Source organism: Conger conger, chromosome 2, assembly GCF_963514075.1.
Source record: "Conger conger chromosome 2, fConCon1.1, whole genome shotgun sequence".
Lineage (NCBI taxonomy): Eukaryota > Metazoa > Chordata > Actinopteri > Anguilliformes > Congridae > Conger > Conger conger.
The window spans coordinates 45,038,389-45,099,336 of NC_083761.1; the positions used below are offsets into that span (position 1 = coordinate 45,038,389).

Genomic DNA, 60,948 nt, shown 5'->3' on the forward strand with positions numbered 1-60,948 from the left:
TCCTTTTTCTGGGTAATACAGCAAAAAATCATTGTTTCTTGATGGTGTGGCCAGGGAGAAGAGGGAATGTGCTCTTCCATTCTCAGGGAAGAATCTCAGGCAGAGTGTCACAGCTGAATAAGGTCCATCCACATCAGGCGTGAGCGTTGCATATCGAGTAATAGACTCCGATGGAAAGGTAAAAGCTTTCCCTGTAAGATCTGTTGGGGTTTCAAAGAGTAGAAAAGGCTATTTTAATAGATTTCAATGGCCACTGCTGAAAATAATATGAATCCTGAAGTCACTAGTCACAATTGTTTGGCATGAATGTTGCATGTATGCGTAGAACAATCATAACAATCCTTCAAAATTACCTTCTGACTTTGTAGAGCTGCCAAAGAGCAGGATGAGTAAAACCACCAGCTTCTGCATCATCATAGATCCTGCACAAATTCTATTTGAAAAGAAAATATATTTTGTGTCTTTTCTTGTCTCACATTTAGATCATACCAGTGCAGTTAACTTCTTCCAAAGACTATATCCTTACTAGAGCTTGGCTACATTAACCTGTACACTACAGGTAGTACCAGTAGTCTCCACAAGATTCAGTCACAGGCTGAATTCAAACAACATATTGAGTGTAATTACTATCCTCAAATATGTACGCCATCGAGCAACATTATCAAGAAATAAACTTTAAAGCAATTTAAAATAATCAAACCATGCAATTAACACTGACTATTTTGCTGTGAGTTGAAAAAGGAAAAATACTTACCGATCCAAAAACTATTTTTACTTTGTTCATATGTTTTAAATTACATGGGCTGGAGTATTTATAGGCTGATTGTTTCACTGTGCACACATGTAATTATTAACTTTTTGGCTTTATAACCGCAAATGGAGGATTATGGGAATATGATTGCCACAGCCTTTTTTGTGTCAAGAGAAACATCTATTTTATTTCTCTCTCCATGACTTTAACAAACTGTTGTCTTTATCACAGACAGTTTGGCAGAATGGTAAGATATAATTTACTGATCCCCTTCAACATCCTATGACTTAATCAATACAGTGCCTTATTTATAAAAAAGATGTGTAGGTTCTACATTCAAATATGGTGGCTGTGAAGGGCAAGACAAATTAATTAATCAGAAAACAGCCATCCATCCATCCATCCATCCATCCATTATCTGAACTCGCTTATCCTGAACAGAGTCGCAGGGGGGCTGGAGCCTATCCCTGCATACATTGGGCGAAAGGCAGGAATACACCCTGGACAGGTCGCAAGTCCATCGCAGGGCACACACACCATTCACTCACACACTCATACCCACGGGCAATTTAGACTCTCCAATCAGCCTAACCTGCATGTCTTTGGACTGTGGGAGGAAACCGGAGTACCCGGAGGAAACCCACACGAACACGGGGAGAACATGCAGACTCCACACAGAGAGGCCCCGGCCGACGGGGATTTGAAGCCAGGACCTCCTTGCTGTGAGGCGGCAGTGCTACCCACAGCACCATCCGGTGACGCCCATCAGAAAACAAAAACAATTAATAACACACAGAGAACACAACAACAACATAGAAACACAACTCAGAAAGTATGCATAGAATGATCATAACAATCCTTCAAAATTATCTTCAGACATTGTAGAGCTGCCAGAGAGCAGGATGAGCAAAACCACCAGCTTCTGCATCATCATAGATCCTGCACAAATTCTATTTGAAAAGGAAACACATTTTCTCACTTATATTGTATACACTTATAATTTGGGGGATGTGCAAAAAGGATCAGTTCAGATGTTCCTCATCTAGCATAGTTCCTACCAACCAAATAACTAAGCACCAATCAAAATTTATACACCAACCAACAGGGTGCTATTTCACAGGGATTATCAAGTGTGTGCGTTCCTTCACCAGTGTTTTCTTAAGTGAGTAACCGTTGTGGTCAGCTCAGAGTTCCATGACCACAAGCCTTACTTGCCAACCATCTCCAGAACAATACACTGCCAATGCATTAATCATCTATACCACCACTGCACTGAACAATGATACTGCCAAACAATAGTACGCACCATGTACAGGCTGCCAGTACCACAGGGGCCTCCCTGGTAATTAAGGTTGTGATAACCCCACTAGCGCTGTTAATGCATGCTCAGTGCCACCGGTGCCAATATAATTTCACAGAACACAATTACAACACAGACAATTTAGAAACACAACATTTCCGTGACCGCAACAGAGACTAGTTGTACTTGTACTGTAATCTTAGGTCCTCCATCTCTTAGTTTGGAATTTATAACTGCTCAGTCTCTCAATCATAAACCCCTCCTGCTGAACTAATTTTCAACCAATGAGCTTGAATTATTGTAAAGCTATACAATGAGTATTGGTCATCAACTGTATATTTTGAAACCTGAATTTAAGGACTATAAACACGGGCAGAGGCTGAGTCAACATGTCAGTGAGCCTTATGATAGAAGGGGATTTACAGTGGTCTTAAAGAAAAAAATTTTTAACACAAAAATCTTACCTTTTGTACTTTTCATGAGGCATACAGTACAATGAAAAAGCCTGAGCTCCAGCCGTGGTGGTGGTCTTGCCATCATACACCAAGCTTAGTTGAAGACTAAGACTTCCTTTACAAATGGCACATTTATTATCAATACATTTGTTACAGATGTTACAGTGGGAAATAATTGTTGTTTAATGTGAACCATGGACACTGGAAAACGATAACTCACATATGAACTGCCATATAGGCTAGGCTATGTTTCACTAATCAGAAATGTGACTGAATTAGCGTGTGAGATATGCAACTAACATATGTACGGCCCTATGGAATCGGCGATCGCGGAATCACGGAGGATTTCACGGAATTGGGACAATAACACTGAATTCTGAGTTATCGCGGAATGGCGCAGAATTCTTCACTGCGTCTTGAAGACAGGCATTAACATTACATAGTCCACGTTAGCACGTTTTGTGACGCTACAACGCACGTTTAACTAGGATAGCGCGCCGGTTCCAATACAACCACCTGAAATAAGAAATCAATGAGATCATAGCTAGCTGAGGAGAACAAAACACTGCCATTACGAAAAGCTACAAGAAAGATTACTATGAATCCGGTGGAATTATATTTAGCAAACACTGCCATTATTCGGTAGACTGGACCAGAAAAGATACGTGTAAGACAAAATAACCCAAACTTCAGTGCAGACAACACTCGCCAGTAGCCTGAAATCCGTCCATTTATGGTGAAGCATTGTCGGCAGGGGGGAGCGTTGTCCGAAAATGAATTCTCATTATGGCAGATTCATTTACCCAGGGTGTTCTAGCAACACATGGAGCGGTTGCTGACGAATGTCCGTTGTTGTTGACGAAACGACAGACAACAGAGACTGTAGTGTTTTGAACATCGTCATCGGTAAGTTTGCTATTCAAACTACTGTAACGTGCGTTTCACAATTACTGTGATGCACTCAAGATTTAAATACTGTTGGTCAAAATAAATGTTGACATTGCGTACGTATTTAAAAAATACATCAGACTAGGCTACAGTATAATGTAGTGTATAGTAGGCTATCACAGGATCAATAAATAGAGGAAATAATAAGTAAGTGCCTTACCATTATATATCACAATGTCAGTCAGAGATGGGTAGAGGCATGAACTTTTAAAGGACATCCCTTTCAGTTTTTCTGATTTATTTTAAACAAATTATATATATATTTTTTATTATTTAACTATTTAATTATTTTGTTATTGCACTGGACTGAACTGAACTGAATTGACCAAAAAAAAAAAAAACTGTTTGCAGATGTACGGTAATTAAAGTTTATTAAAAACATATATATATATATTTTTTTGTAAATCCATAGGAAAAAAACATCAAATGCGAAAACAACAAATCCCAGAAATCCGAAAACAGGAAAATTCTAATCCAAAAACAGGAAAAGATAAAACGGATTTCATAGGGCGCTACATAGCCAAGAACATAACTTGTTTCATTACAAGGTGTTGAGATCAGACAAATGTGGATTCTGGGATTACAGTAAATAGGTATGTTTGTATAGATTTTCACAGGCTACTATGCAATTTGTGCTTGAAACTTACAAGCGATTTTGTAGCTTTAAATGAGCTGACCACGTGTATGATCTCTAATTGGCTATGGGAGTATGTGTGGCCTTGGAAAAAAAGAACGACTATGAAAGGGCTATTTTTTCAACATAGGACGTCAACTTTTAGGACAGCAAAGCCGAAAAGCTTGTCTCGATTTCCTGCTCTCCCTCTTGTTCACTCCTTTGTGCTGCTCGTTAACACCACTCCTTTGCTCCACATTTTCATGGGTTCTCTGTGTCTATATTCCATTAATTGCTTTCCCTTTACGTCTCCTACCCCCACACCTGATATGTGTTTCCTCATGTGTAACCCAGCTGTCAGTTTGGCTGACAGCTGGGTCAGGAGGTGCAGCTTGGCTGGAAGCTGGGTCAGGAGTGGCTTCAACTGGAGATTCTGTGGGATGAGGCTCTGTTTCATGGTCAGCTTGAATAGAAGGACCTTCAAGCAGACATATAAGATAATATATAATAACCTGAAAACGGTTGACTCCCCCTCGGGTCATTCGGTGGCAGAGTCTCTAAGCTTGCTTGAATACCTTGAAGCAACATGTCACCGTCCCTACGTACACTTGGGGGCATGCAGTGGACAATTATTGACACACAGTCCCCTCCAAAAGTATGGGAACAGCAAGGCCAATTCCTTTGTTTTAGCATTACACTGAATACTGCATCAAGCCTGCGACCCATTGACATCACCAAACTTTTTTTATGCTTTTCCAGGCTTTTACTCCAGCCTCTTTCAGTTGATATTTGTTTTGGGGGGTTATTCCCTTCAATCTCCTCCTCAGAATGCACAATTGGGTTAAGGTCTGGTTGACTTGGCCAGTCTAAAGTCCTCTGTTGTGTTGGCAGTGTGTTTCTGCATGATGAAGTTCCTCCCAATCAGTTTGGACGCATTTCTCTGTAATTTGGCAGACAGAATGTTTTTGTAGACTTCTGAATTCATACTGCTGCTACCATCATGATTTACATCATCAATAAAGATTAGTGAGCCCACTCCAGAAGCAGCCAAGCAAGCCCAAGCCATGACACTTGCTCGACTGTGCTTCACAGATGAGCTTGTATGTCTTGGATCATGAGCAGATCCCTTCTTTTTTCACACTTTGGCCTTTCCATCACATTAGTAGAGGTTAATCTTGGTCTCATCAGTCCATAAAACTTTGTTCCAATACTTTTGTGGCTCATCTTCTTTGTGTATTGTAATATCGCCTTCTGATTCTGAGTGGTTTTCATCTTGTGGTATAGCCTATATTGCTGCTCTCTTAGTCTTCATTGAATGGTTGATTGAGATAGCTTCACCCTTGCCCTGTGGAAATTGTTTGTGATGTCACTGACTGATGTTTTGGGGTTTTTCTTCACAGCTCTCACAATGTATCTGTCATCAACTGCCGTTGTTTTCCTTGGTCAACCTGTTCAATGTCTGTTTCTCAGTGCACCAGCGGTTTCTTTCTTTTGCAGGACATTCCCAGTCTCTTTTCCCCAAAGACAGCTCTCTGGTCTTCATGTTGGTTTATCTTCCCAAACCCAAGGCAAAAACCCAAGAGTAGACATCCAGAACTATTTATACAGGACACATCAGGGCAACAAGAAACACCTGTTAGTCACATGTTCCAATACTTTTGCTCACCTAAGAATTGTGTGGTCTGATACAAAAGGTTGTTTAACAAATCTAGATAAAGATATCAGAAAATAAAAGATGAAATTTGGATCTGTCATCTCATGTACATCTTTTGACCTCAAACTCAATTGTCTTCAGTATAAATTAGAATTGATCTTGCTGTTCCAATACTTTTGGAGGGGACTGTACGTTTTATTTTCCAATATATGTAAAGTAGTTTGCTTTATTAATAGGGATGGGTATTTTCAGTATTTTCATTTTCAATCGATTAACCAATTAAAAACTACTTTTAGAACTCCTGTAATAGGCTGTACAAGCATGATACAATAAGCTGGACCACAGCCCAAAAATGACTTTATGAAATGACCGTTCCACAAAAGACAACATATCTATAGCAGTGTATCACCGGTAATGTTTCACAAACATTTCAAAGACCTGATACTGACAAGGGGTGATTGAATGAAAATGCTAACTCTAAACATCAATTCCAAGATATTCTGCAATAGGCTACTTGCTGAACAACAGCTATTGTAATTATAGGACACTACCTGATGGTATGGAATAACATTGGCTACCTGTAGACAGAGTTTCCCGCTAATAAGCAATGCTGCAGGTTTGTGGTTTTAAGAAATCTGGTTGCTAGTTTGCAAGGAAATGTAAAAAGCAACCAGTATTTCCACATGTATGGCTAGTCAACTATTGCTCAAGGGCACTAGCGTGCATTTTAATTTTACAATTGATTTAGGTATTCAACTTTGAATTGAATGAAGTATTCAATTCGTATCAAGGCAAAGTAAGGTCTAATGCATTACAGTGTTACTAACATGTAGTTGAACCAGCTACGTTCCGCAATCGCGAAGTTGTTTGTGCTTGTTTTGAAGGCAAGGTGCCTTTTTTTTTTTTTTTTTTTAAAGCTGGCAACACCACTTGTCGAACTGAACTTGAAAGTTGAATTTCTCATTGTCATTTCTCAAGGATTATATATGTTTTACGCTTTTTTATTATTTCCCTTACAGTGCTAAGTGGGATGTTTAACCGTTTATGTATTTCTGTACCTATTAGCCAACTTGTAATGGTCAATTACCACCTGTGTCTTCTGAATTGACAGTTCTTTGGCTTTTCTCATGCTGATGGTTGAGAAAGGGATTTTGCATGACAGTAAATGTATTGAAATAAAAGTATATTGTTTTCCTGTATGTTTGAACATAAAACATAGATCACTATCGATGTTGTTTATACAGCCTTTTTTCTACATTTTTCTTTAGGGTGCCAATAATTCTGGAGCCAATGTATACTTTACCTAGTCATCACCTTCAGGTTGATGACCTTGGTGTGTCGGACCACAAAGTTTGTGTCAGCTGACCTTGGGCTTTTTTCAAATGTTTACTCATTAACAGACGGATTTGAAACCCAATGGGGTTGTAGACGTCGCCTATGCCACGTCTGTAACCCCAAATTCCCGTTTTCCCCTAAAGCAAATCACTCCATTCAGTTTAGTAAGCTATATCATTCATTTGAATTAATGATTTAATCATACGTTATATTTTTAAATTTTCATTTGAGCAACAATTCATTCACTGCTGCGAATCGCTTGGTAGCCTGTGTTATATTTATATAAAACCTGGGAAGATCATATGAAATACATATATGTATGTATGCATATATGTATATATATAATTTAAGAATAATTTAAGAATAATTCATTCACTGCTGCGAATCACTTGGTAGCCTGTGTTATGATCTTCCCAGGTTTCATATAAATATATGAAATACATATATGTAATGTAGGCATATATGTATATATATAATTTAAGAATACTTGAATAATTGTCAGTAGTTAGTATTAGTTTTAGAATATAGTGTTTCAAGTATTGAGCTGCAGTTATAGCCCCTTTAGTCTTTTTGCATTCATTTCTTTTTTCATGGGGCATTTTCAATCACTATGGTAAAAGGATATACTGTTAGAACCGCAAGTTATAACGCTTTCAGTCTGTATAACCAATTTACAGATGCCATCGCTTCAGTGACAACAGTTCCTTATTTTGTAACAAGTGTGGGGAGACCTCACCTTCTCTGCATTTTGGAAATCTAAACACTACAAGAAATGTGGTAATGTCAGTGTCCTTTTCACAAGTGTCCAGTGGACCAAATGTATAATAGTTTCTCATTCCATAAATGTGCTCACTCTGAGAAGTGTTGATGGAATGTCCATTGTTTACTTATTGTTGTCCGTTTCACCTTTGTATACTTCTACAAAAGTACTTAGGAATTATACTCACCGAGCACTTTATTAGGAACATTTTTACTTTATTACACCTACTTATTCGTGACAATTGTTTGGTGACGTACAACAAAGTGCAAAGTGCAAAGTTGCAATTTCACTTTGAGCTTATTGACAATAATTGTCGTTAAATAAGATTACTAAATTGAAAATACATTGAAGCATGACAGTAAATGTATTGAAATAAAAGTGTATTGTTTTCCTGTATGTTTGAAAATAAAACATAGATCACTATCCATGTTGTTTATTATATACAGCCTTTTATATACATTTTTCTTAAGGGTGCCAATAATTCTGGAGCCATTGTATACTTTACCTAGTCATCACCTTCAGGTTGATGACCTTGGAGTCTCGGACCACAAAGTTTGTGCCAGCTGACCTTTGGCTCTATTTAGTTTCTTTTTTCCAATATTTACACATTAACACAGGGACTTGAAACCAAATGGGGTTGTAGACGTCGCCTATGCAACGTCTGTAACCCCAAATGCCCATTTTCCCCTAAAGCAAATCACTCCATTCAGTTTGGTAAGCTATATCATTCATTTGAATTAATGATTTAATCATATGTTATATTTTTTAAATTTCATTTGAGCAACAATTCATTCACTGCTGTGAATCGCTTGGTAGCCTGTGTTATATTTATATAAAACCTGGGAAGATCATATGAAATACATATATGTATGTATGCATATATGTATATATATAATTTAAGAATACTTGAAAAATTGTGTCAGTATTTCTTAGTTTTAGAATATAGTTTTTCAAGTATTGAGCTGCAGTTATAACCCCTTAAGTCTTTTTGCATTCATTTATTTTTTCATGGGGCATTTTTCAATCACTATGGTAAAAGGATATACTGTTAGAACCGCAAGTTATAACGTTTTCAATCTGTATAACCAATTTACAGATGCCATCGCTTCAGTGACAACAGTTCCTTATTTTGTAACAAGTGTGGGGAGACCTCACCTTCTCTGCATTTTGGAAATCTAAACACTACAAGAAATGTGGTTATGTCAGTGTCCTTTTCACAAGTGTCCAGTGGACCAAATGCATAATAGTTTCTCATTCCATAAATGTGCTAACTCTGAGAAGCATCGATGGAATGTCAACTGTTGTTTACTTACAATTTATCTGGAGGAATTATCATTGTTGTCCGTTTCACCATTGTATACTTCTACAAAAGTATTTAGGAATTATACTCACCAAGCACTTTATTAGGAACATTTTTACTCTATTACACCTACTTATTCATGCCAATTGTGTGGCAGTAGTACAATGCATACAATCATGTAGAAACAATGCATACATCAGAAACTACTGATCTCCTGGGATTTTCACGCACATTACACAACATTCCATTAATTGCATTTGGCAGACGCTCTCATCCAGAGCGACGGACAACAAAGTGCAAAGTGCATACCCATAACCAGGGATAAGTATGCTGAAAGACCCTAGAGGGAAGTACAATTTAAACTGTTACCAGTACAACAAAGATAAGGACTAAGGCCTATTCGATCATCAGAATTTTATTTTTATTTGTATCTATTGTATTTTTTTTTATTAATACTGCACCATGCTAATATATGTGTAAACACCTTACCTAGCCAAACAAAACTACCAAAGGCAACTGTTAAGGTTTACAGGGAGGTAGGGAGGGGCAGGGAGAGCTGCAGCTTGAAGAGGTGCGTCTTCACTCAGCGCTTGAAGGTGGTAAGAGATTCTGCTGTTGTGACCTCCACGGGGAGTTTGTTCCACCACTATGGAGCCAGAACAAACAGTAGTCGAGTGGGAGGTGGAAGTGCAGAGAGGGGGAGGCGCTAGGTGTCCTGTGGTGGCCGAATGAAGAGGTCTGGCAGGTGTGTAGGGTCTTTTGGAGGTAAGCTGGGGCTGACCCCTTAACTGCTTAACTGCGAGCCATGAAAGGTAGCTAGTGAAGGAAAGTAAGCAGGGAGGTGACAGAGTGTTTGGGAAGGTTGAAGATCAGACGAGCTGCAGCATTCTGGATGAGATGGAGGGGTCTGATGGCGGATGCTGGAAGGCCAGCCAGGAGAGAGTTGCACACTAGTCTCTAGAGTTAGCAAAGAATGGTGCAAAAAACAAAAAAATGAGAGAAGTCAGATGAGAATGGCCAGATAGGTCAAAGCTGACAGGAAGGTGACCAGGCAAATAACTACACATTACATTACAACAGTGGTACGCAGAAGAGCATCTTTGAACAGATAACGCATCATAACTCTAAGTAGATAGGCTACAGCAGTAGAAGTCTAAAAATCAAGTCTAATAAATACCTAATAAAGTGCTCACTGATTGTATATTATATATATTTTGTATAGCCTCTCTTGAACACGATGAGCCCAAGTACAACTGTCTCTGACCAGTATTTCTAACGTAGTTGTAGAAAAAATCCATTACCCCCATCCGTGTAAGAAAATTCAATATAACTTCAGCTCATCAAAGAACCAACTTGGGCATGTTATTGAAATGACTACTAAAAAGCATTTTAGCTAATGACATTACGTTTCCAACGGTGCATAATTTGTTAGGCTTGCATAAAACAACAAACCATTGTTTCGTCTGTGTAACGAAACTGTAGCATTTTCAATAGGCACTGTTGCGCTTTGGCAAAAACTGTTTGAGGTTTTATGCAAAAATATATATATTTTGCGATGCCTACATCTGAAGAGGACTTTTTAGTTCCAATTAATATCTTGTCTGAGTGAATATTTCTGAAAACACCGTTGACAACACAATATCAACAATAGCATTTTCAGTGGTGACCCCATTTTATATCGGTCTAAATACATTCTCTAAATATTGTTTTATTATTCAGTATGCTTATGAATAAGTGTTTGAAAACGGGCATACTATAGGCGGCCTGTAGCATAGTGGTTATGGTACATGACTGACCCGCAAGGTTGGTGGTTCGATCCCCGGTCTAGTCACAATAAGATCCGCACAGCCGTTGGGCCCTTGAGCAAGGCCCTTAACCCTGCATTGCTCCAGGGCATTCTTTTTTTCTGATGCTTTTCCAGGCTTTTATCGCAGCCTCCTTCAGTTGTTGTTTGTTTCAGGAGGTGAAATGCATGCTCAATTGGGTTAAGGTCTGGTGATTGACTTGGCCAGTCTAAAACTTTCCACCTTTTCTCCCTAATAAAATCCTTTGTTGTGTTGACAGCGTGTTTTGGATCATTGTCTTGCTGCGTAATGAAGATTCTCCCAATTAGTTTGGACGCATTTCTCCACAAGTTGGGAGACAGAATGTTTTTGTAGACTTCTGAATTCATCCTGCTGCTACTATCATGAGTTACATCATCATTAAAGATTAGTGAGCCCACTCCAGAAGCAGCCATGCAAGCCTCGACATTTCCTCCACTGTGCTTCACTGATGAGGTTGTATGTTTTGGATCATGAGCAGATCCATTCTTTCTCCACACTCTGGTCTTTCCATCACTTTGGTATAGGTTAATCTTGGTCTCATCAGTCTATAAAGCTTTGTCCAGAATTTTTGTGGCTCATCTCTGTACCTTGAAAATTGTAATCTCGTCTTCTAATTTTTACTGCTGATGAGTAGTCTGTATCTTGTGGTATAGCATCTATATTGAGATACCCTCCCCCCTGCCCTGTGGAGATTGTTTGTGATGTCACTGACTTTATTCACAGCTTTCACAATGTATCGGTCATCAACTGCTGTTGTTTTTCTTGGTCACAGTGTACTGTGGCTTGAATTCAGTACCCAGGGGTTGTCTGATGTACTGTCGACGACCACTAGACCCGAAAAGAACAATTTTACTCTCATCAGTCCACAGAATGTTACACCATTTCTCTTTGGGCCAATCGATGTGTTCCTTGGCAAATTTTAACCGATTCTGCACAAGCCCTTTTTTCAACAATGGAGCTTCATGGGGGCTTCAGGCTGATAGCTTAGCTTCCATCAAACGTCTTCTGACTGTAACAGCACTTACAGGTAATTGTAGATCATCTTTGATCTTTCTGGAGCTGATGAATGACTGAATCTTTGCCATTCTAACTATTCTTCAATCCATTTTAACAGGAGTTGCTCATTTTCTTCCGCTTGTTTCGGGGTTTTGTTGCCATTTTAAAGCATTTGAGATCATTTTAGCTGAGCATCCTACAATTTGCTGCACTTCTTTATACGATTTCCCCTCTCCAATCAATTTTTTAAACAAATGAAATTTTGGAATGGCCCATTTTACTTAGCAATTCAGAAGGAAATATATTTTAAAACAATGTGTAAAACATTTGCTTCCCTTCTTCCTTAATAAAGGACAATGAATGACACCTGTTTTTTCACAGAATTCATGAATTCTGGAATTAAACTCCACACTGCTATTATTTTGAACACGTCCCTTTCAATGAATGAGTCAATTACTCAGAACAAGCAGCGTGCATGTCATGATAGTTGGGTCTGTTGTTTTTCCATTACACTACTACATCTACAAGTAAAGTATTTGCCATGCAGGAATATCACTACTACTAGTAACAGTGGTTCTTCAGGTTACTGAAGTTGTACTGCTATTTTCCTGAACACAACTGTAAAAGCTGAAATTCGGATCTGCCATCTCATGTACACCTTCTGAGCTCAAACTCAATTGTCTGTCATGTTTCATGCTTGTCACGTCATGTTTCATGTTTAGTTATTGTCTTAGTTATGTTATTGTCATGTCACGTATTATGTTAGTCTAGTCTCGCCACGTCTTTATATTTTATTTCTAATTACGTTTCATTTTCCTGTCATGTTATGTTTCATGTTTAGTTCTTGTTACCATTTATTTCTTAGTTTTGCCATGTCATGTTATATAGTTTAGTCATAATTTCGCAAACTTGTTATGTCACTATTTATGTTTCATGTTATGTTGTACTGTTCATTGATTAGCATACACCTTTTCTTCAAGATTTCTGCAAATCTTGCATTCCTGCTTTCTCTCTCTCCCTTTCTGTGACTCACACCCTAATTGTTTCAATTTCCCTTGTCTTCTTACTAATCTACTAAAGCTAGATCAGGATTGGGTAATACTAACATTCTAACCATGTGTTCATGTTACCTTACGTTTCTTCTGCATGTAATTTACTAATTTACTAACGCTAGGGCAGGATAGGTTTATTACTAATGATACACATTGACCTTGTTAACTTGTCAATGTTCCACACCTGATTTCCATTCTCATGCTGCTCTCAATTTAATTGTCTGCACCTGTCTACACCTGCATATAAAGCTCAGTTTCATGTCTTGTCGTTGTGAAATTGTTGCCCCCCCTGTTCGTCAGTGCACCTTTTGAGCGTTTTTGTCAAGCCATTGTCTACCCGTTACGATCCAAGCCTGTTTATTGACCAAAGATTATTGACTTCTGTTTTGTTGACCATTGCCTGCCTGTACCACAACTTTGCCTGCTGTTTTTGTACTTTTGCCCCGCGGAGTAGACTTCGGTGTTGACTCTTGCGCTTCTTTGACCCTGAGCCTGCCTACCGCCCGCCTGTACTTCTGCCCCGCTGACAGCTACCGATTACGAGACTGCCTTCTCCCTCGGTACTGCACTTTGGCTTTTTGGCTGGATTTTACGTGTACGAACATTGCTTGTTGTTGACTACGCTCTCTGGTTATTCCCTAAATAAAGCCCTGATGGGACTTTACTACACCATTGTTTCTGAGTCGTGCAAACCCCCCACGCACCCGTCTCATTGTCCGTCTCAAGTGTATAGCAAAAACAAAGGAATTGACCTTTTCCAATACTTTTGGAGGGGACTCTAGCTATTAAATCACTCACAATTAATTATTTGCAATGGGCCTAGTGATGAAGATGCTGAAGACTGGTGGGATGAATTATTGTGGATAAAGCTGTACACTATGAAAAACAAATACAAAATCAAACAACTAGTTTTTATTCAAATCCCATATAGCAAGTGTCTCCGGGCCAGATCTGTGCCCATTATGGCCTGAAGTCTGCTGGAACTGGTTGCTTGCTTGTTGCTGGTGTCTCATAACATAGGCTACTATTATGTGCTTAAACAAGGTCAGCTTCTTCAGACAGTAACAATACAATGTTCATTGCTAGATACATTTTATTAATGAAACCGCAGCTTCGTTCGGTCCATCATGGAAAGAAAGTTGTTTGCCGTTGTGTGAACTGTGTAATGTTGTGTAACGTTGTTAACATGCTCAATGTGCGTTAATAAAAAACATGGTAACTGTGTCCGTTTTAACTTCTTTAAGTTTGTTTTAGTATACCAGCCTACATGTTGAACATTGCTAGCTTTGGTCTTTGGTGGAGCGCTTCTTTTCAATGAATGTTATCATTCAATACTGAGTACACTTTTTCAAAACTCTTCATACAACTTGGCCACATGTTCCCGTCAAAATCACACCATATGCCCTCTCCTGCTGTACACTGGGGAAAGAACCTCTGTGCATGCCTGATTCATCCATGATATCATCCGCTGATATGTATATCCATGCATCCATCTTCTATGTTTAACGGCACCTAATTTTTTTCTCCCTCTCCATTGTCTTGCCATTTGTCTCCACCTTTCACTTACTTTTGTAATTCTTCTTGGGTCCAGCTTGACCAAAATCATTCCAAAGATGAAGTTCCCTCAACTCCTGAGCAGGTCTCCAACTGAATCAGGCTATTATAACCAATATACAGGTTCATCTCAAAAGATTTGAAAAGTTAATTATTTTCTTGAATTTTATTCAAAAAGTGAAACTTTCATATATTCTAGATTCATTACACAAAGTGAAATATTTCAAGCCTTTTTTTGTTTTAATCTTGATGATTCTGACTTAGAGCTCATGAAAATTCGAAAATCCAGTATCTCAAAATATTACATAAGATCAATAAATTCAAAAAAAGGATTTATAATACAGAAATGCCGACCTTCAGAAAATAATGTTCATTTATGCACTCAATACTTGGTCGGGGCTCCTTTTGCACAAATTACTGCATCAATTCGGCGTGGCATGGAGGCAATCAGCCTGTGGCACTGCTGAGGTGTTATGGAAGCCCAAGTTGCTTTGATAGCGGCCTTCAGCTTGTCTGTATTATTGGGTCTGGTGTCTCTCATCTTCCTCTTGGGGTTCAGGTCAGGCCAGTTGGCTGGCCAATCAAGCACAGTAATACCATGGTCAGCAAACGAGTTACTAGTAGTTTTGGCTCTGTGGGCAGGTGCCAAGTCCTGCTGGAAAATATATCTCCATAAAGGTTGTCAGCAGACATGAAGGGCTCTAAAATCTCCTGGTAAACGGCTGCGTTGACTCTGGACTTGATAAAACACAATGGACCAACACCAGCAGATGACATGGCACCCCAAATCAAGTCCAGTGTGACTTTTAACCTTTATCTTTCATCTGAAAAGAGGGCTTTGGCTCTTGATGCACTGGCTTCAGCCTCAATACACTCCCTGTGAAGCTCCCCCAAGTTCTTGAATTGGCTTTGCTTGACAATCCTCTCAAGGCTGCGGTCATCCCAGTTGCTTGTGCACATTTTCCTACCACACTTTTCCCTTCCCGTCAACTTTCCATGAATATGCTTTGATACAGCACTCTGCGACCTTACGCTCCTTGTGGAGGGTGTCAATGAGTGTCTTCTGGACAACGGTCAAGTCAGCAGTCTTCCCCATTATTGCCCGACCAAATATTGAGTGCATAAATTAACATACTTTTCAGAAGGTCGACATTTATGTATTCGTATGTCTTATGTAATATTCAAATATTTTGAGATACTGGATTTTTGTGTAATGAATCTAGAATATATGAAAGTTTCATTTTTTTAAATTAAATTCCGGAAAAACTTTTCCATGGTATTCAAATTTTTGAGATGCACCTGTATAATAACAAATTCACAATCAGAAGCACTTCAATCAGCACTTTGTTTCTATAACTATTATGAAAACATTTTGGTTTTGGTTTTGAATTCATTCAATATAGCATTTAGGAAATTGCAATCCACTTGAATTTTAGCCTATAAGTTTGCACTGAGTGTATCAGTTTTGACAACACATTCACTGTTTGGTCCACATAGTGCTGCTGTGCTAACTTATGTTTTGAAAAAGTAAAAGTCGGTACCGGAAACTGCTTGTTAGCAATGGTAAAAAAATTAATAATAATAATATCTGAATTATCAAATCAACATATTCTGAATGGCAAAAAATTATCCATCTCATTTATTTTGAGATTATTGCAAGATTTTATTTGGCATTTTTGTCTCTTTTTTTGTGATCAACTTTTTATTGCTTTTTATAAACAAGGGGGGGCGAGTAGATGGTTACAAAGTTACAAGGTATTTGTAAAGTACATACATCCAAGGATGGGTGGAAAGAGAAAACAAAATTTAAAGGAAATTAAAATACAAGATAACACGTTATCATATTATACAGGGGATTCTTGAATTTTACATAAAAATACATTCCATTTTTGTAGAGTGGACTTCTTGGCTTTGTTTAATCTAGCAGTGTGATATTCCATGTTCACAACATCCACCAAGTAGCTCTTCCAAAACGTCCTAGGTGGTATATGAGGGTTGATCCATAGTTAAATAACTTTTTTGGAAGCTGTGAAACCTGCCATCAGCATTTTGCTTTGGGTTACAGTATGTTCTAGGTCAGAGTCATCATTTAAGAGGCAGAGGTGTGGTGTTTTTGGGATATTGACATCCAGCAGTTTTGATAGTTAATTCACTACAAACGTCCACAGATCTGCAATTGTGGGACACTCCCAAAACATGTGCATAAATGTGCCTGGTAGGATGTTACATATATTACATATGTAGTTAGAAGCTCGTTTCATTTGAAACCTTCTAAAAGGAGTCGCATATGCTCTGTGGATAGTTGTGTAGTGGATTAGCTGGTGGGCTAAATTTTTGGAGCTTTAAGCCAGATATTATCCCAGTCTAGATCTTGATTAAATGCGGACAGTTCCCTGTCCCATAATTTCTCTATGTATAAACATGAAGCAGATTTATGTACCAAGGCACTGTAAATGGAAGAGACTCTGCCTCTTAAATTGTCAGAAGCCTTAACCCATTGCAACATTGGATGTTCTCTTGGTGGGCTGTCCCATGGTACACCATATGCTTTGAGCGCAGAACGTAACTGAAGAAAAACAAAATTGGATGAGGCAGGTAGATGAAACGCGATTTGAAGATTTTGGAATGAACATAACTGGCTACTATCATGAAATAGATCACCAAATGTGTTTATGCCATGTGAGGACCATAATGGATTCTGGAACGGCTTGCCCCCTGTCAGGAGGTTAGAATTCTGCCAGAGGGGTGTCTGTGCGCAGGAGAGAGATTTGGTATTCACGCATTTATCTGCTTGTTTCCAGATATTCAGGGAGTGTGTAATTATGCAACCCAGCCTTAAATTATGGTTTGCTCTGCCAAGCCCAGTAAATAGCAAATCTTGTAGTCTATACGGCTTCACCATAGCTTCTTCAAGGTATCTTAGACTCGGTGTCAATCCAAGTGTGTAACGCTCTTATTTGAAATGCCCAGTGATAGAGCTGAAAATTGGGTAGGGCAAGACCTCCTAGTAGTTTTGGCCGCTGCAATGTGGTAAACTTAATTCTTGGACGATTACCGCTCCAAATGAATTTAGAGATTGAAGAGTGAATATCTTTATGATAATTAGGAGGAGAAGGTAGAGGAATCATGAAAAATAAAAAGTTAATTCTAGGTAGGATGTTCATTTTAACTATACTCACTCTTCCTTGAAGTGAAATTGGTAACCTATTCCATCTTTGAATATCAGCCTGGATATTCTTCAGGACCTTGCCAAAATTTTCCTTCACAATTTGTGAGGTTGTTGGGTGTATATGAATGCCTAGATAAGTGAAAGAATCCCTGATAGGGAGGTGGGGGGGGACATTGACAGGGTTAGCAGTTTTGTTGAGTAGCATCAAAGTAGACTTATCCCAGTTAATCTTGTAGCCTGAGAGGTCTCTAAAGTGGTCAAACAGCTTTAACACTTGCGGTATTGAGATTTCAATGTTAGATAAAAACAGGAGTATATCGTCTGCAAAGAGTGATATGTGCTGGTCTCTATCATATAACCTCACAGGGGTAATCTGTCTACTTTGTCTAACCATTTGTGCTAAGGGTTCAAGACAGAGACAGAAAAGAATAGGGGAAAGGGGACACCCTTGACGGGTGCCTCTCTCTAACTCGAAGGAAGAGGAGATTTTGGAACCTGTCATTACACATGCAGTTGGAGAATTGTATAAGGTCTTAAGCATACCCATAAACTTGGGTCCAAAGCCAAAATTCTCTAGTACAGCCCACATATAACTCCATTCAAGCCTGCCAAATGCTTTCATAGCATTGAGTGAAAAAAGCTGTATGGGCAGAGTTTATAATGTGTGAGAGCCTACGTATATTGTCGGATGCTGTGCGCCCTGTCTGATCATAGTCAATTAATCTACTGACATAGTCTTCTAGTCTTCGTACAAGCACTTTGGCGAATACTTTTACATCACAACAAATCAGAGATATGGGTCTAAAACTGGCACAATCCAGTGGGTATTTTCCTTTCTTTAATAATAAAGAGATGAGAGCTGTATTTTGATCCCTATGGAATTGACCAGTCTCAAGGGCATAGTTAATTGAATTTAGGAGAAGAGGACCAACTATATCCCATACAAGAAGAAACAGCTCCGGAAGTAAACCATCCAATCCTGATGATTTGCCTTTATTTAGAGATTTGAGGGCAGAACTAAGTTCATCCATAGTAACAGGTAACTCTAATTCTTGTGTTTCCTCAGGAGAAAGTTTTGGTAAATCAAGATCCTTGAGAAAAGATCCACTCTGAGCATGGTCCCAAGTAATTTCTGAGGAGTATAGATTTGAATAAAAATTCCTAAAAACATTGCTTTAGGCTCAGTAAGCTTTAGGCTCAGTAAGAATTAGGGCATTTGGATCTCTGATGGCATGTATATTGGCTTTGGATTCGTTTTCTTTCAGCCTAAGGGCAAGAAGGTGGCTAGGCCTCTCTCCTTCAACATAGAATCTTTGTCTAATACATTGTAATGTAAATTCTGCTTTTGATAGACTGAGTGATTTATATTCGGAACGAAAGGCAGAAAGTGTCCTGGCTCTGGTTTCAGTTGGGTTATTTCTTTGTTCTAAGTCTAAAATTTTGATGTTTGACTCCAACTCAAATTTTCTATTCCTACTTTTATTCAAATTGGATGAAAAGGAGATGCAATATCCCCTTATGAAACATTTGGTAGTTTCCCATAGGATCTGTGGATTATCACATTGGTTGATTTCAATGAATTCAGTCAGTTTTTGGCTAAATTGAGTTACAAAATTCTTGTTCAGTAGTAAAGAATCATTAAAGCGCCATCTTGTGTCCTTTTTGAGAATATCTTTTAGATGTATCGCGCAGAGCACAGGAGCGTGATCAGACAACAGAATAGGCAAGATGTCTGGTTGAGCTAGATGGACTAAAGATCGGTTTAGGAATATGTAGTCAATTCGAGAGAATGAATTGTGTCTATTAGAATAAAAGGTGTAGTTTCTGATATTTTCATTATGAAACCGCCAAATATCTATGAGAGACAGGTCTGAAATAAAGGTTGTTAGAGCTGAGGAGGATGGAATCAATGGAAGAGAACCTGTCAATGTCATTCATTGCACAATTAAAGTCACCCCCCACTAGCAGGTTCTTGCATCCCTATAAGTTTAGTCTGGATTCTGTCAAGGAAGCCTGGTTCGAAAATATTGGGTGCGTAGACTGAGGCTATCACTAATCTAACTTTAAAAATAGTGACAACAGCCAAGGTAAAACGACCAAAGTCATCACTGAAGGTGTGATGAACTGTTAATTGGAGGCTTCTGGCAGCTAAAATCAACACTCCTTTAGTTTTTTGTTCGGAGCGCATGAATATGCGAGAATTTTATATCGTCTGTTCTGAAAACGGAGTACATCAAAACTCTGTAAATGCGTCTCCTGAATGATGGCTATGGAAACTCTTTTACGGTAGAGATATTCCAGACACCTAGTTCTTTTGACCGGGGAGTTCAAGCCGTTCACAATCCATGTCAGTACAGAAAGGCTTTCCATCTCTGTAAATCCAGAGAGATGACATAATGAAGAAAAGACAAAATCTCCCTGTCAGTTATCAACGCGATCGTCTTTGGGTGCAATATCTGACTGTCTTTCTCTTTACCAGTGAATGTTACCAAGCGAAAATAGTCCCATCTACTAAAATAAAACCGGGGGGGAATGAGGGAAACTATATACAGTGAACAGTTGCAAGCCGCGAGGACGCTAAACGCTCCTACAGGCTTTGCTAAACACAAAATCACGTAGATCCGTGGCATTATCAACAGCAACGCAGATCCGGTCCTATGCTCGCTGTAGGACCTCCCGAAACGCTAGCAACAATGTTAGCACCCAGTTTCACCTAATAATTTCAAAAGATAACGAGACACCCACAGGGGGACATATTGACTAATCATTTAAAGAAAAGAGTTTGTGTTCAGTCTGATGTTTATCCATTATGCAGATGTATCACCGGAGATGTAAGTTTAAGCTACATGTCCATGAATTGCGATGCAGCAGGGCTAGTTTCACTCACACCGTGGGTTGGAGCAGTCGAATGGATCGATGGCTTCGCTCTCAAGGCATTGGCGTAGGTGTCCAGTGGCTGGTAGGGGTTCCCTGTGTCGACTGGAGCATCCAGTGGGTTGACCTCGGCCGTCTGTAGGAAGTTCTCTGCGTCGATCGGGGATTTGAAGGTTAGTTGAGATCCTTTGTATTCCACTTTGAGTGTTGCGGGGTATACCAGGAAAGGCTTGAATCCGACGGCGTTGAACTTCTTGAATACAGGGGTGAATTCTCTCCTCTTCGCTGCTGTAGGTGGGCTGTAATCCGGGAAAAAGAATAGCGTAGCTTGGCCACTTTTGACAGGGTGGAATTTGCGTGCTTCTTTCAGAATGGCTTGTCTGTCTGCGTATCTCAAAAGGCGGAAAATGATGGTTCCGGTTTTTCGTTGTGCCCAGACTTGCCAAAGCTGCCATCATATATGCGGTGGCAGCGATCAATCTCGATGGTTCGGTTAGCTGTAGCTAGGGAGGGTATCCATTTGGGGAGGTTGGTTTGTTGGTAGCCCACAGGATCAGAGCCCTCAGATGATTCAGGGAGATTTACTAGTCTAAGATTATTTATTCTGCTCCTGTCTTGCATTTCGACCAGGCTAGTCTGAAGTTTGGCTAATTTGATTGTAGCATCATTCAGTTCAGTTCGTGCTTGTTGGCGCGAACCACTGCTTGGAGAGATTCCACTGTAGCTTGGGCTCTCTGAGTTTTGCTAGCTTGGTGATCAAGGTCTGTCGCTAATTTTTGGATTGCTTCATTAGCGGATGATATCTCGTCTTTTAGGGATGTGAGTTGAGGCATAAGAATAGATTCCAAAGCTTCCTTCACCGCCAGGCCAATCGACGCATCATAATGCAGTTGTTGTTCTTTAAGTGCCTGGCTAACTCCATTTAAAATGTCGGTGTTAAGGTCCTCTCTGGAGATCGAAGTAGTTTCTCGAATTTGTTTCTTCTCAGGAGACAATTCCAGTCCTCTCTTGGGAGCAGCTTTGTTTGAGGGTGAAGCCATCGTCGAGTTTTAAAAGTTTTTACAAGTAATTACTGGGATGAAGTATATTTTAATCGGTTTCGGGGAAGGTCTTTAAGCGAGCCCAAGATTTCACGTCTGCATCGCAGTCGAGATGTCACGTGACTCCGCATTTTTGTCTCTTGTCCACATTCTGTGAAAAAGAGAATCTGCGCCCCGTGAATAAATCCATTAAACTGAGTCTGAGTCTAAAAATAGAAATAAAACATAAACATGCTTCAAATGTCTCTGTTGATAATTTCATTACCACAGAACTGTTCTTAAAACTGTATGAGAGTTCTGCATTTAATGCATGTTCCCTCCTCATCAAATTCCCTATGGCGAGTATTTTGGTACTGTATTTACCTCCGTAAACAGACATTTAATGCAATTCACAATTTCTGAGAGTGAGTGGGGTTTCTTTACAAATTCATTATATCTCTGTACAGATTTACGATTAGCTGCCTTCATCAAGGTGACAGGCTACGTTAGCTTTATCCAGCGCTGACAGATTGAGGCTATTTTGAATATGAGTTTCCAATTTGTGCTTCCAGATTTTCTCCAATAAATGTCTTACGTAAACTCGCCATGTTTTGAACACCAAATTAGCTCACTATGTTCTGAGAAGTGCAACTTTAATGTTGAATAAATAAACAGAGGGAAGTTGTGCAGTTATTTGTCGTTTTCTCGATAGAAATTGGCCAAATTCACACCAATCAAAGTGTTTTAGTGTCTGGGATGACAATAAGCAACCATAATGATAAACCACATTCCTGAGGAGAAAAAGTACCATTGCACGGACGTTGAATTCTGGTGGAAGCTGTCACTTCCCTGTGTTCTGTCCGTATTCTAGCTTTGCTCATTGTTCGCTAGCCAGTTCATTCATTCAAACAAATAACAAATCAAGGGGGCATGTCACTATATGTAAAGCATGCAACACACTTGACACTGCAATATACTAACTGGGGGCTGAGAAAAATCCCTGTCCATAAAATATTAGTCATACGCAATGTTTTTCTTTTGACCATTTGATGGTGCTGTTGTTCTTGGTTTCACCATTGTTCAAATTCAACCATCTCAATTAATTATTGACATGAAATAAGACGACAAATGAGACCTATAAATGGGTAATTTTCAAAAACGCCTAAAACTAGAACAAGCCTGCATTATTTTGTCTTTGGCTGGCAACAGTATCTTTAAGTTATAGTGAACAAAATAAAACAGGGAAGATCATAACATAAGCTACCAAGTTGCTCATGTGACTTTTTCCTTGGTAATTTTCATGACCCAAATATCTTAACTTGATTTTTAGGCTACCTGTTCAGTTAGCCTGCCATCCAGGCAAAAAAATAATTGCAACAAATTTTGTTGTTTATCAGTCTCTTTGATACTGAGCACAACCACATGATAGATTATTAGCAAGGAAGGTATTCCAGGAGATAACTAATGCTCTTAATGCAGATTGCATATACAGTACTGGCACAAATTTGAAACACTGCAGTTTAGTTCTTAGTCGCAAGATGCATAGGACTACTCAATGATGTTGGTAGTAACCAGGGGCCTTATTTATAAAACTGTGGAGAATCCATACTAAATGTTTGTGTATGTACAAATAAGGAAATGTACATACGCCAGCCAGTGCGCAATTTCCTTTTATAAATCCCAAATCAACTTGGAATTGTCCGTACTTGCATGAGCTCAACACACCGCCTAGTTCACTCCCACAATTACCCATAAATAGTTAAAGAAAAACACCTTTAATGAATATCGATAAGCATAAAAATGTCCTTGATAATCCCTATGTAGGCTATGTCTGTGAATGGCAATATCAGACAGAACGAAAAGCTAATAAGAGAAATTTAGAAAGATAAATAAAAAGCACCTAGCAACAAATTTAGCTACTTTTAAACTTTATTCGGAACTTTTAGCAACTTTTAGCACACGGTGTGTCTGCCTGGCTGCAAAAATGAATTTTGAGTAACGTCAGCAGTAGTGACAGCTCAGCACAAACATTTATTTTTAATATGTTTGCTGTTTGCCTGCACAGAAAATAGTGTATTTGTTTGTTACAACATTCCCAGACCAGTGAATAAGATGTAACATCACTTAGGCCCTAATTAACTAATTCAGAACCAAAGTAAAAATTGGAAATGCACACATATTACATCCACAAGAGGCCATGAGAAGAGAAACATAAACAAGAATATCCTCAGAGCAAAGCTTTTATTTATTAGCACATTTTTACTTTTGTATTGCATACTTTACAGTTTGCTTGCTTTCTAAGAACGGCAAGCTGAATCGTTTGGTTCAACAAACACTTCTCCATTTACTTTGTAATTTAGTGTTTTCCAATTCAGAACATTCCCTGGTGTAAATGCAAATCCATTCATGTAGGTCTGGATTTCACAAGGATTAAGAACATAATTCCACATGTGGACATCTGAAAGGTCTCCAACAAAACACTGTTTTGGATCAAAGCCCCCACCATAACTGTCCTGATCTTGGCCAAGGATTATGATAGGAGTTGTAGCTGCAATAGATCCTGTGTAGATCTTTGCCCTTATACTGCGCTTTCCATTCACCCACAATTGAGTAAGTCCGGTTTTACCGTCCCAGGTCCAGCAGACCGAGTTCCATTCGTGTTGATTGTCTGGCATCCCCTTAAATTCATGAATGTTATTGTGGACATGCAAACTATATTTTCCTTTTTCTGGGTAATACAGCAAAAAATCATTGTCTTTTGATTGTGTGGCCAGGGAGAAGATGGAATGTATTCTTCCATATTGAGGGAAGGATCGCAGGCAGAGTGTCACAGCTGAATAAGGTCCATCCACATTAGGCGTGAGCGTTGCATATCGAGTAATAGACTCCGATGGGAAGGTAAAAACTTTCCCTGTCAGATCTGTTGGAGTTTCAGAGAGTAGAAAAGGCTATTTTAATAGATTTCAAGGGCCACTGCTGAAAATAATATGAGTCACTACTCGCAATTGTTTGGCATGAATGGTGCATGTATGCATAGAACAATCATAACAATCCTTCAAAATTACCTTCTGACTTTGTAGAGCTGCCAAAGAGCAGGATGAGCAAAGCCACCAGCTTCTGCATCATCATAGATCCTGCAAGAAAATATATTTTGTGTCTTTTCTTGTCTCACATTTAGATCATACCAGTGCAGTTAGATTCTTCCAAAGATTATATCCTTACTAGAGCTTGTCTACATTAACCTGAAATAGTACCATTCACAGTCACAGGCTGAATTCAAACAGCATATTGAGTGTAATTACTATCCTCAAATATGAACACCATCGAGCATTATCAAAGAATAAACTTTAAAGCAATTTAAAATAATCAAACCATACAATTAACACTGACTATTTTGCTGTGAGTTGAAAAAGGAAAAATACTTACTGATCCAAAAACTATTTTTTACTTTGTTCATATGTTTTAAATTCATGGGCTGGAGTATTTATAGACTGATTGTTTCACTGTGCACACATGTAATTATTAACTTTTTGGCTCTATAACCGCAAATGGAGGATTATGGGAAGATGTACACATGTAATTATTAACTTTTTGGCTCTATAACCGCAAATGGAGGATTATGGGAAGATGTGTCAAGAGAGACCTCTATTTTATTTATCTCTCCATGACTTTAACTCACTGTTGTCTTTATCACAGACAGTTTGGTAGAATGGTACAATATAATTTACTGATCCCTTTCAACTTCCTGTGACTTAATCAATACAGTGCCTTATTTATAAAAAAGATGTGTAGGTTCTACATTCAAATATGGTGGCTGTGAAGGGCAAGACAACTTAATTCATCAGAAAACAAAAACAATTAATAAAACACATAGAGAACACAACAACAAAAACCTAGAAACACAACTCAGAAAGTATGCATAGAATGACTATAACAATCCTTCAAAATTATCTTCAGACTTTGTAGAGCTGCCAGAGAGCAGCAACTTCTGCTTCATCATAGATCCTGCACAAATTTTTTCTCATTTATCATTTAGGGGGCTGTGCAAAAAGGATCAGTTCAGATGTTCCTCATCGAGCCTAGTTCCTACCAACCAAATAACGAAGCACCAATCAAAATTTGTGCATTCCTTCACCAGTGTTTTGTTAAGTGAGTAACTGTTGAGGTCTGCTCAGTGCCATGACCACAAGCCTTACCTGCCAACCATCTCCAGAACAATACACTGCCAATGCATTAATGTACGTATTTGAAAAATACATTAGACTAGGCTACAGTATAATGTAGTGTATAGTAGGCTATCACAGGGTCAATAAATACTTATTATTTCTTCACTGAAGAAAACACAAAGTGCCTAACCATTATATATCACAATGGTGATGTCAGCTAGAGATGGGTAGAAGCATGAACTTTTAAAGGACATCCCTTTCAGTTTTTCTGATTTATTTTAAACAAATTATAATTTTGTTATTATTTAACTATTAAATTATTTCGTTATTGCACTGCACTGAACTGAACTGAATTGAACAAAACTGCATTGAACTGCACTGGCACTGTTTGCAGATGTACGGTTATTAAAGTTTATTTTATGTTTAGTTATTGTCTTTGTCATGTCACGTATTATGTTAGTCTAGTCTCGCCATGTTGTTATGCTTTATTTATTGTTACATTTAATTTTCATGTCATGTTATGTTTCATGTTTAGTTGTTGTTACAATTTTATTGTTAGTCTTGTCATGTCTCATTATGTAGTTTATTGATGTCACAGTTGCAAACTTGTTATGTCATGATTTATGTTTGTTTCATGTTATGTGGTTCTGTTCATTGTTTAGCATACACTTTTTTGTGTCTTTCTGCAAACCTTGCACTTCTGCTTTCTCTCTCTCTCTTTCTGTCACTCTTTCATTGTTTCAATTTCCCTTGTCTTCTTACTAATCTACTAACTTTAGATCAGGATTGGGTAATACTAACATTCTAACCATCTGTTCAAGTCACCTTACGTTTCCTGTGCATGTCATTTACTAATTTACTAACTCTAGGGCAGGATAGGTTTATTATTGAGATGAGGAGACTCGCCATCGCGGTTCAGCCACACCCACTGGAAGAATCTGCCAACCTGCCTGCACCTCCACCTTCCAACCCCATGGGAACCTGGCAATTCCGGGAGCCATAACAACCCCCCCCCGGAGAGGTTCGGCGGAGAACTTTGCCTGCTGTCTTTGTGCTTTTGCACCGCAGAGCAGACTTCGGTCTTGACTCTTGCGCCGTCATCGACCCTGAGCCTGCCTACTGTCCACCTGTATTTCTGCCCCACTGACAGCTTTCCTGGCTACTGGACTTTTTGCATGGTGTACCGATTACGAGACTGCCTTCTCCCTCGGTACTGTACTTTGGTTTTGGCTGTATTTTACGTGTATGAACACTGCTTGTTTTTTGATTACGCTCACTGGACATTCCCTGAATAAAGCCCTGATGGGACTTTATTACACCCCTGTTTCTGAGTCGTGCATCACGAAAGGAGTGGAGTTAAGGAGGGTGGAGTGAAAGATAATGGGACACAGCCCATTTCCCCATTTCTGTGGGTTCTCTGTGTTTATATTCCATTAATCGTTTTTCCTTTCTCACAGTTACGTCTCCTACCCCCGCACCTGATATGTGTTTCCCCATGTGTAATCGAGGTGCAGTTTGGCTGACAGCTGGGTCAGGAGGTGCAGCTTGGCTGGAAGCTGGGTCAGGAGTGGCTTCAACTGGAGATTCTGTGGGATAAGGCTCTGTTTCATGCTCAGCTTGAATAGAAGGACCTTCAAGCAGACATACATATAAGAGACTATAAATAACAACCCGAAAGCCATTGTCTTATATATTGGCATACTGTATATCTACAATGCCACACATTACATGAAATTACATAGTGTAAGCTATGAAACATTCATTTTCCCTCACCAGCAGGAGTAGGAGAAACTTGGGAATGGGATGATGGTTCTGGTTGGGTTGTCACTGTAGCTGGGTCAGGATCAGCTTGAGGATCAGCAGGGTCCGGGTCCGTGGTTCTCACTTTACATTAATGCCATTTGGCAGTAAAGTAGAAGTAACTTTACACTCGTTCCCTTGGCCCTGTTATCACTGCACATGGTCTATCCTACCACTGCTATGTGGACGATACCCAACTCTTCATCTGATTCCCACCATCTGATACACAGGTTTCAGCCCCTATCTCTGCTTGCCTGAGTGACATCCAGAGCTGGATGGACAACCACCATCTAAAGCTCAACCCAGGTAAGACTGAAATGATATTCATCCCTGCCATTACCTCTCTCCATCTGGATCTCGCCATTTCCCTAGGGGTACCACACTGACGCCCTCACCCTGGGCAAGGAACCTCGGCATGGTGATGGACAGCAGACTGTCCCTCTCCGAGAACATTGCGGCGGTGACCTGGTCATGCAGGTTTTTCCTATACAACATACGGAGACTCCGCCCCTTTCTCACCCCCTACTCGACCCAGCTCCTGGTCCAAGCGATGGTTTTGTCCTGCCTGGACTACTGCAATTCCCTCTTGGCTGGCCTCCCAGCGTCCGCCATTAGATTCCTCCAACTTATCCAGAATGCAGCAGCTCATCTGGTCTTCAACCTTCCCAAATACTCACACCACCCCCCTGCTTACTTCCCTCCACTGGCTGCCTGTCATGGCTCGCATCAAATTCAAAACATTGGTGCTAGCCTTCCAAGCAGTTAAGGGGTCTGCCCCAGCTTACCTCCAAAAAATCATCAGACCCTACACCCCTGCCAGACCTCTTCATTCAGCCTCCACAGGCCGCTTGGCATCTCGCCCTCTCCGAACTTCCACCTCACGCTCATGACTACTGTCTGTTCTGGCTCCACGGTGGTGGAACGAACTCCCCGTTGAGGTCAGAACAGAAGACGCAGCTCTTCAAGCAGCACCTCTCCCTGTCCCTCCCTACCTCCCTGTAAACCTTAATTGTTGTCTTTCTGTGATTTACTTGTGTATTAGGATTAGGTTTTAGTTTGGCTAGCTAAGCAGTGTTTGGCTAGTTAAGGGGTTTGTTCATACATTTGCGTGCTGCGGTGTAAAAAAATATATAAAAAAATAGGCCCTGGTCCTTATCTTTATCCTTATGGGTATGCACTTTTTGTATGTCGCTCTGGATAAGAGCGTCTGCCAAATGCCATTAATGTAAATGTAATGTAATGAGTTGAAGGACCTTCAAGCAGGCATATAAGATAATATATAATAACCTGAAAACAGTTGACTCCCCCTCAGGTCATTCAGTGGCAGAGTCTCTAAGCTTGCTTGAATACCTTGAAGCAACATGTCACAGTCCCTACTTACACTTGGAGGCATGCAGTGGGCTCCAGAATTAATCATTTGATTAAAAAATAAATAAATAAAAAGTGCTGTAAACTAAAAAATAAAACAATTATTGACATACAGTCCCCTCCAAAAGTATTGGAACAGCAAGGCCAATTCCTTCGTTTTAGCAATGCACTGAATACTGCATCAAGCCTGCGACCCATTGACATCACCAAACTTTTTTGATGCTTTTCCAGGCTTTTACCTCAGCCTCTTTCAGTTGATATTTGTTGTTGAGGGTTATTCCCTTCAATCTCCTCTTCAGAAGGTGAAATGCGTGCACTATTGGATTAAGGTCTGATGAATGACTTGGCCAGTCTAAAACCTTCCATGTTTTTATTCCTAATGAAGTCCTTTGTTGTGTTGGCAGTGTGTTTTAGGTCATTGTCTTTCTGCATGATGAAGTTCCTTCCAATTAGTTTGGACGCATTTCTCTGTAATTTGGCAGGCAGAATGTTTTTGTAGACTTCTGAATTCATACTGCTGCTACCATCATGAGTTACATCATCAATAAAGATTAGTGAGCCCACTCCAGAAGCAGCCATGCAAGCCCAAGCCATGACACTTGCTCGACTGTGCTTCACAGATGAGCTTGTATGTCTTGGATCATGAGCAGATCCCTTCTTTTTCCACACTTTGGCCTTTCCATCACTTTAGTAGAGGTTAATCTTGGCCTCATCAGTCCATAAAACTTTGTTCCAATACTTTTGTGGCTCATCTGTGTGCTTCTTTGTGAATTGTAATATCGCCTTCTGATTCTGAGTGGTTTTCATCTTGTGGTATAGCCTATATTGCTGCTCTCTTAGTCTTCATTGAATGGTTGATTGAGATAGCTTCACCCTGAAAAAAAAATTGTTAAATTGTTAGTGATGTCACTGACTGATGTTTTGGGGTTTTTCTTCACAGCTATCACAATGTATCTGTCATCAACTGCCGTTGTTTTCCTTGGTCAACCTGTTCAATGTCTGTTTCTCAGTGCATCAGCGGTTTCTTTCTTTTGCAGGACATTCCCAGTCTCTTTTCCCCAAAGACAGCTCTCTGGTCTTCATGTTGGTTTATCTTCCCAAACCCAAGGCAAAAACCCAAGAGTAGACATTCAGAACTATTTATGCAGGACACATCAGGGCAACAAGAAACACCTGTTAGTCACATGTTCCAATACTTTTGCTCACCTAAGAATTGTGTGGTCTGATACAAAAGGTTGTTTAACAAATCTAGATAAAGATATCAGAAAATAAAAGCTGAAATTTGGATCTGTCATCTCATCTGTCATACATCTTTTGACCTCAAACTTTCCACCGTCATGCAGACATTTCTTGCCTCATCAGCCCCACCTCTCATTTCATGATCACAGTTTCACCTGCCTTATTATCACCTCATTATTCCATTAGCACTGATCACATTGATCACATTCCTCATTCAGTTAGTACTGGTACATGCAGATCAACTCACTCCCACTTAGTTAATCATTTCCTACACCTGCCCTTACCACTATTTAGTCACAGTTCACACTCCTTTTGTCGCCAGACAGTTGAAGTTCTTGCTTCTCGTTGGAGCTGTTAGTATGCGTCTGTTTTGTCAGTTGTGTTTGACCTACCCAGTTGTTCGTTTCACACACTGCCCTGTCTTCTGCCTGTCCTGCTGCTTCCTGCCAGCCTTGTAACAAACATAGGTTTGCAAAGCAAAGCCCCTCCTGGCCAAATTAACCGTTTTTGAGAGAACACAATAGGGTTTTGACACATATTTAAGCAATGCCAATTACTTATTTACGCCAAAGCCAAAAACAAGCTTGCATTATTTTGTCAGTATCTTTAAGGTATAGTAAACAAAATAAAACCAGGGAAGATCATAACATAATCTACCAAGCTGTTTGCAGCAGTGACTGACTTGGCATGAACTGTTGCTCAAACAAAAGTATAATCATTAATTCACATGAATGATATGGCTTACCAAACTTTCACTTTAGAGTGAAAAATGGGAGTTTGGGATTTGCACACCAAGTTGCTTATACAACTTTCTCCTTGGTTATTTGCATGACCCAAATATTTGAACTTGATTTTTAGGCTACCTGTTAAGTTAGCTTGTCATCCAGGCAAAAATAATTGCAACAAATTTTGTTGTTTATCAGTTACTTTGATACTGAGCACAACTGAATGATAGATTATTAGCAAGGAAGATATTCCAGGAGATAACTAATGCACTTAACGCAGATTGCCTATACATTACTGGCACAAATTTGAAACTCTGTTCAGTTTAGGTCTTAGTCGCAAGATGCATAGGACTGCTCAGTGATGTTGGTAGTAACATAATGATAGGTGTAATGATCATTGCATGTTTAAAGTCTGAAGTTAAAGGTATTCCTCTTGCATAACTTTATTACCCGCACCATCAAATGTGAGGAACTTGCTGTTAGTTATATTCATTAAATATTGAATATTTAATTATTCACATTCATATCCTTAGAACAACAAAGTATGACTACAGAGAATTAACTTCTTAAATCTTACTTGATCAGAGACAGGTTGTGAGTTTCTCAAAGGTCTGAAAATGTAAACAAGCAAAATATTAAACTGCCGTATCATGTATGTATTATGTTATTTGAGAAATTTAGACCATGCCGCTTTGAAGAGTTTTCCATTCATGGACTGCTTTCTGTTGGAAAGTCCCACGCATATTTTGTTATGTTGCCTGAATGACAAAAGCCTGAATTGGCCTAAATAAAAATATCCTCAATTAACTTAATGGTGATGCCATAAGAGACAAACTGACCACAGTGTCAGAAAGAGGACTGTCTCCTGATGATTTAACCTGGACCTCACTGTCATCTTCAGATGCAGACTCTCCACTGTAATCTTTGAAACAATAAATTGATTGAGAGCCATTCATTTAAATATCAGTCTCTTCATCTGGTTTGTGGTTGTTCAAATGACATTTTACATTACACAGGATATGATGTTAATTTCCTTGTGCTTACAATTAGGGGGCTGTGCAAAAAGGCCCAGCTCACATGATCTGAATCTAACATAGTTCCTACCAACCAAATAACCAGGCACTGAACAACAATTGTATACACCAGCCAAAAGGGTGCTAATGGGAGTATTTCAAGTGGGCAGCTTCCTGTGTTTCGTTGAGTTAGGCCCCTCCAGAAGAATAGCCCAGTTAAATCAAGGCATTCTGCCATACACAAGTTTTCAATTCAGGCATATTCCTGAATGCCATCGTGAAACCAGAGAAACAAGCTGCTAATTAGTTAACTAAAATAACTCTTTACTTAGCGAGTTAGCTCAAATAACTGGTTAACTAAGCATAGTTTACGGTTTGGCTACTTGCCATTTCATTGTTCGTGGAGGCTGTGTAAATGCTACCGTTAGTATATTATAATTTTTATTTAAAAACATTGCCTTTCAAGTGTTACGCCTCCCATCTAAAGCTCATGCCTACATTATGCAGCTCGTTGCCACCACCAGACCCATCCCTGCCCCCAATTTCTCCAAAGCAGTGGCTGATGGGCCAGTTTTTACACCTTGGCCACTTCGAGAGGGACTAGTTGTAAATCAGGGGTGCACAACAAAGGCTGATCTGTTTCAGGATTTTGTGCCAACTTATGGTCTTAAGATATGATTGAGTCAATTAAATAATTATCTGGCGTGTACCAGCTGCGGACTGCAAGTGTATCCTTATGATTGTACTGTGGTCAAGTACACGCTTGAACCAGGGTCATTTATTGAGCTGTCAGCAAATTAAAAACAAGGTCATTGGTTGGAACAAAAACCAGTATGCAGACCTGGCCTCGAGGAATGGAGTTGGGCACCCCTGACGCTCAAGTCTATAAAACTCCTAATAAATCCCTCCTGCTGCACAGCCATATAATGGATTAGAGGCTTAGTATTGTTTGTGTAACTGAAACCTGGCATCAGCCTGGGGTCTACTCAGCCCTTAATGAGTCATACAGTACACTGCAAAAAACCTGCAGCTCCGGCCATGGTGGTGGTCTTACCATCATACACCAAGCTTAGTTGAAATATCTTCTTTTGAATGTCTCGGTTAGTTTTTTTTTATTGTTTATACACGTTTGCCGAAACTATCCCTCATGTTCTCAAAACTCTAAACAAAAAACACAATACCATTAACCATGCTGGAAAAACTCCACAAATCTCTGGCTAAATAAAACATTTCTGTCCCTTCTCAAAATCAAATTTTTGTGTCAAAATTACACGCACATGTATCATATGAAACTTTACTGTGAACCAAATAAACCGAGGGCTGTTTTCCACAGACCCATGGACGTTTTTGTAGACAGACGTTTTCCGTAGATGAAGGACGTTTCCCTTAACCGACAGATGTTTTCCATGAACTGACAGACTTTTTACTGAGATGTTGTCTGAGGTCAATGAACTGACAAACGTTTTCCTGAAAAGTACATCAATACCACCGTTTTCACATAGGGACAACTACCCCAAGAGCAACTAGAATAAGTGCTACCTCTATCATAAATAGTAGAAAAAAATTATGTGCCAACTAACTGGAAGAATACTGTAGCGACTTTACCAGTGATTCTTAATCTACTCTACTCCAATGACAGAACAGTCTTAATTAATTAAGTACAGGCCTGAGGAATCCTCTCTATAAGTGCGTAATACAATGTCAGCATTTAAGGCCTCCATATTAAGCCCTAATTTCTTAATCCTACATTATTTACTACAAACAATTCTATGATTATATAGTGGTACACCCAAAACCATTTTTATTTTGAGAAGCTGAGAAATGTTGGAACTGATGCTCTTTGAATTGTTTGGGGCGACATGGCTCAGGCAGTAAGAGCAGTCGTCTGGCAGTTGGAGGGTTGCTGGTTCGATCCCCCGCCTGGGCTGTGTCGAAGTGTCCCTGAGCAAGACACCTAACCCCTAAATGCTCCTGACGAGCTGATCAGTGCCTTGCATGGCAGCCAATCGCCGTGAGTGTGTGTATGAATGGGTGAATGAGAAGCATCAATTGTACAGCGCTTTGGATAAAGGCACTATATAAATGCCAACCATTTACCATATGCTTGACGACCTGGGAACACTCATTCTGTTAAGAATGCACCAATTTAGTGAAGTGCAGAATTACATTCATAGAATTGAACCAACCAACACTGATTCACCATAATCATAATTTAAGCAAACAGATTTCAGTTTTGTTTTAAAATGTTTATAATGTTAATGTTTATATAACTTACTGTACATGGTACTTATCAATCTCAGTATAGTTCAACTTAAACCAAATAATCTTTTATTGCCCAAATAACCCCACTTGTTAAAACTTAATTAGTGTTGTGCACTTCTGGCCATGCATTTGTTTAAAATAGCAGTACTGTACCATGTACAACATTCTATCGCTCAGTCTTTACAGTTCAGTGTTCTGAAGGAGTAAGCTGTACAAAAAAATAAGATATTTGCAGCACTGTTAAAATACAATCTGACTCACTTTCAACCATACATTACTGGTACACTTTTGTCACGTAGAATAGGAACAGTCCGGCCTCATGTTAGCCTTTTATCACAGCAGGAGTATCATTCTTAAACAATGCCAGAAGCAAATCTAGTTTGTAAAAATAAACTCAGAAACATATCCAGCAATTATGACATTTTATATTACAGGCACATTTTGTATCAAATGGTTATAAACCAGCCTGGCTATGGTACCGTGACAGGCCAATGAATTTGACACTAACAGTACATACTACATCATAATCAAACCTCTGGGTCGCTCACTTCTCAAAATTCACACACAGTTCCGTTGATGGCTTATTCATTCATCAGTGACATCCCCTATTACACACGCCAGGCTTTATCCAGCCAGATCCTGGCTGAAGGTTCTTTGTTAATGCCGCTGTTCACAACATTCAATCAGAGGCTGCTCTTCACCTGACGCTTGCAAATTCTCTCCTGTAGGAGGTCCCAGGCCTTTTGAACCTGCAAACGAACACCAATACGGAACAAAGAGTAAGGAGAGCGTTGGAAAAAATGAGGACAGACAACTCACTGATGCTTTTTCCATGTTTTTTTTTTTTCCATCTTTTGATATGAGAAATGCATGAACATTTACTGTCTTACGGTTCACAATCTATACTGCACATGGTGGTTCACAGTACAGGTTTGAAGTTTTCCAGAGCGTGTGTTCTAATGAAGGTAAAGCTAAGACGTAGGTGGGTGGTCTTGGCTGCTTCATGTTGTTGGAGCAAGCAAGGGGGTTTAACAGAGCATGTCATACCAATGGGCAATTTCAGCTGTGTTTTGAAAACATCAGGACATTATAGACAATGGTGTTTTAAGAAACCCACCTGCTGTGTCAATACCAGTTTTAGTTTCATGTCTGTTCACTTCACAATTTTTACCTTCTGTACTAAGACTGAAATATATCAGTACTCACAAACGTTTCCTGTCTGAGGTTGCTCAGACTACCATATGTGCTACTGAACATGGTAGGTCTGGCTATTACGGATCACAAAGCCTCATTCTCCCAGCGTTCATGACAGAGCGAGAATCCTCACTTGTCTCTGTGTGATATCAGGGTCCCACAGGGTGCACAACACCACGTTGGCGTGCTCGACTCGTTGGGCGTTAGACCACTGGCTCTGCAGTCTCCTCCGCGCGTCCTCCTCGCTCAACCCATCCCGCGCAGTGATCCGCGACACCGCCTGTGGAACCGCCAGGGCCGACGCGGGAAGAGAACCGCCATGTTTTCAGAGCGCATGGTGAGAGACAGTCTGTGGTGGGGTACCAAAACTGCACCTGTACGGCACCAGGTCACATGACTTGTACCTTTCCTATCGGTACTTCGTTTCAGTGTCCCGCGCTTCCACTAGCGAACGTTACACTCACTCTGTCGAACCAGTCAGTGCCACAGGTGTTGTTAGCAAGCTAGCGAAGGTTAAACTTGGTAGAAATGCCAAAAGCAAAATGGTGTAAAGTATAATTTCAACAAATAAAACTATTAAATTGCTTTAACCTTAAAAGACGTTGTTTAATGTTGCGTTCGCTCTTTATTTTACAGAAGATCAGTTCAGGCACCGTTTAGGCATCGTTCTAGCAATGGTATTATAAAACTCTAAATGATATCCAACCCTATGTGAGTCACCTGGCACAAGCGGTCATGTCTGCATTTCCATTGTTTGCTGCCATCCTAAATGGCCAAATGGCCACGGAGACTTTCCTTGAAACTGAACATTGGTAATGGAAATGTGTGTAGAGAGGGACGGAGGCACCTCTTCCTCCGGGATGACGGTGACCCAGACCTCGTGTACCATATCAGTCCAGCCAGCTTCCAGCAGTACAGCTGCATCCACAACACACACCTGCTTTCCTGACAAAGTCAAATAACCAGGTCATACATATATCTCTCCACACACACACACACACACACACACACACACACACACACACACACACACACACACACACACACACACACACACACACACACACACACACACACACACACACACACACACACACACACACAGTACTGTATGTTCTTACCTTCCTCTCTGGCCTGCTGGATCTTCTGCTTCACACAGAGTGCTATTTCTGGCCACACAATATCAGTGAGGGACTGCAACCTCTCCTGTAATGCCGTAAAGCATAGTCAAAATACAATAGTATGGCACATTACCACAACAGCATAGGCCAGTGGTTCTTAACCTGGGTTTGATCGAACCCCAGGGGTTCGTTGATACAGTCTCAGGGGTCAAGACACACACAGCCACTAGTCTCTAGACTAGTCTCTAGACTCCTGCCGAACCCCTGAGACTGTCTCAACGAACCCCTGGGGTTCGATCAAACCCAGGTTAAGAACCACTGGCATAGGCAATTACTTATATCGACACCGTACTGTACCTTGTTTCCAAATACTTTTTTGCCAAGGGCGCCTCTGTTGATCGTTTTATCCTCGTTCAGAATATCTAAAATGGAGTAAAAAAACACAAAGTATATGAGTTTTACAAGGCATCTGTGTATGATGCCGAATTATAAAGTGAAGTACAGCTTTGTAGTACAATTATCCACAATATTACTATGCTTTGAGGATCATTATGGAGTGGATTAGCACAACAGGATAGGTGGTCTCCACACCATTGCCAAATTCCTCTACCACTCTCTGGTAAGCAGTTGCTCCAGGACGGTAGGTTTCATGCCCCATCTGGTCACCATCGATGCAGACTGCTCCCAGAGCCTCTAGACGTCGGGCGATGGAACTCTTCCCACTGCCACTGCCCCCTGACAGTCCGATCACGTATGGAACATGGGGGAGGAGGGGATTGTCCTACAAGGGGAACAGAGGGGTGGTAAGGGTAGGCCAACCCAAACGCATTCGACTCAAGGTTCCAGCTTCCAGTGTCTGGAGGTTTGGAATGCGTATAGGCCTATTTGACAATGATAAAATGTACTTCATTAATCACATTACCTGACTACTTGAACCACTGAAAGTGAAGGAAGCCATTACGAGGTGGAGAAATAAGAAAAAGACAGTCAGAAGAGGTTACAGCCATAACAAGGACAGTGATTTCAGATTGCACTTACGACCTGACTAACCCGGAAACAGTAATGGCAAAAGCTACGACACAGTGTCCCGCAAGAGGCCTTTTCATTTTCATTCATGAAATGATGAATGGAGCAGTGTCCAGATGCTGTTCCTGACAACAAAATACCCACCAGAACATACGTTAAGTAAAAATACATTTACATTAAGCAAGCAAAAAATTTAGCAACCAAAAAAATGCAGGCCAGAATTATATCATATGCTTCTGATGCCTGAGAAGATAATTTTTTTCCAACACAGGACTGGACTGGAGGAGTTGTTATAAGAATAGGGAAGTTGGAGGACAAGTTACCTCCTGAGAATTAAAAGAGGGATGGTGTCAAGTGGGGAAAAAAAGCGAAGAAACGTTTTGGCAAAGTTTTTGTTTTGACGGTGAGATAGCCCTGCTTTACTGCTGTAATGGTATCGCAGGGCAAAAGGCATCAGACACCATATACAAAGTTCATCACAAGTGAGCTTGTAAACAAAACAAGTCCTACTGCCCCATGTCTCTGGAAAGAAAACATTAAAGGCAAACCCTGCTGTTTTTGAAAGGACAACGAATAACCAAGGTAGAGCAAAGCATCCTAATCATATTAACAAAAACAAAAGAGAAATTCCACTTTTGTAGACTGACAAAGAAAAGGATTTGGTGTTCAGAAAAATGACATCATAAATTCACACAAAGAAAAGAGGCATCTGTAGTTCTCTGACCATTATCTCTTTGTTAGTTGAGAGAAAGCATGATGAATCACAGCACATTGGTATGAAATAGAGGCTGAACAGTGACACAGACCTTCCAAGAACTTGAGTTGCCTATTCACCACTTATCTGACATTGAGCTACAAGTAAATAATCCTGTATCCCTGAGGTCACATCTGAACATCACACTTGCATATCTATATATGCACTTTGCACCAGATTATTAGTTTTCTATGACCAAATGGATGGCTTTCAGTCTCATGTTCTCTTAACCTTCATATTATATATATACAGCGGGTAAAATAAGTATTGAACACGTCACCATTTTTCTCAGTAAATATATTTCTAAAGGTGCTACTGACATGGAATTTTCACCAGATGTCGGTAACAACCCATGCAACCCACACATGCAAAATCAAACATTAGATGTCCATAAATTAAGTTATGTGTAATAAAATGTAATGACAGGGAGAAAGTATTGAACACACTTAGTTAAATTTATTTAATACTTCGTACAAAAGCCTTTGTTGGTAATAACAGCTTCAAGATGCCTCCTGTATGAAGAAACTAGTTGCATGCATTGCTCAGGTGTGATTTTGGCCCATTCTTCCACACAAACAGTCTTCAAATCTTGAAGGTTCCGTGGGCCTCTTCTATGAACTCTAATCTTTAGTTCTTTCCATAGATTTTCTATTGGATTCAAGTCAGGTGATTGGCTGGGCCATTCTAGCAGCTTTATTTTCTTTCTCTGAAACCAAGTGAGAGTTTCCTTGGCTGTGTGTTTGGGATCATTGTCTTGCTGAAATGTCCACCATCGTTTCATCTTCATCATCCTGGTAGATGGCAGCAGATTTTTATCAAGAATGTCTTGGTACATTTTTCCATTCATCCTTCCTTCAATTACATGAAGTTTGCCAGTGCCGTATGCTGAAAAACAGCCCTACACCATGATGTTCCCACCTCCAAACTTCACTGTTGGTATGGTGTTTTTGGGGTGATGTGCTGTGCCATTTGACCTCCAAACATGGTGTGTGTGGCATCCAAAGAGTTCAATTTTGGTCTCATCTGACCAGACTATTCTCCCAGTATTTCACAGGCTTGTCTAAATGTTGTGCAGCAAACTTTAAACGAGCTTCAACATGTTTTTTCTTCAGCAATGGAGTCTTGCGTGGTGAGCGTGCATACAGGCCATGGCTGTTGAGTGCGTTACTTATTGTTTTCTTTGAAACAATTGTACCTGCTAATTCCAGGTCTTTCTGAAGCTCTCCACAAGTGGTCCTTGGCTCTTGGACAACTCTTCTGATAATTCTTTTGACTCCTCTGTCAGAAATCTTGCGAGGAGCACCAGGTCGTGGCCGGTTTATGGTGAAATGATGCTGTTTCCACTTCCGGATTATGGCCCCAACAGTGCTCACTGGAACATTCAGAAGTTTAGATATCCTTCTGTAACCAATGCCATTAGTATGTTTTGCAACAATAAGGTTGCGAAGGTCTTGAGAGAGTTCTTTGCTTTTACCCATCATGAGATGTTTCTTGTGTGACACCTTGGCAATGAGACACCTTTTTATAAGCCATCAGTTCGGACTGAACCAGCTGATATTAATTTGCACTGACAAGGGGCAGGATTGCTTTCTGATTACTGATAGATTTCAGCTGTTGTCTTGGCTTTTGGTGCCTTTTTGCACCTCCATTTCTTCATGTGTTCAATACTTTTTCCCTGTGTCATTCCATTTTATTACACATAACTTAATTTATGGACATCTAAGGTTTGATTTCTTTGCATGTGTTGCATGGGTTGTTACCGACATCTGGTGAAAATTCCATGCCACCTTTAGAAATATATTTACTGAGAAAAATGGCGACGTGTTCAATACTTATTTTACCCGCTGTATATTGAGTCAATTTGACTTCATTCAGTGTTTGACATCTCTTAACCTTTTTTTCCCCCATCTTGATACGGTATGATTTTACTAATTTGGTAAAACATACAATAAACATAATGCTATGCTTTCAAATGTCCTGTACCATGTACTTTGCATGTGTTGTGACCCCCCTATCGTAACTGTATAAAATGCAAGAAAAAACGAAAAAGTTTTGTATATTATGTCAGATTTCTTTGTGGATGATTCTGGTGGAACTTCACTTACTAATAATATGAGGGTTAATATCATATTAGACTGAAAGTTGGGGGGAAAATATATATTCTATAAAAATAAATATAAAATAGCGCTCAAAAGCAAGAAACCAAAGACGCGACATCATGACATTGTTATTTTTAAGGCTTCTTGTTTATTTGTCATTTTTGCTCTCTCCACCCCTTCCGCTCATCACATAAACAAAGCACCGGTGCAATATATCTCCCTGTGTCCAGCTCATCTATCCTCTCAGGGGTGTGTCACAGTGTACATCTTCACGTGTGCGACTACGTAAAAAATGTATTTTGTTAATTGTATTGACATTACAGAGCACAGAAGTAAAGTAAAAAAAACTTTAATCTGGGTTTCCAAAATAAATAAATAGACAAAAATACTGTACACAAAATAATGTGTGCTGTCAGGAGCTACATGAGAAACCACACACTCTTCCTGACAGCTGAAGAACACTACACCGTTAAAGTGTGCTTTCGGGGAGGGGTGTCGGTACCTTGGGGGGCGTAAGCAGAGTTCCTAGCAGTCGTGAGCGAAAGCTGGAGGAGCTGATCTTTTCCTCCTCGATCTCACTGTGGTGGGCATCTTTGATGACTTGGATCTCATACAGCACCAGCTCTGAGAGACCCTGGAACAGTGATGACACACACACACACACACACACACACACACACACACACACACAGAAATGCAGTCAGACAACATCTGCCAAACATATCATATACGTTTACCGTCTACATACAGCAGTGCATACTCCGCATGCATGCACAGACGTAAGCAAATTATTTCGGGTTGCACCACCCTTAAATGTGTATTTCAATTGTTATCCTAAAAGGGTTGCTGGAGGCACTCAAATGGCACAGACAAGTGACTAATTACACAATTGCTTTATGGAAGGGATAATACCCTATAAATTAGTCAATGATTAGGAATGAATTGCCGGACAGTTTTACTGCCCTGAAGGGCAATTATTTTACATTTACATTTTTGTCATTTGGCAGACGCTTTTAATCTAAAGCGACTTACAAGTGCATAGGTTCTTCCACAAGTATTTCTCATAACCGACTTGTTCATAGGGTATTATCCCGCTTAAACCACAGCTAACTTGCTAAAGTAATGTCGTTATGGACTATATTACTGTAGTTTATTTTAATTTGGAAACAAATGTATTCATTGAAACATAATGGGAACGTTGCAATACAAAAAAATCACGTAGCCTAAAATTGTCTGCTGCAACTAAAAGGCAACTGCATCATCGCTGAGAAGAAGTTCACTGGCTCACCATCGGCAAAAGTAATTAAAACGTTAGGCAATTAACTAATGTTAGCCTGCAAAGTATTAGTAAGCAATTTATATTAATTTGACACTGTATTCCAGACTTCAGTTCCATGCAACTGAACAGAGCCCCTCCCATTTTGAACTGAAGCATAGCAAGACCTCAATATTTTGTTAAAATCAGCTGGCATGTCTCATTCTTGCAGCCAGTCCTGCCAAACGACATACATGTAGTTTACAGAAAATATCAGTGTACTGAAATATTTTAGCATCTTCGGGCGTTCCAAGCCGAAGTATGTTCCTCTAAGCTTACTTAGGACCTACCATCCTGGAGCAACTTAGATTACAGACAGTAAACATTTCATCATTCTCTCCCCACTCGCTTCTGTGTTGTAAGTTATATTATTATTACCGCCTAAGTTAAAATGCTTGGTTACATTATGTTTGAAACTCCCCATGGTTATCTTTCCAACAATGCAGTGTAGTGTAGCCTAACTCAATGCAATGTAGCCAACAGTAACATATTTTTGCCGCCATATTTGCTTGACAAATAGGCTGTTGGCACTAATCACTTGTTGGTGAAGTACTGGAGTAGATTCAAGGAAACAAGTGGAGACAAACTGCTGGCCCTAATTGCATGTAATAACTCATGAAATGGTAATGTTCTTTAGATTCGTTAGCAACAAAGTTTATACAATTTTTTTGAATCAAAAGAAAGCAACATCTGATGAACATGCACTTCCAGCATTTTTTTGCTCCTTCAAACAAGGAAAACAATTTAGAGAACAATTTACGGTGTTAAAGCCATGCTGCTTGAACTTCTGATGGGAAACCAATTGTATGGTGATATATACAAAATAAATTCATTGCATTTATTTTCACCTAGCAGAACAACAAGAAACAAAAGAAAAAAATATTTATGGACAGCTTATCGAAGCTTGACCAAGTAGCGGCCAAGCAAAAGCTGGGGTAACTGTCAAGGTGAGTAATGCACTGTTAATACACAGCACCCACTTTGCCTTCACTACAAGGGCAGAAAAAGAAAGAAAGAAAGGCAGTGGGGCATTAAAGGTCCTCTTTCAGACGCCGCTGCTGGAAAAGGAAGTGCTTACGTTTTCCAGGCGCTTCTTGTTGACAGCCGCGCCTCCCTTCCTCGTCTCTTCGCTGACCACAATGCACTGCAGCTCGGAGTCGGTGATGGAGGGGCCAAAGGGCTCGGAGATGGGCACGATCTCGTACTGCAGTGAAGGCTTGATGTCTCGGAGGAACTCCCGGAGCCTTTCCGCTCGTAATTCGTAGGGCTCTATCAACTCCTTCAGCACTTTGTCTGGGGCGAGGGAGAGGAAACGAGTGCAGTGAACTGGCTGGACTCCTCCGGTCCACAGTAAGGGACCCATTCAAGGACCAGAGGGGGGAGATGAGGCAGATTTCACCAGACACACCTGGCACAAAGCGATCAGCGCTCACCAGCACATTTATGCTGATATTACAGGAGTTCTGTGGCAATCACATACCTATTCCCAGTTGTATCACCACAGTCACTTGTGATCTACATTTCTGAATGGCATGTAAGTCCTATACGAAATAGTTCAATTCTAAGCTGGTGTTCCTCACTCCTGGTCCTGGAGAGCCGCAGGATCTGCAGGTTTTGGTTTTCGCCTTAATATCACCAACCAATTCAGACCCAAGAAACCAGGTGAAGTGGGTTAACTGTGTAATTACCTGCTTTAATTAACTGCTGAGTAACAACAAAAACCAGCACACCCTGCAGCTCTCCATGACCAGGAATGAGGACCTCGTTATGCACTGGACCTAGAATCCATTTTATTTTTTATCATTTATCATTTAAAACGCACATTTAATGGTGCAGTTTTTACTGCATTTACTTTACTGTCAACATAAAACCATCACAAACACAAAGCTGCAGTTGGCACTTGTCTCTTATATGCCACTCTCACTCATAGAATTGCATTACTCTGTCATACACAAATAAGCACTAATCTGACAACACTGACAAACAAGCTAAATCTATCCACAATATAATCATGGTCAGTATGGAGTCTCTATACTGCCCATTTGTACTGTCATATTGTAGCCATAATAATATCCACACTGCCCTTGAGCAAGGCCCTTAACCCTGCATTGCTCCAGGGGAGGATTGGAGGATCCCAGATGGAATGTCTTGCAACCTCAGTAGCTGTAGTAAAAGCTCACCCAATGAAAAATTTTCATTGGTCTGGATATAATTTCTATTGCTAAACATGGCAACAATAGAGAATTTAGCTAGGCATCACACCCTTACAATGCATTATTAATTAAATAATCTGACACCCTTATTTTAACAGATGAAGAAATTGTAACTGGGTACATTGCTGGACAACAGATGCTCTGAGATTAAAATCTGTAACCATCCTGACACTCCTTTCCCACTTGACCCTACCCATTCACTTACTTTTCAACAGTTCTGTATCACAAAGCCCAATCACAAAGCGCCTGTTTGCCAGGAGGCAGGAGATGTTGAGCAGGGTCTTGTGTGCCCCGTGGAGCCGGTCGAAAGTGCCCCCCACCACCACGTCACTGTAAGTCTCCAGAGGCTCTGCTTCACCCACCCCACCGCTCTTCAGCGCGTCCTCCTCCTGCAGAGATTTCAGCTGGGGGTGCAGCAGCACAGAGGTCAATCCTGGGCTGCAGGCGTAGCAGCACCCGGCGTACTTCTGCAGGCACTGGGCCACCAGTGGAGACTGGCCCGGGTCCTGCAGAGGGAAATCAGTCAGCACGACCTCCGGGGAGTGTGACAGGGTCTGCGGGGAAGGGAAGGGGTTATTGCTCCCCTTCGTCCCAACCAAGCCCTGCTGGGCCCGAAAATTGGTGAGCAACACCCGCACGTCCAGGTGCCCGCACACGTCGGCCGCGTTGCTGTAGAGACGGGAAATGAGGCTGGAAACATCCGCCACCGGGGGGATGCAGACCGGTCGGGCCTGGCCTGTGCTGCCCAGGTTGAGCCCCGGGTGCAGGTGCACATAGAGGGTCCTCTCCACCACCTGGGCGGCTGAGCTGAGGACAGGTGCGATGCGCACGGGGAGGGTGTGCAGCGGGGAGGTGAGGACCAGGACGCCCGTGCTGAACATCGCCATGGTCGGCCGGTGACAGACACGCACTGGTGGGGCTGGGGCTGCCTGGAGGGCAGGAAAAATGGAGCAGTACAACTTTCTGATGAATAAGTAAAAGACCAGATTTATTGCAGTACATGTACAGTACAAAGTCTGACTGACAGACTGAAGTTAATCCTAATTCAATTAAACCATGTCTGCATTAAGACAATACTTAACAGCAGAAGACGAGGGCAAAGTGTGCTGAATCTTTTCAGTTCAGAATGAGCTTAAATCAAGAAAGTATTACTGTAACTCTCCTGGTCCTGCCCGACTAGCTAAATACAAAGACGTAGGCGTAGATTTGCATTTTAAGTCAAAATGTATATATAATGTATGTCCTAAGCAAATGTGCAAACTACTATTTTGGCTAAGATAACGAAGTAAAGAGTTATGTCTACGGTCACCGCGTCTGCAGATTTTTGCAGTTGGTCAGTCAGTCAGTAGCCAAGGTGTGTGCAATCTTTAGCTAATCACTGATTTAAAATTAATAATTGATGCGCTTATCCGAAAACCACCGTTTTCTTCAGGACCAGAGTCTCACACCCCTGTAAATAATTATTTATGCATTTATTCAGATGGCTTTAGAAAGTATTAATGTTAACTAGACATTCTGAAGGCTAAAATATTTCAGATTTGACTACCACAGAGTTGAGTTAGAATAGGAAAGAAAAGTCACAGAAACTCGGACATCCAAAACTTAGTTGCCTAGTTGGTTGTTACACACTAGCTATAGATTAGGGCAGCTATCAAACCAGCAAGCCATCAGTGTGAATTAGCTAGCTACGTTAACGAGCCGATTTAATTCATTCGCGAGCCGATGAGCGCCTTGCGAAGCATAGTGCATTTCAGACAGCTTCTGAATTCAGAGAAGAGCCATCTAGTTAGTAATTAAGGTAGCAAGCTAATGTTAGTTGGGAAGCTACCGTTAGCTTACTGGCTAGCTAACATTAGGTGTTAACGGATAAAAGCATCTGAGGCATAAAGAACAGTATGATATATTACCGTACCGTAGTGTAAGTACTGTGAAGGTTAAAATAATTTGGCGATTGGCATTTTTAGACTAAATCGCTTCATAAAAAAACACTTAAATTTTCTGGGGTTGCGCTATGCTTCCGTAATGAAAACCTACATGTGAATCTGACCTAACAGTGAGCCACCTGACATCGTACTGCATGTTCATTGGTGCACATATTTTGTCACATGATTAATATGGTCGTGTATTTCTGGGAAATGTGGTCATTCGTATTACAATATCTTTTGACGATTGTGTGCCGTGTACCGCATAAAACTAATGCTGCGTTCCAGAATTCGGAAGTCCGAAAATGAACGGATCTTGACCGCCCCAATATGGCGGTAGCGTGGACGCACGTTAAATCTCGAACGCGGTATCTACGTTTCTATATCCATGTAATGGAATACTTGAATACATGTATTATGTATTGTATAAGTGATTGTCATAAACTAGTTACCCTGAATTGTCAAATATATGACTGATATATAGTATTTAACAATTACATTCACAAAAAGTTGTTAATGTAATGTAATGTGCTCAAGCTTAAAATGTAGAAACAATTGGCTTAAAGACATTATAGCATTTACACTTTAAGTATGTGTTATTATACTGAGGTCACAGCAGTTTAATATATAGACATGGTGCAATAGAAATAGGGTGCAGAATAATGCTATGATTTCACAGAGGGATCTTATCTAAGCCTGCATCTAAATTGCACAAACTTAATTATGTATATCTTACATAATTAAGTTAGATATAGTAACATGGATTGATCATGTGGACTCTTGCAAGATCTAGTTCTGTTAAGTGTGAGAATAGATACCCTGCTGGAAAAAAAAAAACTCTACGTAGATCAGTGACTATCTCTGTGGTGACCAGCATAGCCTACTGCAACCAACTGGTCTAGTATGACCCACTTACACCAGTATGACTGAGCTGTTCTACTAGTCATTATCAGTTTGACCAAGCCAGTCTACCAATTTGACCAGCATAAAAACAGCACTGCCTGGCTTAACAAGATACAAACCCCAACACTGACCACCTTGGAACCTAAGCTGGTCACTGCCAGCAGGTGTGAACATGTAAATGTACCCCTTTTGCACAGGTTCCCAACCTGGGAATCATTTTTGCAGTGTTCTATTTTGAGGATTTAGAACTCCAGCGGCATCACATAGACTTGAAAAACTGCTGAGATGAAGCAAGACACTTGTACCATTTACAATAATAACCTAATTGAGTTTATTTATAACTAAATCATGAAAATAAAGTGCTACAAATACAAAAGGCAGGCACAATGCAAAAATGAAGTTGTTCTTTATTTTCTAATTAAATACTGAGAGTCACAAACAGGGAACTGTTTTATTAATCATAAACTCATTGAACTTACTGAAGTGTGCAAAACCTGAAGGTTATATGCAGAACTACAAAAGATCTTTGAAGAAAAATGCAGGCAGTATACCCTGGTGTCCCCTAGTGTCGCCAAATCTATCCAAAATTGTGCTAAATAGTACATTGCTATGAATAATAAAAAATCTTATACTTTTACAACAAATGTTTTGACTAATGAAACTCACTCTTGCATCTTTTTCCAAGTGGCAATTAGGAGAATTCCCACTTGAATTAGAATTGGTTGATCCAAAAAAAAAAAAAAACATTCAAAACCTCTCAGAAAATTAATGAAATGTTTAGTCCATCAAAAGCATATAGAAATGCTTAAAGGTTAAACATACCACACTGAAAAATAATGCAAAGACATTGTGACACACTGTGGTGCATATTACATGTGATAATTCACATACATTTTGCTGTAATCTATAGAGCTTTTGTTGCATGGGGATGGGACAATGTTTTACAAATGTTTCTATTTCCAATCAATCCAATGGAAATCTAGCACATATCAATACCGGGCATGTTAACAATGCTCTCATGCGAACAGCAAGCCACTCTGTGCCAACTTCAGCAGAGCATTGGCCTACATCATGCCATGGTATTTGTATATTAAGATCCATCTTATCCATCCATATCATCCAGTCGGCTGGCTAGCTACCAGGGTATAATGTGAACTCACTGTGCTCCAAACAGAACAAGGGGAAGCGGCCGCTTCCACCAGAATTTCAGGTCTGGTCAATGGTAGTTTTTCTCCAGATAATGTAATGTTTTTGTTTTTTTTACTTTGAGGGACTTAGAGTGCAGTCTGTAAGTATTTAGACAGTGACATATTTTTTTGTTGTTTTTCAGTACTTCAGCAAACAAGCTGAAATAAAACAATCACTATGTGGTTAAAGTGCAGACTGGTCCCAAAAATTGGGGGGACCATGTTAATAGGGGCTGTAATTCACAGATTGTTTGCTGGAGTACAGAGCAAAAACAAAAAAATATATCATTTTGAAATTTGTCAAATTGAACTGTAGGAAATACAGTAGGAAATTAAGTGCAAACCACTTTGTTGACTGCATTTGTACCAGGCAATAACAGTTGAGTACAGAAAAGTATTTGAATCCAAAACAATTACGTATTTAACCCAAGCCTGTCACTGTCATTATTTAGTGTTATATTATCCGCGCCTACAAGCTTTTTTTGTCAGCTACAAGCTTGTTTTAACTCAAAATATATCAATAAGTCTGGCACATTTGGCTGAATCATGTTTGAACACCTTTCTTTTTTAATCTCAGCATTTCCCACTTGTTCTCTTGGTATTGTCAATCTTCTCACACTGTCTGGCAGTACATCATTAGGTAACCAATCATAATCTAAAACAAACAATATATTTGGAACTTGCAAGAGAGCTGTTCTGCTCTCCCCTAACTTGGTAATTTAATTCATACGAACTAGCCAAAGTTAGTTTCCGCAGCAAGTATGCATCCAGCTTTAGCAAAACTAAATTTACTTGTGTTAAAACAAAAAAAGCCATCGTATGCATGCGTGTATGCGTGTTGAGTTCAAATCAACTAAGGCATGATAATAGCCCTTACGAAGAAGAATACGTGGGCCAAACTCAACGCAAACTATTATTCTAAGATTATTCTTGCCATCTCATTAAAGACAATGCATCAGTGAGGGAATATTGAAGTGGGAGCTGTGGTCTGCTAGGAGTAGACATCTTCCAATTACAACAAACCAAAGAAAACATACTTTTTGCAGCAAAGTAAATAATTACAATGTAAACCATTTCTGTTGCTCCCACAGGAACACACCACACAGCAATAGAGTTGAAAAGGTATTTCCACTTTTTTAATCAAACGGAAATAGTGACATATTTCAGCTTACTGCATAATACTAAAAAACAACTACAAAAATGTGCTTAAAAAGGCATAATTGCATCTAGGTTCATATCCTGTTCGCCTGACTGGTTGGTCCATAACTCTGGAGGTTCATATTGGTTGGTCCATAACTCTGGAGGTTTTTATGTACAGTGAGGTCCATAAGTATTTGGACAGTTGTTCAATTTGTTATTTTGGCTCTGTACTTCAGCACATTGGATTTGAAATGGAACAATGAATATGAAGTTAAAGTACAGAATGTCACCTTCTTCTTTGCTTCTTTGACTGTCATTGGCACAACTCTGGTCCTTACTATAGTTGATAAACCCCAATAACAAACTCTAAAGGCAGTCAAAAGCATTGAATCAAGACTAGATACTGAAAGCTTTATTTTACCTGCACAAAAGAAGCGGCTAAGCAGAGACAGCGGAGAAGCCAAGTGTCCAATTACTTTTGGTCCACTGAAATGGATGTAATTTGTATGCAGATCACCTGATATGGATGTAAATACCCTCAAATTAAAAGGTGATAGTACTCACATTAACCTCATATTTATGTCACATAAAAATGTTTCCTGTCCATTTTTATGTAACAGAGAAGACAGAAGCAGAGGCATTCTTTGTGCCGCAGTAGGGAACTGTTTTTACACTGCTCAGTTCAGTCTTTTTAAGGCCTGTGGGTAATATTTCAAGAATATTCTGTTGGCAATATCATAGGTGTCTCCCTGTGGTTTGGATGGGTATTTCCTCTGGTTGAAAACAAAACCCTTCTCCACCTGGAAGACAGCTTTGTTGAAGTCCTCCTGCCTAAAAGGCCTCCCCCTATCCAGACACTCCACCAAGGTGTTGACAAACAGGCTCCAACGCTGAGAGTAGTAGTCCTCCACCAGTCCACCCCACTCCTTGCTGGCATAATCCAGAATGTTCCCCTCTGGGCCCCACAGTGTGATCTGGTTCCTGGCATTGAGGTCATACTGCTGCGCCTCCTGCTCAGTCAGAGCCAGCGAGTGCGCTCGCTCCAGCCATGACCCCAGGAGGAAGTGGCTCTCGCTGGACAGAAGACGGTCCAGCTCTGGCAGGAGGTCATACACCAGTACCCCTCCGGCCATCAGCAGCTCTGACAAGTTCTGGCTCTGGAAGGCGTCCCTGATTTCTCTATAGTACTCGGCGGTCAGAAGCTGCAAGGCTTGCCGTGTGACATCGACCAGGTCATGCCTGAAGGTCTCCACAGACACAAGGGGCTGGGCGGCATTGTACAAGAGCTTCCAGGCTTCATACAGGTCCCTGGGGTCATACCACACCTCAGTGGGCATATGCAAGGATGGCCTGTGCACCAGGGGACTGCGGTTATGGTTCTTATAGTGTGGCACGGTACAATTGTACACGCTTTGAAATAGATGCTTCCAGGCTTTAGCCAGGTTCTCAGTGGCGTTACCATAGCGTCTGGTGGCATACAGGGAGACCCACTTCCCCAGGTTAACAGGCTCCTTACGCCAGGCGAGCTCGCTCATCAGCTCGTACACCACAGGGTTTTGCTCTATGCCCTCTGGTGCCATGCCCAGCCCCACCAGGGTGGAGTTGGGGTAGCGAAGGGCCTCAAAGGGTCCCAAGTTGATGCTCTCCACTGTGCCAAAGAGTCCACTGTTGCCTCCAAAGTTATGCAGCATGCACCATATGAAGGGCTGGCCATAGAAGGACTGGGTCGAGGAGAAGGCTGGTGTGGACTCAGCAAACAAGTCCAGCACTATCATTCTGCCAATGGGCACACCATGCAGGAGGGCCTGGATCTGGGCTGGCTTCCAGAAGTCCACATCATGAACAAACAGCCAGCCCTGCATCAGCCAAATTGCCTGGGGGTCAACTGTGGACAAAGACGTGGGGGGAGAGAGAAGAAAAGCATGGTTTTAATTTTGACTGGAGACACAGTTGGGGGGCAAAGAAACTGTGGCCGGCAGGATTGGATCATGAAACTAGGACAATTATGAGCCACAATGAGTCCAACAATAGCAACTTGGGACGGCTTGGTTGCCATTTTTACCTGAGGTCATTGCGGCAAACACAGAGCGACTGACCGCAGACAGATAGGCCGGATCTGGAGAAGCGGGTGTCATCTCATTAAAGGTGTCAGTATTGTAGATGTGGTCTGTCCCAAACTGCTTAACTAGCTGGGACAGGAATAGAGCACCAATGTGCTGGAAGAGGGGGTCACGAGGATCCAGGACATAAGCACAGGAGTAGCTACAGTTAAAGTGGCTCCAGGGATTCAGCTTGGTCACATTTGCTTTCGGAAACAGCCTGCAAAGATTGCAAAAGCACTTATACAGTGATGAAGTAATGTTTTTTTCATCCTAAATAATATTTTGTATTTTTTATTTTGATGTTATGTTATGCAGTCAATCAGATTACACTACAGGATACTGCAGAAACTAAAGATTCAAAAACCTGGTGATGGCTTGAGGCACATTCCCCGAAAAGGCAGGTAAGACCGGCATCATTCCCAATGCTCTCATTCGATCCAATATTTTGAACTGGATGACAAGGGAAATCGTTATGAGTGAAGTAACCGCACAGGCTGAAAGAGAGAGACACTTGTAAAAGTAACCGTCAGTACCTGAAGGTACAGCTGCTTGGTGTGCCAGGACTGGGGCAGTGGGCCACCCCACTGGAAAAGGTTGCCCATTCGGTTCCAGGCCAGGAAGGCGGGGCCTGTGAAGAACTGGTCGATGTCCGTCTGATTCAAGCCAAGGGAGAGGTACACCTGGGACAGAGAGACACTTCATTGTCAGCTGAAGTTCAAGATGTATGGCCTATCAATACTTAAAATGTCAGCACTGACTGGAATAACTGGTATCACCTGGGCAAAAGCGGTACAAGGTGCATCTATTATTTGTTTATTATACTACTATAGAATATGTATATATAAAAGAAATTAGCATTGCAAAATGTTTTCAAAATTCCTTCATTTATGCTGTAAGCATATTAATATCAGCGATGCAAGTTAGGTTAGAATTCATGCTTGAGCTTGCACATGTATTTTGGATGGAGAAAAGAGAAGATGTCACAAGACATCGGATTCTTTCCTGTCATTCTTTTTCACTTCCTTATTCCCTTTTGTGATCATTTTCTTGCTTGTAACTCCACTCATCAGGGGAGGTAAAGGAGGAAGCGAGAAAACGCGTGACAGAAGCGTGACAGACGCATGACAGACGCGTGACAGATGGGAAGAGGTGGATCCACAGGTTGATGATTTATACGTCACGCCTTCAAAAAAAAATACTTCCACCAAGGGTGTGCTCATGTTTTCTTGCTCGAGAAAACGTTGGGATCCTCCTAACTTTGGCTTCGAGCTCTTAGAAGGAAGATTTAATGGATTGAAATCTCTTTAAAGATTGCGGACCTTAATCAATTTTCAAGTCAGGCAAAGACAAAGGAGAGAAAAGGTGAGAAATAAGTGATTGGAAAGAGACTTACGTACACAAAACCGACACATGAAGGCCCTGTCACAATGTTATCTGGTTGTGATGGCAACAGGCACAGAGAGTGTAACAGCAGATTATGGATCAGGACAAACAAGGACAAAACTTAGTTCTTAGTCACATTTGACCAATTATGTTATTACATTTTGCCTCATTACGTCAATCTTCATTCTGTTGCATTCGGGATTCCCTTCCCACAATATATACGTGCCATCTACAGCATGCCTGTACCACCTCAAAATATGCAGAAGGATAATAAGGGTGCTAGACAGGTTAAAATACAATATAATTAAAAGCAATACTTTGGAAAAAACATTCAAAATAAACCTACTCCTCAAAGGGTTAATGTTTGGTAAGTGATTCACCTCTTGCCACAGGGCCTCCTGTCCATTAAATGCCAAGGGCAGGTTGATTCCATTGAGTGCCATCCAGTCAATCTCCTGTTCCCAGCGTGACCAATCCCACCACACTGTGGAGTAGCTCTGAGTGCACACATTCTGGTAATACCTGAACCTGCCAACCCAGGGGAGGAGAACAAGTGAGGTAACACAAAACAGGACTGCAAAGCAAACCCCACGTACCAATTAATATAAAACAGCGATATTTTAGTTCAGTATTTGTGGACATAAGAGTACCGGTTATAATATTAGACTGAATATTGCTACTGCACCCCTGAGCAAGGCACTTACAATGAAATGTTGCAGTAAAGATCCAGCAGTGTAAATGAGCATCGTGCCAAATTTGAGTAATGGACCTCTGTATCTTCATAACTTACTGGTCAAACACAAGGTCCTTTATCCAGTAGGTTATTTTTTATGTCCTGTCTGTAGACATATGGGTGGCGTTTCCAGAAGCTGATGAACACAGTGTGCAGTGTAGCAACAGAATTTATCTGGGCCTAGGATGCACACTGCTTGTAATCTGTTAAGGACCAGTGTCATGTTGTTGCTGCTACATATTTAGTCTAAGCACCAAGCATAGCTGGTCTCAGTTGAAGCGGCCATAATGAGCCACAGTTAATATAAAGCCTGATCACAGAGTACCGCCATGGGAGAAGTGTCCGCTACACTCACAACAAACGACAACAACAAAATATTAACTGTGCCCCATTTTTTCAGAGACCTCTGGCCTTCACTGAGGCTGACGCAATGCAGACTGCAGAACTAGACTGTGCAGGAATGTTGGGGTCAAAGAGCCAGAAGGTGTGTCAGACCAAAAACAAGGTGTGCATGGTATACACTGCCAAAGATGTAGACCAATGAAAATGAGACCAAGAGCAGATCTTGGAATGGACCAAACACAAAATAGTGCTGGCCTTATGAAACTTTTTAAATCTATATTACTGTGTACTGTAACAATATACTTATACTGCTCTGAGTGAAATCGTTTCCACTGTGTTTATTATTTTCACAGAAGTATCTCACCTCTATTTAGAGATAGCACCGCAATCTGGGCAGCCAATTTGTTTGTGTGTGTGTCTCCATGCGTGGTTCTGCGTGTCTAATTTGTGGATTCCATACAGTGACTGGTAACATTTAGCGAACCATGTGCCCTGAATTTATGTAGTCATGCATGGACTGGCAACTATATCACTGTGGTTTTCAATAGCGTCCGTGCGAGAATAATGCGACAGGATCACTTTTCGCACGTTAGTTTCACACTACAGTTCGTGTTCCAACTGGGAATGGCCAGTGACAGTCACAGAATTCAGCGTAGAACGCACTGGAAACAATAACGCAATTCTAGAGATTTGTCATTGATGTCAGCTAAATTATACTAGTTTTAAGTTAAGCGCTCTTTCGTACCATATTGGTTGATATGCTCTACATTCTACAGAATGTAGTGATAGCCAAGCGGAACGGTTATTTGACGTTTCTGAAATGTTAGTGGTCACCTCCAGTTTTATCAGAATGGGCTGGTTAGAACACAGCAGAGCTCTCGTGTACATACCGGTGTTGGGTGCTGATTTTCAGAACCCCAGTAACGGGGGGCAGTGGGCGCGGAATATTCAGCTGACTACCTGACCAAGACACATGACAGTTGCAGAAATACTTCAGATAGTTGTATATTCCAGTAGCCAGTGCTACCCCCGTGCTTCCTGTCGCTGCGATTCTGTTGTTTCTAGTTGACCGGAGTTCACATACATCAAGGTTTCCATTAGCCAAAGTTCTGTTGACTAACACCTTGAACTCCCTCGCTCTGTTTCCAAGAAGTCGCTTGAGAAGGTCGGCTACTGCTCTTGTCTGGATTTTGTCGCTTGTTTGCGGTTTCAAATTATCCAAAGACTGGAACTCGGCATCGACAGAAAGCGTAACCGCGATTAGCAGGAGCAGGGTAAGCGAGAGACTGTAATGCTGTAAAGTATAAGTCATTTTGAAAGTTCATTAGAGGAAAGTAGCCTGGGCATTCGATCACGACGATACAGCACATTCATGTTTATTTCTTAAAATGAACAGGAAGCGCAAGTTTCCTCTACATTTGCCAATCAGAGCTTGATCTAGAACAGCCGCAACCAATCACAGCCGAGAAAGTGTATACGCCGGCAACAACGTTGTACTATGAATCACATGACTAATTTAAATGGCGAAATGCACTTCAAGTCCAATTAGGCGAATGTAGGTCACAACACAAGCAATGTAAATTAGTTATAAAACAGTTGACTGGAATTTAAAACAATTCTGACTTGAAAAAAGTTGTCGTTTTTCGTTGTCCAAAGTTGAGATGCCAATGAACAAACTCCTGCGATGAATGCTGCATTGCTTTTAAATATAAACAAGACATAGCCGTTGTTATTCAGATTGCAGTTTTACCAAGAATAAAATCAGGGTACATATTGACGATGATGAATTGTCCAGGTGCAGGTTGTGTCTCACTGTGCATAAGTAGCGCTTTCATGTAATTAATTAAACGTTGACGATAATTCACATAGTCACAAGATGGCAGTGCTACTCATCTGCAAACCTAACCAGAGCTGCTGTGCCCCTGGAAACAATGTACAGGAGGATCATTTTGCATTGTCAGCCATGCGCATATGTCCTCTCAGCAGAACAGAGGAAGCAGGATGTGGGCTCAGTGCCTGCTGTGCCACATCTGTCATCACTTCTGTAGTTGCAGTGTTCCACTGTGGGGTGGGACTGGCATTCTCAGCAATTATACCACATTGTAAACTCCTTTGACCTCCCACCTGCTCCCAAGAAGAAAATGTCTAATGCCAATTGCCATTTTCTTACACAATTTTTTAGGATTTATTTAGAAAAATTTGATCGACATTATTTATACAAGTATTTGCTTGCCAGTGACATCATACATGAAATTGGTGCTTTGTATAGATTTTATTTCCACATGCTCCCTCGGAAAATGGGTGTGTGCCAGGAAAAACCCCAGCTTCTGTATTTGTGGCTTATGCCCCCCTCAGTTTTTTCCAAGACAAGTCATCTCATATATGAGTTTCATAAACAGTAATGCAGTACCGAGTCCTACCAAGAAAAAGCTATCTATTTCATGGGCAGGCATTTATAGGTTGACATCTAAGGTCAGTGGACATACAGGTCACTATTTGGGAATAAGCTACACCAGAAAATATAATCACCACCAAATTTGCCACATTTAGTCGATATACTTTTTTCAACCCTATGCAAAAATATATTATTTCTAATTTTACTTGGGCCCAAACCCCGGTCCACAATTGCACCCCAGCACCCCCAGTCCGCAATCTCGCCTAGGCGGGCTGAAAGTCTTGACAGAAGTGACATGTCTTGACAGAAGTGACATGGCTAGACAGGAGTGACATGGCTAGACAGGAGTGATATGGCTGGACAGGAGTGACATGGCTAGACAGGAGTGATATGGCTAGACAGGAGTGACATGGCTAAACAGGAGTGATATGGCTAGACAGGAGTGATATGGCTAGACAGGAGTGATGTGGCTAGACAGGAGTGGCATGTCTAGACAGGAGTGACAGGAGTTTATATGGGCCACTATTCCTGTTCATATTGGTAAATAAATGCTTTTACTGCTTCTTAGCAATTTCTGCTGATGATTAAATATATTGTGTATATTTATATTCTGTTCATCCACTAGGTGGTGATAGAAGTTCAATTATTTTGTGCTATTACTTCTTTTCTCAACCCACATGCTTCCTGTTATGTACTGAGGTGTATTGAGAGCAGACCTTCATTTTCAGGTAATGTTTTGCAAACTGTAAAAGGCAAGAATAATGAGTTTGTGTTTTATCATAAATCTTGATGAAAGTTGACCAATGGGTTCAGTTCTGCATGGACTAATGAGTATGCTGGTGTATCCATGTCATGGCCTAGCCTACTGCAAAATGCATAAACAAAGGCATTTTTATGTGCTTTTAACACCATCTGCTATCATTCTCTTCTCACATAAGATAATGCTACATGCTTTAATTATTCTCTCAACGCGAACATGAAACTGCCATTCTCAGCCTTCTGGGTTGATCCTGGCTGTTGTTTAATATACACTTAGTGAGCACTTTATTAGGTAGCCTACTTATTTTTTAGACTTATTGGTCTTTTGCTGCTGTAGCCTATCCACTTTGATGCATTGTGTGTTCAGAGATGCTCTTCTGCATACCACTGTTGTAATGTGTGGTTATTTGTGTTTCTGTCACCTTCCTGTCAGCTTTGACCAGTATGGCCCTTCTCCACTGACCTCTCTCATTAACAAGGCATTTTTTCCCGCAGAACAGATGCTCGCTGGATTTAAATTTTTTTTCCACCATTCTCTGCAAACTCTACAGACTGTTGTGTGTGACAATCCCAAGAGATCAGCAGTTTCTGAGATACTCAAATCACCCTGTCTGGCACCAACAATCATTCCAGAGTCAAATTCCCTTAGATCACATTTTTTCCCCATTCTGATGGTTCATGTGAACATTAGCTGAAGCTCCTGATCCGCATCTACATGATTTTATGCACTGCACTGCTGTCACAAGATTCGCTGATTAGATAATCGCATGAATAAGCAGCATTAGTGTTCCTAATAAAGTGCTCAGTGACTGTACATGGATCAAAGAAGTGGCTTTACTTAAAATAATTCTGGTGGAACATGTCACAGTGACCCAAACAGAGTGGAATTTCCTGTAATTTTATTGTTGTTATTTTTTATTCCCTTGAGACCAGCTTGGCTTGGTGGCTGTGAGATAGAATAGATATGAATATTTTTGGCAGCAACAACAGCATATCCTTCTGAATCAGGAGGTGAAATCCAAATAGACTCATAATATCATGTAAGAACACAACGGCATGAATTGTCTGTCAATCCCACCTGCTTGTATCTTCTTGTGTATGTGTGTGTGTGTGTGTGTGTGTGTGTGTGTGTGTGCGTGCGTGCGCGCGCCTGCGCACCTGAATGCATCCGTGTGTGTATGTATACATACGTACACGCACCTGCAATTGTTCAAATTCTGATCTGGTGCAATCATTAAATATCCTGATGATGTTCACAGAATGTGCATGTGCTTGTTTTGGCTTGCTTATGGCCAGATGAACCAAACTCGTCACTGGGGGAAGAATGGCTTTCTTTCAGTCCAGATTGTGAATCAGAAGACTTCAGCAGCACTGGCTGCTGCCCAGGAGTGTCAGCCTCATGCCTCACTACATGTGACTCCACTGAATGCTCATTTTAACATTGAGCCGTTTGAGTAGAGGAGTGTAATGGTTTAGGAAAGTACTCATGGTGCATGTCAGATTTCAGGTGGACAAATTTCAGTTGGATATCTCATCATAATCAATTACCTTTATTTCTTCATGTTTAGAAGTGTATCTATTAATATTTCTCAAACTCCAAGCTTCTGGACCTGTCAGAATAGACACCTCTTGATTTAAAAATCATGGGCCATGCATGCAAACTCTTTGTGTATTTTTAACATCGATAGTACACGTGCATTTACAATCCTATGCATACAGCAAGTGAATTCAGCGGAAATTCAACAGGTGTTCTGCGGTCATTGTGGCTCTGCTCGTCTGCACGCTATGATCTTTATGCATAACATGTTTTCATATCACGTTTCTGTGTTTAAACCTTAGACTGTAGTGCTCCTTTGAGCCTGTGGGGGTGATTCAGAGAAAGATTGCGGTTAGTACCAAGAGCACGCTTGCCATAATTTTATCCACCCACACAAATGCTCATACATACTTCTCAGTATCACACCACTGATTTGAATGAATAGTTCATTAAATGTGGTCTCATGATCTGATAAAAATGAGATGATTAATTTTAATTTAAATTATCTCTCTCTCTCACACACACGCACAAACACCCACACACACAGTGTTGTATTCCTTTGCTTCCAGACTGTCCCCTTGTGTCATGTATTTGTATTTTTGGTAACAGAGCAGGGGCAGAATGCCAGATGGATGAAAATAATCCTCTTAATCCAGCAGTCTCATTCCCCAGGAGATCCCTATGAGGCCACTGACAGGCCAGGCACAGGTATGATGTACATGCGTGGGTCACTGGTCCTGCTTAATAATCTCTTTTGCTTTGCCAAATCCAGCCAAAGTGAAACTAACCTATCAAATTCAGCAGTGTCAAAACATCACTAGGTAGAAGCACTAATTACAGCTCTAGCATGAATCGAATTATCATCAATGTTATGGGTTTGAGCTGTTTCCAAACCGCGGTCCAATTTCCTGATGCATGTAATAAAACGGTGTTTTCCCAAAGCAAGCATTTTAGAATTCAGTACATACTGATACCAGTGCTGCCTAATCCTCTTCCTGGAGATCTATTCTATATTCAACCCTAATTTGGCACACCCTATTCTGCTAAACAGCTCAATGAGATCTCAAGCTATTGAGTGAGGTATGCTTTGTTAGGACTGGGATGAAAACCTAATGGATGTTAGCTTTCCCTGAATAAGATTGGGTAGCCCAGCTTTAGACAAAATTGTTTTGACCATTTGACCAGGGGTGTCCAATCTCATCTGAAAAGGGCCAATGTCGGTTCAGGTTTTGGGGTTTGCCAAGCAATCTTGATTGAAGACCATGATTAGTTAATTAGTTGAATCCGGGATTGTAGAGCTGGCCTAAACTATCTTGCTTTTTTGGATAAGATTGAATACCCCAGATTTTTGGAGACAGCAAAGCCTTAAACACTGAAACAGAAATGTAAAATAAAACGATTGTTAATTTTTGCCATATAAGATTTGGTTGGCTCTATTTGACAGTTTAGTAATAGCTATATTGATTTGATATTGAGGATATTCAAAAGATGAACTGTATACCCACTTTCTGAATCTCCAAACAGCACCAGCGCCGATGTTCAGACAGGGAAGAAATTTGTCACTCCAGAGAGGTCACCAACTTCTCATGAATGAAAGATTGACAGCAGGATCATGTCTCCAAAGCAGGGAATGTATATCTTCAGTCTTTACTTTTGGAAGTTGAACTTTGGGCAAATCTGTAAGTTTGATGATAGTGAGACAGATTGATCATGTTGTTGTAAAGATGCTGGGGGAGTGAGCTAACCCTATGACCTTCTATTCGGGTGCGCTTCAGGCCCTCTTTGACAACATGATTTGACTAAAACTAAAGCCAAAATGATAAGTGAAACATGTGACATCTAATTCATTCTGATTAATGTTCCTCTGAATACTGCAAGTGACACACACTGATTGGGTTGAAGCATGTATCCAAACCTTTGATTGAACAACAGATTTGGGTGAATTCTATTCTCATAGCTGTTGTTACTTTTTTATCTGCTGCCTGTTCCTATTTATGGATGTGGGCAAAAGAATTGTATACTTTGCCCAATAACATTCACTTCCAGATTCCTCTGGAACTAGACCCAGAAGATATACAGTACGTATGATGGGCAAAGTTGTAAATCACTGGAATCTTCATTGCTGGAGTAACCCCCTGATTTTGCAACCTTGCCAATGTTTTCCCATTTCATGAAATCACCTTCCATATTGTCTCAATATTCTGGAAAAACAAATCCTTTGAATTATGCAATACAATACAATAAATATTATTTATAGATTAATTTGGAAAGATCCAAAAGCTCGGTGTTCAGATGTGTAAAAAATGAATCTGGGGTATCTAAAGGCCCGGACACACCAAACCGACGGTTGGCCGTCGGACGTAGGTGGCGCCCTGTCGGCCGAGTCTTTCCGGTGTGTCCCACACGCCGACACTCCGTCGGCGTGTTTTGGAGGGCTCCGACGCCGATTCAACATGTTGAATCGGCGTCGGAGCCCCCGGAGCCGTCGATGAGAGAGAGCTCTCTGATTGGCTGTCCAGCTAGCGAATCAGTGCACGAGAAGAGAAACGGAAGTGACGAAAGCAAGCCATTCCAAAGTTACTATCACTACCAGACATAATTTTCGATGAGTATTACTAAATAGCGAGAGAACAAGGAAATTGCT

At 40.6% G+C, this 60,948-nt stretch overlaps 4 protein-coding genes across 5 annotated transcripts in view; all 4 read right to left on the reverse strand.

Annotated features, from left to right (window-relative positions):
- LOC133122599 (C-reactive protein-like) overlaps positions 1-3,369 on the reverse strand; it is a 4,065-nt gene extending 696 nt beyond the window's left edge. The window contains exons 1-4 of the mRNA XM_061232650.1: positions 2,516-3,369; positions 1,344-1,487; positions 354-433; positions 1-200 (exon numbers count right to left, since the gene is read on the reverse strand). The exon at positions 1-200 is cut by the window's left edge and continues 696 nt beyond it. Of these exons, the coding sequence (XP_061088634.1) occupies positions 1-200; positions 354-433; positions 1,344-1,487; positions 2,516-2,538 (447 nt within the window). The 5' untranslated portion in view covers positions 2,539-3,369. The remainder of the gene's footprint in view (positions 201-353; positions 434-1,343; positions 1,488-2,515) is intronic.
- Positions 3,370-23,828: 20,459 nt separating this feature from the next.
- On the reverse strand, positions 23,829-25,115 carry LOC133122559 (C-reactive protein-like). Its single transcript, XM_061232593.1, has 3 exons — positions 25,033-25,115; positions 24,672-24,740; positions 23,829-24,526 (listed from the first exon to the last, which is right to left on the reverse strand). The coding sequence occupies exons 1-3, from the start codon at positions 25,076-25,078 to the stop codon at positions 23,904-23,906; spliced, it is 738 nt and encodes a 245-aa protein (XP_061088577.1). The 5' UTR covers positions 25,079-25,115; the 3' UTR covers positions 23,829-23,903.
- Positions 25,116-34,142: 9,027 nt separating this feature from the next.
- On the reverse strand, positions 34,143-45,962 carry coasy (CoA synthase). 2 transcript variants are annotated; one of them, XM_061231404.1, is made up of 10 exons: positions 45,814-45,962; positions 44,107-44,830; positions 42,767-42,981; positions 40,876-41,007; positions 37,086-37,275; positions 36,852-36,916; positions 36,495-36,579; positions 36,221-36,318; positions 35,507-35,653; positions 34,143-34,928 (listed from the first exon to the last, which is right to left on the reverse strand). In XM_061231404.1, exons 2-10 carry the CDS (start codon positions 44,786-44,788, stop codon positions 34,863-34,865), a joined length of 1,680 nt encoding a protein of 559 aa, XP_061087388.1. In that variant the 5' UTR covers positions 44,789-44,830; positions 45,814-45,962; the 3' UTR covers positions 34,143-34,862. The 2 variants fall into 2 exon arrangements, with proteins under 2 accessions (XP_061087388.1, XP_061087389.1); XM_061231405.1 differs by having other exon boundaries at positions 44,107-44,864.
- A 1,151-nt stretch (positions 45,963-47,113) lies between these two features.
- Positions 47,114-54,996, reverse strand: naglu (N-acetylglucosaminidase, alpha). The gene is made up of 6 exons (XM_061232908.1): positions 54,504-54,996; positions 52,919-53,066; positions 51,689-51,835; positions 51,520-51,605; positions 51,116-51,372; positions 47,114-50,938 (listed from the first exon to the last, which is right to left on the reverse strand). Exons 1-6 carry the CDS (start codon positions 54,923-54,925, stop codon positions 49,731-49,733), a joined length of 2,268 nt encoding a protein of 755 aa, XP_061088892.1. The 5' UTR covers positions 54,926-54,996; the 3' UTR covers positions 47,114-49,730.
- Positions 54,997-60,948: the final 5,952 nt, after the last annotated feature.

Coding starts and splice junctions, on each gene's coding strand:
- naglu (XM_061232908.1), bottom strand. CDS start 54,925: ATGACTTATACTTTACAGCATTACAGTCTCTCGCTTACCCTGCTCCTG. Junction 53,067..54,503: donor AAAATCAGCACCCAACACCG/GTATGTACACGA, acceptor CTGGGTTGGCAG/GTTCAGGTATTACCAGAATG. Junction 50,939..51,115: donor GTTTGCCGCAATGACCTCAG/GTAAAAATGGCA, acceptor CTTTGTCCACAG/TTGACCCCCAGGCAATTTGG.
- LOC133122559 (XM_061232593.1), bottom strand. CDS start 25,078: ATGAATTTAAAACATATGAACAAAGTAAAAAATAGTTTTTGGATCA. Junction 24,741..25,032: donor AAAAAATAGTTTTTGGATCA/GTAAGTATTTTT, acceptor ATTTTCTTGCAG/GATCTATGATGATGCAGAAG. Junction 24,527..24,671: donor CAGCTCTACAAAGTCAGAAG/GTAATTTTGAAG, acceptor AAACTCCAACAG/ATCTGACAGGGAAAGTTTTT.
- coasy (XM_061231404.1), bottom strand. CDS start 44,788: ATGGCGATGTTCAGCACGGGCGTCCTGGTCCTCACCTCCCCGCTGCAC. Junction 41,008..42,766: donor ACAAGAAGCGCCTGGAAAAC/GTAAGCACTTCC, acceptor TCACTGTTCCAG/GGTCTCTCAGAGCTGGTGCT. Junction 34,929..35,506: donor CTGATATCACACAGAGACAA/GTGAGGATTCTC, acceptor GTTCGTTTGCAG/GTTCAAAAGGCCTGGGACCT.